General features: G+C 42.4%; 3 protein-coding genes and 5 long non-coding RNA genes across 9 annotated transcripts in view; 5 read left to right on the forward strand and 3 right to left on the reverse strand.

Moving 5' to 3' along the window:
• Window positions 1-6310: 6310 nt before the first annotated feature.
• LOC128436964 (uncharacterized) lies at window positions 6311-8551 on the reverse strand. Its single transcript, XR_008338142.1, has 3 exons — window positions 8434-8551; window positions 7869-8104; window positions 6311-6507 (listed from the first exon to the last, which is right to left on the reverse strand). It is a non-coding gene; the product is annotated as an uncharacterized LOC128436964 (long non-coding RNA).
• A 5553-nt stretch (window positions 8552-14104) lies between these two features.
• LOC128437512 (basement membrane-specific heparan sulfate proteoglycan core protein) lies at window positions 14105-20676 on the forward strand. Its single transcript, XM_053419696.1, has 11 exons — window positions 14105-14273; window positions 14580-14634; window positions 14787-14865; window positions 15256-15612; window positions 15753-15974; window positions 16921-17277; window positions 17350-17580; window positions 17707-17973; window positions 18695-18955; window positions 19774-20034; window positions 20594-20676. Exons 3-11 carry the CDS (start codon window positions 14811-14813, stop codon window positions 20674-20676), a joined length of 2094 nt encoding a protein of 697 aa, XP_053275671.1. The 5' UTR covers window positions 14105-14273; window positions 14580-14634; window positions 14787-14810.
• Window positions 20677-20775: 99 nt separating this feature from the next.
• LOC128436962 (uncharacterized) lies at window positions 20776-25267 on the forward strand. The gene is made up of 3 exons (XR_008338140.1): window positions 20776-20843; window positions 22020-22192; window positions 23068-25267. It is a non-coding gene; the product is annotated as an uncharacterized LOC128436962 (long non-coding RNA).
• Window positions 25268-41344: 16077 nt separating this feature from the next.
• On the reverse strand, window positions 41345-44505 carry LOC128436961 (uncharacterized). 2 transcript variants are annotated; one of them, XR_008338139.1, is made up of 3 exons: window positions 44247-44505; window positions 43310-43363; window positions 41345-42669 (listed from the first exon to the last, which is right to left on the reverse strand). It is a non-coding gene; the product is annotated as an uncharacterized LOC128436961 (long non-coding RNA). The 2 variants fall into 2 exon arrangements; XR_008338138.1 differs by having other exon boundaries at window positions 41345-43363.
• Window positions 44506-48800: 4295 nt separating this feature from the next.
• LOC128437514 (uncharacterized) lies at window positions 48801-70680 on the forward strand. The gene is made up of 20 exons (XM_053419698.1): window positions 48801-49045; window positions 49850-50206; window positions 50295-50522; window positions 51272-51622; window positions 51711-51914; window positions 52371-52568; window positions 53137-53224; window positions 57276-57405; window positions 58688-58739; window positions 60401-60757; window positions 60848-61075; window positions 61593-61946; window positions 62035-62238; window positions 62789-63046; window positions 63152-63412; window positions 68585-68854; window positions 69459-69540; window positions 69763-69823; window positions 70257-70444; window positions 70533-70680. Exons 1-20 carry the CDS (start codon window positions 48991-48993, stop codon window positions 70594-70596), a joined length of 3990 nt encoding a protein of 1329 aa, XP_053275673.1. The 5' UTR covers window positions 48801-48990; the 3' UTR covers window positions 70597-70680.
• On the forward strand, window positions 63861-65530 carry LOC128436953 (uncharacterized). Its single transcript, XR_008338129.1, has 4 exons — window positions 63861-64037; window positions 64854-64973; window positions 65140-65242; window positions 65446-65530. It is a non-coding gene; the product is annotated as an uncharacterized LOC128436953 (long non-coding RNA).
• Window positions 64969-66553, reverse strand: LOC128436957 (uncharacterized). Its single transcript, XR_008338134.1, has 3 exons — window positions 66523-66553; window positions 66046-66122; window positions 64969-65792 (listed from the first exon to the last, which is right to left on the reverse strand). It is a non-coding gene; the product is annotated as an uncharacterized LOC128436957 (long non-coding RNA).
• A 56-nt stretch (window positions 70681-70736) lies between the features above and the next one.
• Window positions 70737-71447, forward strand: part of LOC128436937 (sialoadhesin-like) — a 9201-nt gene continuing 8490 nt past the window's right edge. The window contains exon 1 of the mRNA XM_053418890.1: window positions 70737-71447. This exon is cut by the window's right edge and continues 611 nt beyond it. The gene's annotated coding sequence lies outside the window, so the exon portion shown is untranslated.

The raw sequence follows: 71447 nt of genomic DNA on the forward strand, positions 1-71447 counted from the left end.
TTGAGGAGAACAACACTTCCTGGGTTGATGTTCGGATGAGTGGACTGCCACTTCTTGTGTGCCTGTAGTGTTGGGAGGAATTGCTTTCGCCATCTGTCCCAAAAGGTGTTGGACAGGTGCTGGACCTGTCGCCACTGGCGCTTGTAGAGGTCTGAAACTCCAAACTCTCCAGTAGGAGCAGAAAGGACATTCACTTTTTGAGTGAGAAGAGCAGCTGGAGCGAGTATAAATGAGTCCTCAGAGTCAGTTGTCACAGGAACAAGAGGCCTGCCATTTATAATGGCTGTCACTTCTGCCATAAAAGTCACCAGCACCTCATGGGTAAGTTTGTCCTTCAGCTGAAGGAACATGGAGTCCAAAATTCTCCTTGCAAGACCAATCATTCTTTCCCATGTACCGCCAAAATGAGAGGCGTGCGGAGGGTTAAAGGTCCAAGAGCAACCTTGGCCTGAAAGGTAAGTCTTCACAGATGTGTTGTCAATGTTTGAGGGTATCTTCAACTCCTTGCAGGCACCAACAAGTTGGTGCCACGGTCTGAGCGGATGTGTTTGACAGGACCGCGCACAGCAAGAAAGCGCCTTAGCGCGTTGATGAAGCTGGATGTGTCAAGGGATTCTATGACTTTAATATGAACCGCTCGTATGGTCATACACGTGAAGATTCGGCCCATCGTTTGCTGTGTGAATGGCCCCCTCTTGTTCTACGTGAAGAAACACTCCAAGGGCCGAACACATCAAGCCCGACATTCGTAAAGGGAGGTTCTGTCGAGAGACGATCCGCTGGAAGACTGGCCTTCTTTTGAATTGTAAGTGGGGCTCTAAGCCTTCTGCAGGTTATACACTGGTGGATGATGTTGCTCACTTTTCTTTTGCCACCAACTATCCAAAAGCCAGCTGTACGGACAGCCCCTTCTGTAGACAGACGGCCTTGGTGATAAATTTGTTCGTGGTGATGCTTGATGAGTAAGGTTGCAACCTGATGTTTGCCAGGAATAATCACTGGAGTCTTTTCACTCTGATCAAGGTTTGCATTGTGGAGGCGGCCTCCGACTCTGAGAAGGCAGTGTGCATCAATGAAAGAATCCATGTTTTTGAGAGGACTACTTTTAGGGATCTGCTCATGTTTTTGGATACATTTGATCTCTTGACTGTAGACTTCCTCCTGTACTGCTTGAATGGTGATGTGCGACGCTTGATCAGACTCCTCAACAGTGTATCCTGTTTTGCAGTGATGCCAGCCCTTACAAGGGCTGTTCTTCAAGGTCTTGTTGAAAAGACGGGCTATGTGTATGAGGCGAATATTGACCCGAGTTAGAGACTTCCAGGATGAGAACTTTGAGAATCGTTGAGAACCAAGCTGCTTGGATGTTGTTGTAGTACTCAAAGTGGACACCAGAGGGCGAATGTCTGGGTCTGAACCTGGGTCCACCAGCTCGTAGGTGCTCTCTGAGGCACTTGTCTCCGGTGTGTACAGAGATTTAGGTCCACTCAGCCAGTTTGGGTCGTTCAAACGGCCTGCAGCGACAGAACGTGTAGCGTGGTCCGCAGGGTTCTGTTCTGTTGACACGTAGCGCCATTGATCTGGGTGAGAGGACCTTCGGATACGTATTAACCGGTTACTCACATATACATAAAAGCGCCTGGTTTCATTAGAAATGTAGCCAAGGACTACCTTGTTGTCCAAGTGGAAAGTTGTGGCATCGAGCTGAAGGTCTAGTTCTGCCGAGATTAGGTCTGCTAACTCCACTCCAAGCACTGCTGCGCCAAGTTCCAGTCTCGGAATTGTTTGCTCAGGACGGGGGGTCAGCTTGGCTTTGCCCATTACAAATCCCACATGGTTATTTCCAGCAGAGTCAGTTACTTTTAGATATGCCACAGTGGAGATAGCTTTCGTGGATGCGTCAGAAAAGACGCACAATTCCCTTCTGACAGCTGCTGTGGGTGAAGTTGTAGTGTAGGCTCTGGGAATAGAAAGCTGGGACAGTTCTTTCAAAGATGCTCTCCAAGATGTCCATGCTTCCTCCATTTCTTGGGGCAAAGACGAGTCCCAGTCACCTTTCTCAGTCACAATACAAGGCAAGGCAGAATTGCCTTGCCTTGTATTCTGACTGGCGCTACAAACCCTAGAGGATCGTAGAGGCTGTTGATTGTGGACAAGACACCCCGTCGAGTGTAGGGTTTTATCTCATCAGAGACGCTGAAGTGGAAGCAGTCGGTCTGGAGGTCCCAATTGATTCCAAGACTACCCTGCCAATCAGATGTGCGTATCTGCACTGAGATCCAGGTCTTTAAGGTCTTTTGCACGATCTTTGGCCGGAAAGGCCTCCATGACCTCCTCGTTGTTTGCTGCGATCTTGTGTAGTCTTAGGTTTGATTTGGCGAGAACATCCTGTGTTTTTTTCAACAGATCGACCGCAGCTACGACTGTGGGCAGGGACTTCAACCCATCGTCTACATAGAAGTCACGCATCACAAAACGTTTGATGTCAAGGTCGATGTGGAGCTCACTGACCTGAACAGACTGGTGCAGTCCATGAATCGCTACTGCGGGTGAAGGACTATTTCCAAAGACGTGGACCATTCCAAAGACGAGTATCAAAGAGTTTAGTCACTCCTGTTCGTGTGACCTTAATCTCGACCTTCCGCACCTTCCCGTCTTCGCTGGGAAGGTCTGTGTTATCAGTCCAAGAGGCCATTCATTTCTTGGTACTTGGCTATCCTTGAGGAGAACAACACTTCCTGGGTTGATGTTCGGATGAGTGGACTGCCACTTCTTGTGTGCCTGTAGTGTTGGGAGGAATTGCTTTCGCCATCTGTCCCAAAAGGTGTTGGACAGGTGCTGGACCTGTCGCCACTGGCGCTTGTAGAGGTCTGAAACTCCAAACTCTCCAGTAGGAGCAGAAAGGACATTCACTTTTTGAGTGAGAAGAGCAGCTGGAGCGAGTATAAATGAGTCCTCAGAGTCAGTTGTCACAGGAACAAGAGGCCTGCCATTTATAATGGCTGTCACTTCTGCCATAAAAGTCACCAGCACCTCATGGGTAAGTTTGTCCTTCAGCTGAAGGAACATGGAGTCCAAAATTCTCCTTGCAAGACCAATCATTCTTTCCCATGTACCGCCAAAATGAGAGGCGTGCGGAGGGTTAAAGGTCCAAGAGCAACCTTGGCCTGAAAGGTAAGTCTTCACAGATGTGTTGTCAATGTTTGAGGGTATCTTCAACTCCTTGCAGGCACCAACAAGTTGGTGCCACGGTCTGAGCGGATGTGTTTGACAGGACCGCGCACAGCAAGAAAGCGCCTTAGCGCGTTGATGAAGCTGGATGTGTCAAGGGATTCTATGACTTTAATATGAACCGCTCGTATGGTCATACACGTGAAGATTCGGCCCATCGTTTGCTGTGTGAATGGCCCCCTCTTGTTCTACGTGAAGAAACACTCCAAGGGCCGAACACATCAAGCCCGACATTCGTAAAGGGAGGTTCTGTCGAGAGACGATCCGCTGGAAGACTGGCCTTCTTTTGAATTGAAAGTGGACACCAGAGGGCGAATGTCTGGGTCTGAACCTGGGTCCACCAGCTCGTAGGTGCTCTCTGAGGCACTTGTCTCCGGTGTGTACAGAGATTTAGGTCCACTCAGCCAGTTTGGGTCGTTCAAACGGCCTGCAGCGACAGAACGTGTAGCGTGGTCCGCAGGGTTCTGTTCTGTTGACACGTAGCGCCATTGATCTGGGTGAGAGGACCTTCGGATACGTATTAACCGGTTACTCACATATACATAAAAGCGCCTGGTTTCATTAGAAATGTAGCCAAGGACTACCTTGTTGTCCAAGTGGAAAGTTGTGGCATCGAGCTGAAGGTCTAGTTCTGCCGAGATTAGGTCTGCTAACTCCACTCCAAGCACTGCTGCGCCAAGTTCCAGTCTCGGAATTGTTTGCTCAGGACGGGGGGTCAGCTTGGCTTTGCCCATTACAAATCCCACATGGTTATTTCCAGCAGAGTCAGTTACTTTTAGATATGCCACAGTGGAGATAGCTTTCGTGGATGCGTCAGAAAAGACGCACAATTCCCTTCTGACAGCTGCTGTGGGTGAAGTTGTAGTGTAGGCTCTGGGAATAGAAAGCTGGGACAGTTCTTTCAAAGATGCTCTCCAAGATGTCCATGCTTCCTCCATTTCTTGGGGCAAAGACGAGTCCCAGTCACCTTTCTCAGTCACAATACAAGGCAAGGCAGAATTGCCTTGCCTTGTATTCTGACTGGCGCTACAAACCCTAGAGGATCGTAGAGGCTGTTGATTGTGGACAAGACACCCCGTCGAGTGTAGGGTTTTATCTCATCAGAGACGCTGAAGTGGAAGCAGTCGGTCTGGAGGTCCCAATTGATTCCAAGACTACCCTGCCAATCAGATGTGCGTATCTGCACTGAGATCCAGGTCTTTAAGGTCTTTTGCACGATCTTTGGCCGGAAAGGCCTCCATGACCTCCTCGTTGTTTGCTGCGATCTTGTGTAGTCTTAGGTTTGATTTGGCGAGAACATCCTGTGTTTTTTTCAACAGATCGACCGCAGCTACGACTGTGGGCAGGGACTTCAACCCATCGTCTACATAGAAGTCACGCATCACAAAACGTTTGATGTCAAGGTCGATGTGGAGCTCACTGACCTGAACAGACTGGTGCAGTCCATGAATCGCTACTGCGGGTGAAGGACTATTTCCAAAGACGTGGACCATTCCAAAGACGAGTATCATTCGATACTCCGTAATGTCTTTGGAGGGGTCGTTATCTTGGAACCATAGAAAATGTAGGAAGTTCCTATCGTCTTCCCTTACTGAAAAACAATAGAACATCTGTTCTGTGTCCGTTGTAAAGGCGATTGCTTCCTTTCTAAAGCGAATCAGTACACCGAGCAGCGTGTTGTTCAGATCAGGCCCAGTCAACAATACATCTTTGAGCGACACACCGTTGTACTGGGCACTGGAATCGAAGACCACTCCTATTTGTTTTGGTTTTCTTGGATGGTACACACCAAATATTGGCAAGAACCACTGTTCTTCATCCTCACTGGGAGGAGGGGCTAACACAGCATGACCATTCTTGAACATCTTGTCCATGAAAATGAGAAAGTGGTCTCTCATTTCAGGCTTCCTTTCAAAGTTGCGCCTGAGCGACTTGAGACGGTTCAATGCCTGTGGCCTGTTATTGGGGAGCCGTTGTTGTGGACATTTAAAGGGTAATGGAGCTACACAACTGTTGTTTGCATCTTTTGTTAGTCCTTCTTTCATTATTTTCATGAAGGAGATGTCCTGGATAGACGGAGCCATGTTGTTGTCGTCTTTGGTCTGCTTGAATATGTTATGTCCTAGGCTGTCAACATCACAGTTTGATATCTCCTCAGGATGTGTTTGGAGGTGATTTGTGGCCTGGATGTCACTGTATTTTTCCTTTACATGGAACACGTTAGGACACGGTTCGAAGAGAGTAGGGCGTCCCCGTTCCGTGGTGTTTGTGTAGAAGGCGCTCACTGTCGGTGGTTTGTGAACGTGGCCTAAACATACATTTCCCACAATGACCCATCCCTGATCAAACTTCTGAGCATACGGTAGGTTGTGTGGGCCATTGACCTGTTTGCGGACCTTATGGACCCTGATAATATCCCGACCTAAGAGAAGCATAATTGGGGCCTGTAGGTCGATATCTGGTATGAGGTGTGCAACTGTCTTTAGGTGTGCGTGATAAAAAGCTGCATTGGGAGTTGGAATCTCATCTCTGTTATTTGGAATGTCGTCACATTCTATGAGGCTGGGTAGTGGGATGCTGACGGTCCTATCCAAAGATTCCACGATGTAGCCACTGGCCCTCCTTCCTGTCGCTTTCTTTACTCCAGCACATGTTTTCAATGAGTAAGGAGCACTTGGACTTTGGTCATTGAAGACTTTGAAGAACTGTGAACGAACTAGTGATCGTCCAGAATTACATACATCTTCACTGCTTTGTCAGCGTGGCCAGCTGGATACACTTTCACGAAGGATACTTTAGAGCAGGATCGGTTCGTCACATCTCCGCCACAGACATCTGTACATTTGGTGGTGACATGGGGTTGTGGAGAGCTATCCTGCTCCCCGCCATGCTCTGGAGCCGAGTATGTGCCTTCAACCCAGGGTGCAGGTCCAGGGTGAAGCGCTGTGTGGTGTTTTTCACTGTTACATTCATAACATCGAACATTAAATGTGCAGTTCCTTGCAATGTGTGATGATGAAGCATAGCATTTGAAACAGACGTTATTCTCTTTTAAGAATGTCTTTTGGTCTTCGATGGACTTTTCTCTGAATGCACGGCATTTGCGTAGAGGATGAGGTTTTTTATGGATTGGACACAGTTTGTTACAGTCGACGAATTTCGTTGAGGGCTCCCTAGGATCAGAGATGGCTTTTGGAAATATCTCCGTTTTGTGAACCGAGACTTCTCGCTGTCTGTTTGGCTTCCAAGCTGTTTTTTCTGTCCTGGGAGACATGTCTGAGGAAGAGACAAAGTTGAAACTTGGGTCATTTTTGACACTAGCTTCAAGGCTAACAAAGTTTACGAAGTAGGCAAAGGGGGGATATGAAACGTGATATTGCCGCTTGTAGGATGATCCAACTGACGCCAACTTTTCCTGCAGACCGAAGGGGAGTTTCTGTATAATTGGGTTGACGCCTCTCGCTGTATCGAGGAAAGAGAGGCCGGGTAGGTCTCCTTCAGCTTTGGCTGACTCTAGTTCCATTAAAGGATCACTCAACTTTGTTAGTTTTGAATAATCTCGATTTGTTATTTTTGGAAAGGCGTCGATACGTTTGAACAGAGCATCTTCTATTACTTCTGCGGAGCCATAAGATTGTTCAAGTCTGTCCCATATCATAGCCAAGCCTGTTGATGGGTGATTGATGTGTATTGCTCTTATGTGCACGACGTGTTCTGCTGACTCTTTGCCAAGCCACTTAAACAGGCGATCCATTTCCTCACTTGGTGTCAGGTCCAAACCTCTGGTTGCGTTCTGAAAAGAACGTTTCCAGGCTCTGTAGTTCTGAGGTGTGTCGTTGAATTGAAGTAGACCTGTTGCCACAAGCTCACGACGAGCAAAGTATCTCACGAAGTCGCTAATGTTGGAGTTGTCATTATTGGTGTTTGACGATGTGGGATAGGATTTAAGAGCAGGATGACCTTTGTCGTTTTGAGGTCCAAGACCTTGCTCAGGAGTGCCATTGTGGTTGTCAAACCGAACATTGCTTATCCTATCGACCTTTTTATCTTCAAAGATGTAAGGCTGCTGTGAGGTGAGGCCAGTCGGTTGAGAAGCTGCATAGTGGCCATGTGTATGATGGGGAGCTATATTGGCTTGGGCCGGATGGACTGAGTTGGTTTCAGATTTGATAGATAAAGCTGGAGTTTCGTAGTTAGAGTTTGGCCCTCTATTTGTTACAACACCATCATCAAACAGCTGAACGTCTGTGTTTTGTGATTCGGCTTGGTCAATCACATATTGTTCTGTGCATTGTGCAGCTTCCAAAGGACTGGAGTCCAAATTTAACATGAAACTGTGTCTTTCACTATTTGCATCTACCGCTGCTTCAAGGGTTTCGGCCTCAGCTACGGCTGCAGCTGTCTCTTTCTTGTAATTGAGCATTTCTATTGAGGCTTCTAGCTTAGCTTTTTCTAGCTTTAGGATATTTCCTCTTCGGCGTAGGACATGCGTGCCTTTGCTGCATCTGCTCTCACTCTTGCTTTAGCTGCAGCAGACCCCATTGAGGATACCTTTGAGTATGCAGTAGAAGACGTAGCGCGGGACCGCGTCTTCAATGAAGTTGCTTCTTCGGACATGGCGTTGTCTGGTGACGTACCTCTGTTTAGACACCGCTGTGATGGTCATCCACTGGCTGCGTGTGATGACGTTGTTGGTAGCGTCTGTCAGCTGGCTGCGTTATCTTGCCCGCTAGAAAGCCGTTGTTTTACTATGCTGCCCTCAGTGTATGTGCTGTGATACACCTCGGCAGTTAGACAAACTCCTTCTTGACATCATGACTCTTAAGACAGTTGTCCGTTGTCCACAGGTTTATTGACGTAAGAAAGAGTAAAACTAAAACACACAAAAGGCATAATGAATACAAACAAAATGCTTTCTCTTTAACCTTACACATACACACAATGTAAATATACTGATTCTTCAATGAAATGAATTGCTTTGTTTAACCGCTACTTTTTATGAATTTACTGCTGATTTACCTACTTATGTTCCTGTAAACCACTGTATTTTAACATATCATCGACTATTTATTCTGTCATAGCGGAGTAGTCATTAACTATAATGACTCGATGGACTTTGTGCATAAAACTTCCCAAACTAAACATTGTCACAAAAATAATCATCTGCGATCATAAGTAACAATTAAACAAATCAATACATACCAACGATGCTGTCAAAAGGCATAAGATGCAGACAGACTCAACTGGATTGGAAAACTACTGAAAACAGCGGCTCTGAGCCATGCTCTTCCTTAACTTCCTGATAATAAGTCACCTGACACGTTAAAGGAAATTTCCTGTTTCAAAATAAAACGTATGTTTCAAAATAAAACGTATAACATTATGATTTAACCATTGTAACAAAACACAATCAATGGGAGGGACCAATAATCATTTTCTTGAGGGGGGTTTCAACAACAATATTTTGGATTATGTAAATACACAAGTCAACAAATATATAGGTCTTGTCCAAATTATAAATCTAATGAAGAATTGAGACATAATAATATTTAAAGGACTATTGAGGTCGTCATGAATCATGAAGCATTTGACATTAAAAAAATGTGTCTGGACGATTAAAGTACAGTTTGTACATTTTGAAGATTTAACAGGAGATTGTTGCAGAAGTGACACCCGCTCATCCAGGAACACAAAAAAGATTAATGTTATGTATTCAAGTTTCCATGGTGACATGTCAAACTTTGATGTTTTAACTTGAAACAGGAATTTGTTTTAACTCAAATTTACAACGCCTAATCTCAGTAAGAGCGTTCGGCTCCAGAGCCGCGGGTGGCCGAACCCTGTGTGGAACCGAGTGTGTCTGGTGTATTGGACGTTTTTTTGTCTGCTGTGGCAGCAGTGCCCATCACTTTAAAATGTCCTCTGGAAACACTTCCGTTGTCGTTTCTTCTCTATTTGCTGCGCGTTTCTGTAATGTGTTGTGTTGTGTTGTGAACTTGATGAAGATGATTTCTTACTTTGTTTGTGTTTTGTCAACTTGCATGTGTTTTCTTAAGTTGCTGTTCGTTGAGCTTTCATGGCCACCGTACTTCTGAGCTAAAACACTGACAAGAGTCCGAAATAGACTTGAGGGCTGATGCAGAGTAAAAAAAAAGTCACATCAGCTGACATATCATATATTAAAAGAACATTGTCATTGATTCATAAGATGTTTGTTATCAAACCTTTATGATAAATATTGTGCAGTTAAACAATGAATTTGAATGACTCCAAACTAGAGTGGCAGTTGTAGTAGAGCACAACTGCCAAAAAAACAAGATCTTACAATGTTAAAGAAAGCATCCTGGATCTGCACCAACATCTTTCGAGTAATTGTTGCGTTATTGTGCACGCACACCAACCAGCCAACAGACTGGGGTGAAAACATAACCTCCTGGTGGAGGTGATGAAAGCAAATCACAAATACAACCACAGATGTAGAGCTGCAATTCAAAACATCATCGTTTTTACTGTAAAGCAAAATGTAGCATCTCTTCTGCATTGTTTATTTCCTGACATGGGAAACAGCCCTCTGTTAATTTTTGTTAAATACAGCCGTAAATATTATACTTGTCATGGTGATAGTCAAAAGGTTTTTGTTTTTCAGGTGTCCATGGAAATTCATGCAACAGAGTGAATTACAGTGCCATGCATAAGTATTCACCCCCCTTGGACGTTTTCCCATTATGTACTGTTACTAACTGGAATTCAAATAGACTTAAATAAACTTTTTCCCGTTTGATCAACAAAACATGCATAGTACTTTGGAGGTGCAAAATAAATTTTATTGTGACACAAACAATAATGAGAACAAAAAAGTTGACATCTGTTAGGTGCATAAGTATTCACCCCCCTGTGTCAATACTTGGTAGAACCCCCTTTCGCTGCAATTACAGCTGCAAGTCTTTTGGGGTATGTCTCTACCAGCTTTGCACATCTAGAGATGGAAAGGTTTGTCCATTCTTCTTGGCAAAAAAAGATGAAGCTCAGTCAGATTGGATGGAGACCGTCTGTGAACCGCAATCTTCAAGTCTTGCCATAGATTCTCTATTGGATTGAGGTCTGGGCTTTGACTGGGCCATTTTAAGACATTAACATTCTTTAATCCAAACCATTCCTTTGTAGCTCTGGCTGTATGTTTAGGGTCATTGTCCTGCTGGAAGATGAACCTCCGCCCCAGTCTCAAGTCTTTTGCAGACTGCATCAGATTTTCTTCAAGGATTTCCCTGTATTTGGCTCCATCCATCTTTCCCTCTATTCTGACCAGTTTCCCTGTACCTGCTGAAGAGAAGCATCCCCACAGCATGATGCTACCACCACCATGTTTCACTGTTGGGATGGTGTGCTCAGGGTGATGGGCAGTGTTGGGTTTTCGCCACACATAGCGTTTTGCATTGAGGCCAAAAAGTTCAATTTTGGTCTCATCTGACCAGAGCACCTTCTTCCACATGTTTGCTGTGTCTCCCACATGGCTTCTGGCAAACTCCAAATGGGATTTTTTATGGATCCCTTTCAACAATGGCTTTCTTCTTGCCACTCTTCCATAAAGGCCAGATTTGTGGAGTAGACGACTAATAGTTGTCCTGTGGACAGATTCTCCCACCTCAGCTGTGGATCTCTGCAACTCCTCCAGAGTAACCATGGGCCTCCTGGTTGCTTCTCTGATTAATTTTCTCCTTGTCCGACTCTTCAGTTTGGGTGGACGGCCTCCTCTTGGTAGGTTTGCGGTTGTGCCATATTCTTTCCATTTTCTTATGATGGATTTTATGGTGCTCAGAGAGATGTTCAAAGCTCTGGATATTTTTTTATAACCTAACCCTGCTTCATATTTCTCCACAACTTTATCCCTGACCTGTTTGGTGAGCTCCTTGGTCTTCATGATGCTGTTTGTTCAGTAATGATCTCCAACAAACTGTGAGTCCGTCACAGAACAGGTGTATTTATACTGAGATTAAATTGCAGACAGGTGGACCCTATTTACTAATTATGTGACTTGCAAATGTGACTTGTGAATGCAATTGGTCGCACCAGATCTTTGTTAGGGGTTTCACAGTAAAGGGGGTGAATACATATGCACTCAACACTTTTCAGATTTTTATTTGTAAATAATTGTGAAATCCATGTAATATTTCCCCCCACTTCCAAATGATGCACTATTTTGTGTTGGTCCATTACATAAACTCACGATGAAATCATTTTTAATCTGTGGTTATACCATAACAAAATGTAGAAAAGTCCAAAGGGGGTGAATACTTATGCAAGGCACTGTACACCGACAGGAACATCTGTGCCTTTAAAGGCTCCTCAGTGGACATCGCTTGCAGTTACAACAGTCCCTCTGATCCTATCACATCTAAGTCCTGGTTTATTGCTGAGCGTGAGGATGTGCAGCTGCATCGTCCTCAAGCTGTGGACTTAGTAAAAGACCCAGAGTTCAAAGCTCGTGTTCAGGTCCTTGATCCATGGCGAGGGCGCTCCACTCTGAGGATAATGAACCTGAGACTGAGCGATTCAGCCCAGTATCGCTTCACATTCAAATCACAGACGTTTGAATGGGACAGAAGTTTCCCTGGCACAACTCTGACTGTCACAGGTACTGAGGAACACTAAGTCACTGTGTTGTTCACTGGTTCTCAACCTGGGGTCCCACAGCTGCTTCTATGTGTGTTTCCTGTTGACAGATCCAGATGTTCAGGTGATCTGTTCTCCGATTGGTCCAACACTGACTTGTCACAGCAGCTGTCTTCTCTCTGGTCGTCCCTCCTTTGTCTGGTTCAAGAATGGAACAGAAGTTCACGGGGAAACGTCTCCAACTTTCAGGGGATTCCTTCACCCTGATAACAGCTATTCCTGTGCTTATGAGCATCACCACTCGTCCCCTGTGTGTGAGTTGACTCCAAAATGTCCAAAGTGGAAACTTGAAAGGTTGAGCCTGGTGTTTTTCTGTATTTTAATAATAGTAAAAAGAAAAATCCCTAGAAAAGAACAAATCATTTCCTTGTTATTGAAACACTTTTCATATCCAACAGAATATAGACTAAGAGCAATATATCAAATCATAAAAAATTTCCCTGGCCCACCCCCTGCATACACCTGGTACAAGGAGAACCAGACTTTGCTCAACAGAGCAGCTCAGTTTTCAGCTCCACCACGTTGTCTGACTCTGGAGAATATTACTGCACAGCTGAGAATGCGCTGGGGAAGACAACGTCTAAACGTGTCTTAATAAATGTGAAATGTGAGTAAATATTTTCCAATAGCCGAGAGGTTTTGCACATCTTCAAAATTACAGATGCTGCAACATTCTTCAAATCCATTCAAATCCATGTAAATCCAGATGCTCCACAGTCCTCCTCTGTGTCAGTGAGTCCCTCTGGTGAGATCATGGAGGGCAGCTCAGTGACTCTGACCTGCAGCAGTGATGCTAACCCAGCAGCTAACTACACCTGGTACAAGGAGGACGAGGACTCACCAACAGCATCAGGACAAATCTTCACCATCACTAATATCACAGCTGAACATGGTGGAAAGTATCAGTGTGAGGCCCAGAACACACACGGACGTAGTAACACCACCTTACATCTGACTGTTGGAGCAGGTGATTTTAGCACTCTGACTTTTACAGCCTTCACCCCCCCCCCCCCCCCCCCCCCTTTTAATTGCCCCAGAACCTTGAACCATCAATACTCAGGATTTCCAGATGTGTCCCAGTTGTATATCAAGTCCATCATATTGCACATGAACAATACTGACTGACCAACAGCATCACCTGGCAAACTGAGTCATCAGTCTAACCACACTGCTAATGTCTCCTGTCTGTTGTCTAGTGAAGTCAGTGATAATCATGATTATCATCAGGCTGACTCTGGTGGTCGTGCTGGTTCCAGTGCTGGTCTGGACTCTGTGGACGAGGTAAAACAATATAAATCCATCAGTTCACCCTCTGCTCTTTTACTTTCTTCTTAAAATGTCTTCAAACACTAGTTTCAGTGTTATGAAGTTCATTTTCTCAAATGACAATTTTTTTTCGATCCAGGATGAAGAAAACTCTGAGCTTGAAATCAGAAGTGAATGAAGCTGCGTTATATTAATTTAAAAACTGTATTTACTTTATTTTGTCAGATTGTTCCAACTTAAAAAATGGCAGGTGAAGTTAACTCTCAAAGTAAAACCAGCTGGTCTGATTTAACTGAATAGTTGTGTTTACTCTGGCTACAACCATATAACTGTGTTTCTAAACAAAAACAATCTCTCTCCACGTTCTGCTTGTGCTTTAATGTAGAATCAGACTAAAAAGAACAATCAGCTCCAGAGTTAAGGTGGAGTTCAGGTGAATTTCACAGTCGGGAACTAATTCTTCAGATTATTCCGCCTGCACGTTAACGCACAACCAGAGCACAGTGGGAGGCTCCGCCCATCTGACCCAACAGTCGATGGTTCCTGTGTCGCTCTACTGCTCACGTGCACCTGTGCATGAGCTCATGAAGTCCAGATTACACAAGTAAACAGTTTTACACGTGTATCAGACAAAACAAGATCTTGTGAGAAATGAGTAAAGAACACTAAAGTAATGTAAGTTTGCACAATTATGACCTTGTACAATGTGTTTTTATGACCCAGTCTTCATCTGGACTGGCAGCTGTAAATAAACAGGAACTAACTTCTAACATGAAGTTGAAAGAAAGAATAATTCAACATGTTTTTTGAAAGTAAATAAGGTGTTAGATGCATGAAATATGTTTTAATAAGTTCAGGCATCATTTCTGAATAACGAGGGGATTTACTGGTGTTGGTCCGTTCATGCATGTTAATGATGTAAAGAGGAAGGAAGCCAAGGTCTCAACTGATCTATTTCTATCTCTCATCGTGTCTGGCTGACAAACATCACTTCTCAAGAGTGGAATCTAGCTGCTGATGAGGCTTCATCACAGAGACGTGAGAGGCAAAGATTAGTTTGAGAGAAGCAGCGAGTTGCTTTGTCATCTTCCTTCTTTCTGTGTCAGGTACATCTACATTTACAGGAAAGCACTTTGTGTTATATCGTGTTTGTATGAAAAGTGTTTGAATAATTGTTCCAGTCTTTCTCATGGTTCCAGCTTCTTAATGTTTGAGGTTTTCCTGCATTTCTCTTAAATTACCTTGAGTTATTGTGAAGTTTGGGGGGGGGGGGGGGGGGGGGGGGGGGTGATGAACACTGCTTACAACCTGAGTTGAGAATGATTCAGGTTTGGTGGGAACAGACACTAAATTTTTTTTCTGAAACACTGTAAAATGAGGAGTACAAACCACAAGTTCCCTCTTTGTTTTAGGTTTAATCTACCTTCATCAGGCTCAGCAAGCATGTAAGTGGAAAGAGGAAGGAAGGTGGGTGTGTTTAACAGTTTAAATTTATCTCTTTCTTACAGAATCTGTCTTTATTCTCAGACTCTTCTGTGTTGTAGGTAGACGTGTCTGTGATGTAACTGAGTTTCATCTTGTGCACATTATTCATCTGTGGACGTTTTTCTTGTTTGAAGTCACAGACGAGAGCAGCAGCTACTATGAGTGTAACTGCAGCAGCCAGTGGATTTGTTGTCCTTCTTCTCACTGTGACAGGTACTGTACCTCTACATTCATGTTGTCACTCTATTTTACACTCTGACTTCTGATTCACCTGAAGTGAGTTTGAGAAAGAAAGTAAAAATATAAATGAAGCATTCATTCATTTTCAGATCACCACCTGTAAAGTGATGCAGAAAAAAAATATATGAAGGAATTATCATCAGTATTTCATCTGAAACATGTTATTCTTATTATGAATATGACTATGATTATTATCATCATGACTGAGTTCCTCTCCTCTTGATGACTTGTCATCAGTGTGTGGAGTCATTAGTTGAAATGCTATGGAATGCTGCTCATGGAAATGTGTTTCTTTTCTACAGAAAGTAAAAAGTAAACTAAGTGTTCTCTGGTGTGTTATGAATCTGATTCTCTGTGTTACAGTGGTACAGTGTGAGAATGGCTGGGATGTGAGTTACACTTCTACTGAGATCTGTGCCGTCAGAGGATCAACAGTGGACATTACCTGTACCTACACATACCCATCCACATTTAATAACCATGATACTACAGTTCAGGAAACTTTCTGGTTCATTAAAGAGAGTAATGGGATTCATGTTGATCTAAGTACTGATCCGGAGTATTCAGGTCGTGTGGAGAATCTCTGTGGAAACAACAAGTGCACTCTGAGAATCTCTAACCTGAGAGAGAGCGACTCAGCTGTGTACAAGTTCAGGTTCACAACAAACCAACCTACTGGGAGTTTTACTGGTTCAGCTGGAGTCACTCTGTCTGTCACAGGTAACATTTACATCTGAACATTCATTCATTTATTTCCTACATCTTGTTTTGTTCACTTGAGTGTGTCTGTGCACTTTTATATGCATGTGTGTGTGTGTTGTCAGTTTGGACTAAAATGAATTCCTTATTCTCACACACAGATTTGCATGTGCAGGTGAGCAGATCAGTGAAGTATGACACTTATAACTGGGCAGAGCTCAGGTGTCAGAGCAGTTGTCGTCTTCCTGATCATCTGAACTACGTCTGGTACAAGAATCAACAGAAGATGAATGAAGGAGAATCTTATTCAGGTCATTTTTATCCTACAACCAGAGTTTCCTGTGCTGTTAAAGGACACGAGGATTTCCGCTCTCCGTCAATGTGTGAGTTTAATCTACAGTATTTCACTAGCAGCACCATCTGCTGGAGTATTTGAGATAATGCATTGTACCATAACTTCATGTGACTTTTAATACTTTTTTCTGCATGGGCACATTGAACTCTTGGGCTACTACTGTCAGTACTGACAAACTAGTGTAGTACTAGTACAAGTATTCAACTAGTGTAAATAAAGACTGAAGACATTACTGCTCCCCAGAAGTGAAGCCAAAGCATCTTGATCTCCCCCTGGTGGCTGGCTGCAGTATAGAACATACATCCTGTCTCCTCCATGTTAGTGGGAAGGACATGGACCAATCTAAAAAGTCAAAGACATCTTTCTCAAAGATGGTTTCTGTCATTTTAGGTCGTTCTTATCACACTCTATTGTTCATGTTTCTCATCAGTTGGTTTTAATTAGTTATTTGATCAAATTTAAATTAGATTAAACTTCATGATTGACAGCTGACGCTGACTCAGGATTGGTCGAGCTCATGTATGGGCGGGACCTTGATACTGTGGCTCCATCTCCGGATCACTACTGTGCAGACTGTGGTTCCAAATGTGAAAGATGGCAGCGTTGGTATCCAGGATATTTGGCTTCATTTCTGGAGAGTGGGAGGAAGTGGAGACGTGTCGTCCATCTTTGGTCGACTCTGCATAAAAGACACAGATCATTTCCTCCATATTGGCCAGTTTGCTCCATTATAAGAGCAACTTATACAAGGTCCCTCATGTTCCTCACCTCCAACAGTGTGTTTCTCCCTCACACTGAAGTCTAAAGGAAACTTCACTGTGTTTTATGTGAACTGAAAGTTTCCTCATCTTGGCATCGTCATCATCTTAAAATGAAAACCTGCCAACTGGTGATTCACCAGAAAAAATACATGGAGTTAGTTTTATAAATGTATAAGTTTATCTTCTGATTCTCTGATGTGCTCTGTGTTACAGTGGTGAGGAGTCAGAATGGCTGGGGTGTGAGTTACACTTCTACTGAGATCTGTGCCTTCAGAGGATCAACAGTGGACATTAACTGTACCTACACATACCCATCCAGGTTGAATAACCATGATACTACAGTTCAGGAAAAGTTCTGGTTCATTAAAGAGAGTAATGGGATTCACGCTGATCTAAGGACTGATCCGGAGTATTCAGGTCGTGTGGAGAATCTCTGTGGAAACAACAAGTGCACTCTGAGAATCTCTAACCTGAGAGTGAGCGACTCAGCTGTGTACAAGTTCAGGTTCACAACAAACCAACTTTCTGGGAGTTTTACTGGTTTTCCTGGAGTCACACTGAATCTCACAGGTAACATTTACATTAGAGTCAGTTTGAAATGTTAGTGTGTATGTTGAAATAAAATCACATGTTTGTTCACAGACCCTCAGCTCCAGGTACATGTGAGGAGATCAACAGCCAATCCATCTTCTACCTGGACAGAGCTGACCTGTCACAGCAGGTGTCAGCTCCCTGATCATCTTTCCTACGTTTGGTACAATAACAATAAACCTGTTGGACGAAAAAAATACTTTCACCTCCGACACTTTAATGCTGAAGACAGCTATCACTGTGCTATAGAAGGACAGGAGCGTTTCCCTTCTCCTACAGTGTGTGAGTTTACTCCTCCTCATGAAGCTACAATAATGGGGAAATAATTTAAATTTAAACTTTAACAAATAATACAGACAGTGTTTTGATGTATTCTCATCCTGTGTGTTAATATAAACTATCCTTCAGACGCTCCAAAGCCTCCCTCTGTGTCAGTGAGTCCCTCTGGTGAGATCATGGAGGGCAGCTCAGTGACTCTGACCTGCAGCAGTGATGCTAACCCAGCAGCTAAATACACCTGGTACAGGAGAAGAGGAGATAAACAAGTTCAACGTCTCAGTGAAGAGACACAATTTGTCCTCAGCTCCATCCGGTCGTCAGACTCTGGAGAGTATTACTGCACAGCTGAGAATGAGCTGGGAAGGAGTTCAGCAAACATCTCTATTACTGTGACATGTGAGTGAAACACAGGTTATTAAGAGAAGAGATATTGAATCTGTACCATTCTTTGTCCTTTACCTTTTAAATGTGCAGATATTGGTCGTTTGACTTCTGCCCCATAAATATTCACAGTCAGATCATCAGCAGCACAAACAGGAATCCACCCAGCGTCAGTAAAAACATCCATAAAGTTTTCACCATCCTCAGTAAACGTGAAAGATATTTCCTTCACTGTGCACATTCACATGATGAGCAAACAGCTCTCAGCAGACAGACTGTGGTGAAAACAAAACCCTGCTCCTATGCACACGTCACACATACACCTCCCAGCAGGGGGAGCAGTGGATCATTAACATTTTAAGAGACACAACCACAAACAGGCCACTCTGAACAGAACTCTTCACTTGTTTTAAGAGAAAGAAACTCTGTCTAATTGTTGTAAAGGGTCCTAATATGTCACGTTTAAGTCAATTTTAAAAACTTGACAATGGTTTGGAAATCTGTGGACATTCAGGGGAGTCTGGAAACAGTAGTGCAACAGGAAATCATTGAAAAAAACAAAAACTCTCACTTAACAACAAGAACATTTACCTGTTGCAGTTTAATAACTTTGCTGTTGTAACTCAGTGACTCCACTCACCTGAACACCTTTGACTGTAACACATCGTATCATATATGTCCCCAAATGTTAAACACAATGTCTGTCATCTGTTATCATCATTCTGTTTTCACACAGACGCTCCGAAGCTTCCCTCTGTGTCAGTGAGTCCCTCTGGTGAGATCATGGAGGGCAGCTCAGTGACTCTGACCTGCAGCAGTGATGCTAACCCAGCAGCTAACTACACCTGGTACAAGAAGAACCGAACTCTGCTTCATGGACCAGAGGGTGTTTATCGTCTCTCCTCCATCAGCTCTGGGGACAGCGGGGTCTACTCCTGCAAGTCTGAGAATCAGTACGGACGGATCAACTCCACGTCTCTACACTTAGACGTCCAGTGTGAGTAGAAAACATCCACATGTCCATGAAACCCAGCACTGTCTCACAACCTTACAGAAGGTTCCTGGGTCCGCCCCCTTATCTGGATTCACACCAAACTTTACTGAGTTCTTCTCTGACCCGTTCCTCATCCTACCTCCAAGTTTCATGATAATTGACTCAGTAGTTTTTGTGTAATCTTGCTTAAAATCAACAACCAACAAACAAACAGACTGAGGTGAAAACATCTGTTGATGCATAGCAACACTGTATGACGTCATTTTCTAAACTCATAGTGACGACATTCCCATCATATGATCATAGATTATTTTTCAGTGTATATAAGCTTCAGGTCGTCTCTATAGTCCTATTAGAGGCAGGAATACAGCAGAAGGCAGTTTTAAGGATGCATGATGTAAATCTCTAACTTCTTTGTGACATTACTTATAAGTCATCTATCGTTATATGATGGGGAATAATGTTCTGATCAGTATATTATTCATTCTCTCTGCTGTTTGACTAAATATCTTGGAAAATTTGTCTTTTGAATCAAATCTTTGCTCATCTTGACCTCTGACCTTTGACCAATCAGCTGAAAAGTCAATATTCACTGTAAAATTCAGTAAGTTTGGTTCATGTGTTGAGTTATTTTGTACATTCACACAAACGGGCTGAAAATAAAACCCTCAGTACCTGCTTCTGTCTGTGCTGGCGCCCCGGGTTAATAATGATCATCTATATTTAAGAAGCACTTATCAAAACCAGAGATTGAAAAGTTCTTCACTTTGGTTAATGAATATTTCTGAGTTGAATTCATGATCTTGCATGTTTGACATCAGACGCTCCAAAGCCTCCCTCTGTGTCAGTGAGTCCCTTTGGTGAGATCATGGAGGGCAGCTCAGTGACTCTGACCTGCAGCAGTGATGCTAACCCAGCAGCTCACTACACCTGGTACAAGGAGGACGAGGACTCACCAACAGCATCAGGACAAATCTTCACCATCACTGATATCACAGCTGAACATGGTGGAAAGTATCAGTGTGAGGCCCAGAACACACACGGACGTAGTAAGGCCACCTTACATCTGACTGTTGGAGCAGGTGAGTCATGTGAAGTCCTAACACCTTAAAGGTTCTGGAGCTGTGGATTGTGCCATTCTTTGTCCTTTACATTTTAAATGTGCAGATATGGGTCGTTTGACTTCTGCCCCATAAATATTCACAGTCAGACCATCAGCAGCACAAAGAGGAATCCACCCAGCGTCAGTAAAAACATCCACAAAGCTTTCTCCATCCTCAGTAAACTTGAAAGATATTTCCTTCACTGTGCACATTCACATGACGAGCAAACAGCTCTCAGCGGACAGACTGTGGTGAAAACAAAACCCTGCTCCTGTGCACACGTCACACATACACCTCCCAGCAGGGGGAGCAGTGGATCATAAAGAGTTTAAGAGACACACCCACAAACAGGCCTCTCTGAGAATTCTTCACTTGTTTTATTAAAATAGAAACTGTCTTTATATTCAGTCAGAACATCGAGACAGGTTTAGTAAACATAACAAAAGTTGTTTTTGTAAATGTTTCATCATGCACCTTTAAGTATTGTGATTCGTGAACTAATAAAGTGAAAGTTATTTCATCATAGTTTTATCTGCAGCATGGAGATCAGCACTCATTGGATCAGCTGCTGCAGTTTTCCTCACTGTGACTCTCCTCTCCGTGTTCCTACTGATCAGGTGAGAAAATCTGTTCCACTAAATCTTTGTACGATGAATTCCTGAAAATCTGTCCTGTTAAATTGAATCAACTCAATTATTATGTATATTGTTTGTTATCAATTGATCAGAAAAAAGAGAAACTCTCATCAATCTGCTGATCCTGGGGACAGACTTGACCACAGTGAGCAGGTGAGACACACAGTTCAGCTTCAATCCTTTCAAACGACACTATTTCTCACGTCAAACCCTTTTCTCTGTCATGTGAAGATTAAAAACTCGTTATTAAAATCACAGTCAAAATTGTAAAAACAATCATCTGGTGTTTGAATTTCCTTCTGGTAATCTATCCATTGAAGCAAATTGCTGAGTGTTGTAATTCTCAGTTTGTTGATTTGTAACTTGTGCTGCTTTAAATATTATGGAAGTTAGTGAAAGATTGTATTGATTGGTTCAGATATCTTTAGTGTGGAGCACTGTGATGTGGAGCAGATCACCATTGGGTGTGGTTGTGTAACACGTTGATTGTGCATCGTTCTGTCAGAGACTAAGTGTGTGTGAGACTGCTGTTTGTAGAGTGTGTCGTTGGAACAAATAAAGTCAGTGTTGGCTGCGTGTGGATGCAGCAGTTGTGTTCTTTCATATCTGTATTTAGTGAGTATGTTGCCCTTTGACGTGAAGTTTGGAGAGATAGTGTTGTGTGGCATTGTGTGTCGGTGAGTAGGGCACGGTGCATCGGCGAGACTGAGAGTTGTGTACTCGTTGCTGGTCGGAACAAGACTGAGAGAAACAAGGGAGTTAGGGGGTGTGGCCTATCCCCCATCCTTCTTGCTCCTTCAAGTTTCTGTGAGCCTGACTTTTATTTTTTTAAGTGCCTCTGAGTCTTTCGATGTGCAATTGTGTTAAAGTGTTACAGTTAAATGATACACACTATACACACAAAATATAGTGCTCAAAGAGATTTTATCAACGATTTGCTAACAGATAGTTTTGGGGTATAGGGATTATATTGTGTAGCTCGACCTCTTACTAAATGATGTTACACAACTCATTTCTACCAAACTTGGCTTCAGTACATGAACATCCAGCTCCCTGATGTATTCTTATCTGGACACAACCGATGTGAAAGCGCACACACAAGTGGCTCATAGACACACTAAGTGAGAACTGTGTAGTTTTAGTGTTTGGAATTCATACTGAAGACCTTCCCTCCAATTGTTTTTTAGTAGAACCACATGTTTCCTGTCCTTGAAACACTTCTGGTGTAGAAGGAGGAGCTTGAAATAAATCAATAGCTGCTATAGTTGGACTCTAACGTTGTGCATTCTGCCACATGTTCACGATTAAAAAGCAAATTTGTGTTTACAGCGTCTACCCAATCAGTCTGAGGAAAACTGTGACCTTCACTATGCCAGTGTCCACTTCATGAAGAGTGAGACGGATCCCGTCTACTCCAACGTCAGATCAGCTGAACCCAGCGAACACAAGGAGGCGGAGGAGGTTGCGTACGCTTCTGTCAAGTTTAACAGATCTGCCCCGAGGTGAGCAGCTCTTCATTCAGGACCATTATCCTCACTAACACCACAAAACACAATAAACAGAGATGTATCCTATAGAAGTCATTTGTTTTTACACTTTCATTTTCTTCTTTGTTTAAACATGTGTATTTGTTAAAGGAGCCATATTCTGCTCATATTCAGTTTGATCATTTTAATTAATGTTGTGACTTTAAAATGTTTAATGTTCAGAAAACATCACTTTCCTCAGACTGTCTATTGCTGCAGCTCCTCTTTTCAGCCTCTGTCTCAAACACTTGGTTATAGCTCCTGTCTCTTTAAGCCCCCCCTTTTTCCTGATAATGCCCAGTCTGCTCTGATTGGTCACCCGGCCCACTCTGTTGTGATTGGTTAACCACTTCCTGTGCATGTAGGAAATCCTCCACTCTCACTTTACGAGGGACACATTCAATCTCAAATAATTTCTTACAGTTTAACTAGCGTTTCTATGGTGAACAACATGTTTGTTTGAACCCGTGTGCAGCGGGCTCTCGTCTGGTGGGTGTGTCAGAGGTGTTCTCCAATCAGCAGCCACTGTTTTAAAAAGGCAGTGACACAATGGATTCTAAAGCAAACATTGATGAACCACTTCGTAACACATCTGTTTACGTTTTAATACTGCTAATGCTACGTTTGCTACAGCCCTCGCTTCTGCCGGTGATGCAGAGGTATGGGCGGGACTACTGGTGAGGTGTTTCAGGAGCTTCATGTTTTCTCTGGGGCAGAGGAGCTCGTTTTACCAGGAGAGGAGCTCAGACTTTGGGCTTTTTAACTTTGCAGAACTTTGAAACTCAATATGTCTCCTTTCATGCTACGTCTCCATGACCTCCTGATCATTCATTTGGTTTAACTCCTTTCAGAACCAGAGGTCAGGACACTGGAGAGGATCCAGCTGCATTGTACAGCACAGTCAAAAAACCTGCTGTTTAGACCAACGTCTGGAAATCACCTGAGTCCCGATGGAAATATCTCAACAGCTGCTGGATGAATTTGAATAGAATTTCATTCAACTGTTCATGGTCCCCACAGGATGAATCCTTCTTTGGTGACAGACTCCAGCATCATTGTTGATGTGAATGTTCATTTTTAAGTGACTTGTCTTGACAGCTAATGGATAAATTGCCCCGAGGATGAATCCAAGCGACTTCACTGACTCGACTTTTATCTGAAATATATCAGCAACTTGTAAAAGTTGTTAAAAACACAACATTTAGCCTGAATTAGAAATATCAAACATTTTATAACTTGCAGCTTTAAACATGAAAATATCTGCAGTGTGTGTCAGACGGTCGACAAACCGTAAACTTGCAATGAATTTTTTTCTGATCATAAAATTATCAAAACAAGCATTATTAGTTAGTTGTAGTGTGACACTGCTGCCACTAGATGGTAGTGTTACTGATAAAACCACAGAGAGGATTCTGTCCTTTTCTCTTCTTTCTGTTTCTACACTATTGTTTCCATTGTTTCCATCATCAGCCGATCAGGAGTTGTACTCATTTCCTCTGAGGACTGGAGGGAGCACGTCTCATGTGGATGTGAGCTGCTACTCACGTGATGAACGCCTTGAATGTGACGTTAACACAAAGTGAACTGCTGACACCAGATGAGCTGTGTTGCCTCTGGTGACTGTTCAAAGTTTGCATCAGGCCCATTGATTTCACTTTAGTGTTTTGTGGTATTTCTCACATCACGTGTTAAACACGTGAAGAAGAAGGAGTTAGGTGTGTTTTAATCCACCATGTTCACACACTCTCTTAAGGTAAGAAGAAGTCCACGCTGGTTTATTTACGTCCTCCCGGCTCCTCACACACAGTGAACGATGGCAACTAACAGAAAAAGGATGTTGATGATTTTTGCTGAATAAAGTGACACCCAGCGGGTCATAATGCTTATGCTATCGTGTCTTAACGCAGCGGTTCCCCGGTCTTGTTTCCAAACTGCGTTGCTAATTCAACAGCTGCAACAGCTTGAAGCTACACGGAGGCAGCTAGCTTCCCCCCAGCTTCCACACACAGTCAGCACGGACACCCGATACTAGCTACTACCAAGTGTTTGCTTCTAACCTGACGGTGTTTGAGAAACAGTGTCATGAGAGCCGTGGGATTAAAGTCAGCGGGTTTTTGCGCTGCTCCCACCGCAGTTAGCATGGTGGCTAGCCCGCTAGCCCCGTTATGAAAGTTCGTTATAACCGTATGTGACCGTACACACATGCTGTAAGTGCTCTAACCAGCCACCGTCAGCCGGACAACGCCGCTGGCTTAACACACTTGTCACATTAATCATAGAGTTGTAGTTGTGATTTTGGTTTATTGTGATGTAGGGAATGGAACAGGAAGTCTGAGGTTCCGAAATGCTGGCGTTAGCGGACCAATCACAGCCAAGGGCTATCCGTGGGCTCTCCGCCATTTTGACGTGTAGTTAGAAAAATGAGAGCTGCACGAAAAGCTCTCCGAGGAGCCTCGGAGAGGCCCGGAGAGGGCGTTCCACGTTGGAGAGGGCGGTCCTATCTGTCCGTGTCCGTCAAAACGGAGAAGCATACATTGGCCTTTAGGGTGTTAAGCTTGAATGTTGTTAACGAACAGAATAATGTTGTACTGCTGTGATCCAGGTTCATAAGTCATACAGAAAGATAATATATTATTATTACTTATTCTTCATTAAGATTATTGATTTAATATATTTGTTTTGGAAATTTTAGTAATATTATAATTTGGTTTGCTGCACCTTTAGGAGACTGATGTGAATTATACTTTTCTTCACATTATTCATATTTATAGTCTTTTTTATTTCATTTGTTGTTCACTGACAACAGCCTTTTTTCTAACTTTGTGATGTACAGTTTTGCCACAAAGCCGATTTTTCTTTCAGGGATCATTAAAAGTGTGTTTTTTATTCTGTTCATATATTTTTATTTTTACATTAAATGTGAAAGCTAATTTTTTCCTATTGTTTTGAAGCTCTTACTATATTTTAATCTCACTTCCAATATTTGTTCTGTCTTTCGTTCGTCCTTTTCATAATAAAGCCATTCAGAATCCATAAGGGACTTCCATCACACACATATGTATTTATTGTCTTCTTCCCGTGAGTTGAGCTGCTTACGGGTCCCACTGCAGAGACGAGGTGGATGAATGCTTGTGTGACCCTTGGTTACACTAGAAAGAGTGTAAATGTGGAGCAGGATGAGAGATACTAGGTAAACAGGAGCCCTGGACTTGAATATCAATAACAAGAATTAACACCGGGATTACCTTGAATGAACTTGTATTAGAACACATAACCTGCTATTTAAGTTTGATGGACAGTTACAGTACAGCATAAATTTACCCCAAATAACAAACAAAAACTAGGGCTACGTTGTAGCACTTGCGGGCCCGAGCACCCGCACGTTGAAGCCTGTTGCGGTCGGTGGAGAGAGCGATCGATGACCAAGCGCACATCATCGATCGAGCATGCACTTCTCCACGTTGCATGCGTTTTGCGCTCTGCGGCAGTAGGTTTGCCAGTAGGTGGCGCCATCACTATTATTACGCACAGACATATAGATCTGTTCAAGTAGGCGCTCTGCTGTAGCGTGAGAAATTTTGTCTCAATTGGACAATGTTTCCGCAACTTAATTTTCACACTGATCAATAGGTGGCGCTATGATCCTGAACTAATATTCATATATGGAGCTGTTCTATTCAGGATTGTGATCATAGGTCAGTAGTTTGGAGCCGGTTGGATAATGCAGAGTGGATTAACAAAGTACTTCCTGTTTCCTGGCGAATCAGTAGGTGGCGCTATGACACTGAGGAAATATTGACACATAGAGCTGTTCAGGCTTGGACTCTGACCATGTGACAGAAGTTTTGTAGTGATAGGACAATGCACAGTGGAGTTATGATAACATCGTGTCCTTTGGCGAAGGAAAATCCTTCGCCGCACATCAATGTTTACACGGTTTGAGGAAACGTCACAATTCTGACCATGATCTAATGACTTGACTGAGCTGATTTGAGCTGTATATTGTAAATCAGCCAGGAGCAGTTCATCAAAGTATAAAACATGTCACTTCCTGTAGCCACCAGGGGGCGCTGTAATTTCAAGTCATAATTTCTGTGTAGATGTCATCAGGCTGGCACCCTTGTCTTACGTGTCTAGTTTGGACTCGATTGGACAATGTATGTCCGAGATACAGAACCTCGTGTTTTGATGGCGTTTAATCAAACTCAAGACGCCACGCCACGGTCACACGGTGTGACGAAAGGTCAATCTCTTAATCACTTTTTATCTCCATCTTGTTGTGATGGCACTGATCTTAATTTGAAGTTAATCTGAAGAAAGCCCTTGGACAAGTGCATCAAGTAAAAATGTGGAATATGGAAAAAAAATGGCCACTTAATCCAAAATGGCGGCCTCCCTGTTTGGTCAAGCATACCTATCCAAGATATTTTTTTGTTTGTTATGAAACGACACATGTCCCGATAGATTTGTATAAATGTCGGCCATCGTAGTGCCGGGGTTGCCCTATAGGGGGCGCTGGTCAGTTTTTTTGCCACGCCCATTTCTTAAAACCATATGAATATCTTCAGGGGGGGGCTGTTGTTACACACATGTAGTTTGAGAGAGATAGAACCATGAACACTGAAGTTACAGCAATTTCGTGTTTCACGGCGAGGTGATGAACTTTGATGCCACGCCATTAATATGGCATTTGACGAAAAGTCACAGTTATCTTATGCCTTCATTATCAATGTCTTGAGACCCATTTGGTACAGTTTGACATGGTTGAGGTCAGTGGATGAGGAGGAATACATCCAAGTGTAAGACAAGCAAAAAACAAGACATTTCCTGGTTCCACCAGGGGGCGCTGTGATTTTGAGTCATTATTTCTGTGTAGATGTCCTCAGGCCGGGACTCTTGTCCTACATGTCTAGTTTGGACTTGATTGGACCATGTATGTTCGAGATACAGATGCTCGTGTTTTGATGGCGTGGAACCAAATTTTGACTTCACGCCACGGTCACACGAAGTGACGGAAAAAAATTCCGTTGATCATTTTTTTTCTCAATCTTGTTGTGATGACACCCATCTAATTTTTAAGTTGATCTGATGAAAGCTCTACGACAAGTACATTAAAGTAAAAATGTGGAATTTGGCCAAAATGGCCACTAAATCCAAAATGGCGGGCTTCCTGTTGCATTTTTCATAATGCTCCAATAGACTTTTTTCTATGATTAGTCACGTTACACCAGTGTCTAGATTTTGGTGAAAATCGCTTATGTGGAAACCTAGGGGCTGGTTCCAGGGGGCGCTGTTGAGCCATTTTGCCACGCCCATTTCCAAATACTCCAGAATACGTAAATTTTCACCACTCTCTAATTTACTGGAAAGTTTAAAAACTTTTTGAGCACGTTGAAGCCCTCAAAAAGCCAATTCATTGTTCGGAGAATAATAAGAATAATAATAAGAAATAGAGCTGTTCAGGCTTGTACTCTTATCATGTGACAGAAGTTTGGTAGTGATAGGACAATGCACAGTGGAATTATGAAAACATCGTGTCCTTTGGCGAAGGATGATCCTTTGCCAAACATCAATGTTTACATGGTTTGAGGAAATGTCACAATTCTGACCTTGATTCAATGACTTGACTGAGTTCATTTGAGCTGTATATCTTAAAGCAGCCAGGAGCAGTTCATCAAAGTATAAAACATGTCACTTCATGTTGCCACCAGGGGGCGCTGTGATTTCAAGTCATAATTTCTGTGTAGATGTCATCAGGATGGCACCCTTGTCTTACATGTCTAGTTTGGACTCGATTGGACAATGTATGTCCGAGATACAGAACCTCGTGTTTTGATGGCGTTTAATCAAACTCAAGACGCCACGCCACGGTCACACGGTGTGACGAAAGGTCAATCTCTTAATCACTTTTTATCTCCATCTTGTTGTGATGGCACTGATCTTAATTTGAAGTTAATCTGATGAAAGCCCTGGGACAAGTGCATCAAGTAAAAATGTGGAATATGGAAAAAAAATGGCCACTTAATCCAAAATGGCGGCCTCCCTGTTTGGTCAAGCATACCTATCCAAGATATTTTTTTGTTTGTTATGAAACGACACATGTCCCGATAGATTTGTATAAATGTCGGCCATCGTAGTGCCGGGGTTGCCCTATAGGGGGCGCTGGTCAGTTTTTTTGCCACGCCCATTTCTTAAAACCATATGAATATCTTCAGGGGGGGGCTGTTGTTACACACATGTAGTTTGAGAGAGATAGAATCATGAACACTGAAGTTACAGCAATTTCGTGTTTCACGGCGAGTTGATGAACTTTAATGCCACGCCATTCATATGGCGTTTGACGAAAAGTCACGGTAATCTTATGTCTTCATTGTCAATGTCTTGGGACCCATTTGATACAGTTTGACATGGTTGAGGTCAGTGGATGAGGAGAAATTCATCCAAGTGTAAGACAAGCAAAAAACAAGACATTTCCTGTTGCCACCAGGGGGCGCTGCGGTTTTAAGTCATCATTTATGCATAGATGTCATCAGGCGGGGACTGTTGTCTTACATGTCTAGTTTGGACTTGATTGGAACATGTATGTCCGAGATACAGATGCCCGTGTTTTGATGGCGTGTAACCAATTTTTAACGCCATGCCACGGTCACACGGTGTGATAAAAAAAAAATCCCTCAATCATTTTTTATCTCCATCTTGTTGTGATGACACTCATCTGAATTTGAAGTTGATCTGATGAAAGCCCTGGGACAAGTACGTAAAAGTAAAAATGTGGGATATTGCCAAAATGGCCACTAAAAGCAAAATGGCGGACTTCCTGTTGCGTTTTTCATAATGCTCCATGAGACTTTTTTTCATGACTGGTCACGATACACCTATATCCAGATTTTGATGAAAATCCGTTATGTGGAAACCTAGGGGCTGGTTCCAGGGGGCGCTGTAGAGCCATTTTGCCACGCCCAATTCCAATTACTCCAGAATACTAAAATATCCGCAGACCTTGATTTTCCTGCAAAGTTTCATAACTTTTTGAGCATGTCTAGACCCTGAAAAAGCCCCCCAAAGGGAAATAATAATAATAATAATAATAATAATAATAATAATAATAATAACTAGGGCTACGTTGTAGCACTTGCGGGCCCGAGCACCCGCACGTTGAAGCCTGTTGCGGTCGGTGGAGAGAGCGATCGATGACCAAGCGCACATCATCGATCGAGCATGCACTTCTCCACGTTAAATGCGTTTTGCGCTCTGCGGCAGTAGGTTTGCCAGTAGGTGGCGCCATCACTATTATTACGCACAGACATATAGATCTGTTCAAGTAGGCGCTCTGATGTAGCGTGAGAAATTTTGTGTCAATTGGACAATGTTTCCGCAACTTAATTTTCACACTGATCAATAGGTGGCGCTATGATCCTGAACTAATATTCATATATGGAGCTGTTCTATTCAGGATTGTGATCATAGGTCAGTAGTTTGGAGCCGGTTGGATAATGCAGAGTGGATTAACAAAGTACTTCCTGTTTCCTGGCGAATCAGTAGGTGGCGCTATGACACTGAGGAAATATTGACATATAGAGCTGTTCAGGCTTGGACTCTGACCATGTGACAGAAGTTTTGTAGTGATAGGACAATGCACAGTGGAGTTATGATAACATCGTGTCCTTTGGCGAAGGAAAATCCTTCGCCGCACATCAATGTTTACACGGTTTGAGGAAACGTCACAATTCTGACCATGATCTAATGACTTGACTGATCTGATTTGAGCTGTATATTGTAAATCAGCCAGGAGCAGTTCATCAAAGTATAAAACATGTCACTTCCTGTAGCCACCAGGGGGCGCTGTAATTTCAAGTCATAATTTCTGTGTAGATGTCATCAGGATGGCACCCTTGTCTTACATGTCTAGTTTGGACTCGATTGGACAATGTATGTCCGAGATACAGAACCTCGTGTTTTGATGGCGTTTAATCAAACTCAAGACGCCACGCCACGGTCACACGGTGTGACGAAAGGTCAATCTCTTAATCATTTTTTATCTCCATCTTGTTGTGATGGCACTGATCTTAATTTGAAGTTAATCTGATGAAAGCCCTGGGACAAGTGCATCAAGTAAAAATGTGGAATATGGAAAAAAAATGGCCACTTAATCCAAAATGGCGGCCTCCCTGTTTGGTCAAGCATACCTATCCAAGATATTTTTTTGTTTGTTATGAAACGACACATGTCCCGATAGATTTGTATAAATGTCGGCCATCGTAGTGCCGGGGTTGCCCTATAGGGGGCGCTGGTCAGTTTTTTTGCCACGCCCATTTCTTAAAATCATATGAATATCTTCAGGGGGGGGCTGTTGTTACACACATGTAGTTTGAGAGAGATAGAATCATCAACACTGAAGTTACAGCAATTTCGTGTTTCACGGCGAGTTGATGAACTTTAATGCCACGCCATTCATATGGCGTTTGACGAAAAGTCACGGTAATCTTATGTCTTCATTGTCAATGTCTTGGGACCCATTTGATACAGTTTGACATGGTTGAGGTCAGTGGATGAGGAGAAATTCATCCAAGTGTAAGACAAGCAAAAAACAAGACATTTCCTGTTGCCACCAGGGGGCGCTGCGGTTTTAAGTCATCATTTATGCATAGATGTCATCAGGCGGGGACTATTGTCTTACATGTCTAGTTTGGACTTGATTGGAACATGTATGTCCGAGATACAGATGCCCGTGTTTTGATGGCGTGTAACCAATTTTTAACGCCATGCCACGGTCACACGGTGTGATAAAAAAAATATCCCTCAATCATTTTTTATCTCCATCTTGTTGTGATGACACTCATCTGAATTTGAAGTTGATCTGATGAAAGCCCTGGGACAAGTACGTAAAAGTAAAAATGTGGGATATTGCCAAAATGGCCACTAAAAGCAAAATGGCGGACTTCCTGTTGCGTTTTTCATAATGCTCCATGAGACTTTTTTTCATGATTGGTCACGATACACCTATATCCAGATTTTGATGAAAATCCGTTATGTGGAAACCTAGGGGCTGGTTCCAGGGGGCGCTGTAGAGCCATTTTGCCACGCCCAATTCCAATTACTCCAGAATACTAAAATATCCGCAGACCTTGAATTTCCTGCAAAGTTTCATAACTTTTTGAGCATGTCTAGACCCTGAAAAAGCCCCCCAAAGGGAAATAATAATAATAATAATAATAATAATAATAATAATAAAAATCCTTACAGATTCAATAGGGCCTCTCACCATTCGGTGCTCGGGCCCTAATAATAAAAATCCTTACAGATTCAATAGGGCCTCTCACCATTCGGTGCTCGGGCCCTAATAATGCCTACAATTTCAATAGGGCCTCTCACCATTCGGTGCTCGGGCCCTAACTAGGGCTACGTTGTAGCACTTGCGGGCCCGAGCACCCGCACGTTGAAGCCTGTTGCGGTCGGTGGAGAGAGCGATCGATGACCAAGCGCACATCATCGATCGAGCATGCACTTCTCCACGTTGCATGCGTTTTGCGCTCTGCGGCAGTAGGTTTGCCAGTAGGTGGCGCCTTCACTATTATTACGCACAGACATATAGATCTCTTCATGTAGGCGCTCTGATGTAGCGTGAGCAATTTTGTGTCAATTGGACAATGTTAACACAACTTAATTTTCACACTGATCAGTAGGTGGCGCTATGACCCTGATCTAATATTTATATGTGGAGCTGTTCAGATCAGTATTGTGATCATAGGTCAGTAGTTTGGAGCCGGTTGGATAATGCAGAGTGGATTAACAAAGTACTTCCTGTTTCCTGGCGAATCAGTAGGTGGCGCTATGACACTGAGGAAATATTGACACATAGAGCTGTTCAGGCTTGTACTCTTATCATGTGACAGAAGTTTGGTAGTGATAGGACAATGCACAGTGGACTTATGAAAACATCGTGTCCTTTGGCGAAGGATGATCCTTCGCCGCACCTCAACGTTTAAATGGTTTGAGGAAATGTCACAATTCTGACCTTGATTCAATGACTTGACTGATCTGATTTGAGCTGTATATTGTAAATCAGCCAGGAGCAGTTCATCAAAGTATAAAACATGTCACTTCCTGTAGCCACCAGGGGGCGCTGTAATTTCAAGTCATAATTTCTGTGTAGATGTCATCAGGATGGCACCCTTGTCTTACATGTCTAGTTTGGACTCGATTGGACAATGTATGTCCGAGATACAGAACCTCGTGTTTTGATGGCGTTTAATCAAACTCAAGACGCCACGCCACGGTCACACGGTGTGACGAAAGGTCAATCTCTTAATCACTTTTTATCTCCATCTTGTTGTGATGGCACTGATCTTAATTTGAAGTTAATCTGATGAAAGCCCTGGGACAAGTGCATCAAGTAAAAATGTGGAATATGGAAAAAAAATGGCCACTTAATCCAAAATGGCGGCCTCCCTGTTTGGTCAAGCATACCTATCCAAGATATTTTTTTGTTTGTTATGAAACGACACATGTCCCGATAGATTTGTATAAATGTCGGCCATCGTAGTGCCGGGGTTGCCCTATAGGGGGCGCTGGTCAGTTTTTTTGCCACGCCCATTTCTTAAAACCATATGAATATCTTCAGGGGGGGGCTGTTGTTACACACATGTAGTTTGAGAGAGATAGAATCATGAACACTGAAGTTACAGCAATTTCGTGTTTCACGGCGAGTTGATGAACTTTAATGCCACGCCATTCATATGGCGTTTGACGAAAAGTCACGGTAATCTTATGTCTTCATTGTCAATGTCTTGGGACCCATTTGATACAGTTTGACATGGTTGAGGTCAGTGGATGAGGAGAAATTCATCCAAGTGTAAGACAAGCAAAAAACAAGACATTTCCTGTTGCCACCAGGGGGCGCTGCGGTTTTAAGTCATCATTTATGCATAGATGTCATCAGGCGGGGACTATTGTCTTACATGTCTAGTTTGGACTTGATTGGAACATGTATGTCCGAGATACAGATGCCCGTGTTTTGATGGCGTGTAACCAATTTTTAACGCCATGCCACGGTCACACGGTGTGATAAAAAAAAAATCCCTCAATCATTTTTTATCTCCATCTTGTTGTGATGACACTCATCTGAATTTGAAGTTGATCTGATGAAAGCCCTGGGACAAGTACGTAAAAGTAAAAATGTGGGATATTGCCAAAATGGCCACTAAAAGCAAAATGGCGGACTTCCTGTTGCGTTTTTCATAATGCTCCATGAGACTTTTTTTCATGACTGGTCACGATACACCTATATCCAGATTTTGATGAAAATCCGTTATGTGGAAACCTAGGGGCTGGTTCCAGGGGGCGCTGTAGAGCCATTTTGCCACGCCCAATTCCAATTACTCCAGAATACTAAAATATCCGCAGACCTTGAATTTCCTGCAAAGTTTCATAACTTTTTGAGCATGTCTAGACCCTGAAAAAGCCCCCCAAAGGGAAATAATAATAATAATAATAATAACTAGGGCTACGTTGTAGCACTTGCGGGCCCGAGAACCCGCACGTTGAAGCCTGTTGCGGTCGGTGGAGAGAGCGATCGATGACCAAGCGCACATCATCGATCGAGCATGCACTTCTCCACGTTGCATGCGTTTTGCGCTCTGCGGCAGTAGGTTTGCCAGTAGGTGGCGCCATCACTATTATTACACACAGACTTATAGATCTGTTCAAGTAGCCGCTCTGATGTAGCGTGAGCAGTTTCGTGTCAATTGGAAAATTTTACCACAATGTCATTTTCACACTGATCAGTAGGTGGCGCTATGACCCTGAACTAATGTTTATATATGGAGCTGTTCAGATCAGGATTGTGATCATAGGTCAGAAGTTTGGAGCCGGTTGGATAAGGCAGTGTGGATTAACAAAGTACTTCCTGTTTCATGGATAATCAGTAGGTGGCGCTATGACACTGAGGAAATATTGACACATAGAGCTGTTCAGGCTTGTACTCATATAAAGTGACAGAAGTTTGGTAGTGATAGGACAATGCACAGTGGACTTATGAAAACATCGTGTCCTTTGGCGAAGGATGATCCTTCGCCGCACCTCAATGTTTAAATGGTTTGAGGAAATGTCACAATTCTGACCTTGATTCAATGACTTGACTGAGCTCATTTGAGCTGTATATCTTAAAGCAGCCAGGAGCAGTTCATCAAAGAATAAAACATGTCAATTCATGTTGCCACCAGGGGGCGCTGTGATTTCAAGTCATAATTTCTGTGTAGATGTCATCAGGCCGAAACTCTTGTCTTACATGTCTAGTTTGGACTTGATTGGACCATGTATGTTCGAGATACAGATGCTCGTGTTTTGATGGCGTGTAACCAAACTTTAACCCCACGCCACGGTCACACGGTGTGAAGGGAAAGAAATCCCTTAATCATTTTTATCTCAATCTTGTTGTGATGACACTCATCTGAATTTGAAGTTGATCTGATGAAAGCTCTACGACAAGTAAATCAAAGTAAAAATGTGGAATAGGGCTAAAATGGCCACTAAATCCAAAATGGCGGGCTTCCTGTTTAGTCTAGCATATCTATCCAAGAGACTTATTTGTTTGTTATGAAAAGACACATGCCCAAATCGATTTTTGTACATGTCGGCCAATCGTAGTGCCGGGGCTGCCCGTTAGGGGGCGCTAGTCAGTTATTTTGCCACGCCCATTCCTTAAAACCATATGAAAATCTTCAGGGGGGGGATGTTGTTGCACACATTTAGTTTGAGTGAGATAGAGCCATGAACACTGAAGTTAGAGCAATTTCGTGTTTCGCGGCGAGTTGATGAACTTTGATGCCACGCCATTAATATGGCGTTGGACGAAAAGGCACAGTTATCTTATGCCTTCATTATCAATGTCTTGAGACCCATTTGATACAGTTTGACATGGTTGAGGTCAATGGATGAGGAGGAATACATCCAAGTGTAAGACAAGCAAAAAACAAGACATTTCCTGGTGCCACCAGGGGGCGCTGTGATTTTAAGTCATTATTTCTGTGTAGATGTCATCAGGCCGGGAAACTTCTCTTACATGTCTAGTTTGGACTTGATTGGACCATGTATGTTCGAGATACAGATGCCCGTGTTTTGATGGCGTGGAACCAAACTTTGACGACACGCCACGGTCACACGAAGTGACGGAAAAAAATTCCGTTGATCATTTTTTTTCTCAATCTTGTTGTGATGACACGCGTCTAATTTTTAAGTTGATCTGATGAAAGCTCTACGACAAGTACATTAAACTAAAAATGTGGAATTTGGCCAAAATGGCCACTAAATCCAAAATGGCGGGCTTCCTGTTGCGTTTTTCATAATGCTCCAAGAGACTTTTTTCTATGATTATTCACGTTACACCAGTGTCTAGATTTTGGTGAAAATCGCTTATGTGGAAACCTAAGGGCTGGTTCCAGGGGGCGCTGTTGAGCCGTTTTGCCACGCCCATTTCCAAATACTCCAGATTACGTAAATTTTCACCACTCTCTAATTTACTGGAAAGTTTAAAAACTTTTTGAGCACGTTGAAGCCCTCAAAAAGCCAATTCATTGTTCGGAGAATAATAAGAATAATAATAATAAGAATAATGCCTACAATTTCAATAGGGCCTCTCACCATTCGGTGCTCGGGCCCTAATAATAACTAGGGCTACGTTGTAGCACTTGCGGGCCCGAGCACCCGCACGTTGAAGCCTGTTGCGGTCGGTGGAGAGAGCGATCGATGACCAAGCGCACATCATCGATCGAGCATGCACTTCTCCACGTTGCATGCGTTTTGCGTTCTGCGGCAGTAGGTTTGCCAGTAGGTGGCGCCATCACTATTATTACACACAGACTTATAGATCTGTTCAAGTAGCCGCTCTGATGTAGCGTGAGCAGTTTCGTGTCAATTGGAAAATTTTACCACAATGTAATTTTCACACTGATCAGTAGGTGGCGCTATGACCCTGAACTAATGTTTATATATGGAGCTGTTCAGATCAGGATTGTGATCATAGGTCAGAAGTTTGGAGCCGGTTGGATAAGGCAGTGTGGATTAACAAAGTACTTCCTGTTTCATGGATAATCAGTAGGTGGCGCTATGACACTGAGGAAATATTGACACATAGAGCTGTTCAGGCTTGTACTCTTATCATGTGACAGAAGTTTGGTAGTGATAGGACAATGCACAGTGGACTTATGAAAACATCGTGTCCTTTGGCGAAGGATGATCCTTCGCCGCACCTCAATGTTTAAATGGTTTGAGGAAATGTCACAATTCTGACCTTGATTCAATGACTTGACTGAGCTCATTTGAGCTGTATATCTTAAAGCAGCCAGGAGCAGTTCATCAAAGAATAAAACATGTCAATTCATGTTGCCACCAGAGGGCGCTGTGATTTCAAGTCATAATTTCTGTGTAGAAGTCATCAGGCCGAAACTCTTGTCTTACATGTCTAGTTTGGACTTGATTGGACCATGTATGTTCGAGATACAGATGCTCGTGTTTTGATGGCGTGTAACCAAACTTTAATGCCACGCCACGGTCACATGGTGTGAAGGGAAAAAAATCCCTTAATCAGTCTTTATCTCAATCTTGTTGTGATGACACTCATCTGAATTTGAAGTTGATCTGATGAAAGCTCTACGACAAGTAAATCAAAGTAAAAATGTGGAATAGGGCTAAAATGGCCACTAAATCCAAAATGGCGGGCTTCCTGTTTAGTCTAGCATATCTATCCAAGAGACTTATTTGTTTGTTATGAAAAGACACATGCCCAAATCGAATTTTGTACATGTCGGCCAATCGTAGTGCCGGGGCTGCCCGTTAGGGGGCGCTAGTCAGTTATTTTGCCACGCCCATTCCTTAAAACCATATGAAAATCTTCAGGGGGGGGATGTTGTTGCACACATGTAGTTTGAGTGAGATAAAACCATGAACACTGAAGTTAAAGCAATTTCGTGCTTCACGGCGAGGTGATGAACTTTGATGCAACGCCATTAATATGGCGTTTGACGAAAAGTCACAGTTATCTTATGCCTTCATTATCAATGTCTTGAGACCCATTTGGTACAGTTTGACATGGTTGAGATCAGTGGATGAGGAGGAATAAATCCAAGTGTAAGACAAGCAAAAAACAAGACATTTCCTGGTGCCACCAGGGGGCGCTGCGGTTTTAAGTCATTATTTATGCATAGATGTCATCAGGCGGGGACTATTGTCTTACATGTCTAGTTTGGACTTGATTGGAACATGTATGTCCGAGATACAGATGCCCGTGTTTTGATGGCGTGTAACCAATTTTTAACGCCATGCCACGGTCACACGGTGTGATAAAAAAAAAATCCCTCAATCATTTTTTATCTCCATCTTGTTGTGATGACACTCATCTGAATTTGAAGTTGATCTGATGAAAGCTCTGGGACAAGTACGTAAAAGTAAAAATGTGGGATATTGCCAAAATGGCCACTAAAAGCAAAATGGCGGACTTCCTGTTGCGTTTTTCATAATGCTCCATGAGACTTTTTTTCATGACTGGTCACGATACACCTATATCCAGATTTTGATGAAAATCCGTTATGTGGAAACCTAGGGGCTGGTTCCAGGGGGCGCTGTAGAGCCATTTTGCCACGCCCAATTCCAATTACTCCAGAATACTAAAATATCCGCAGACCTTGAATTTCCTGCAAAGTTTCATAACTTTTTGAGCATGTCTAGACCCTGAAAAAGCCCCCCAAAGGGAAATAATAATAATAATAATAATAACTAGGGCTACGTTGTAGCACTAACGGGCCCGAGCACAGGCAATTTCAAGTCTGTTGCGGTCGGGGAAGAGAGAGCGATCGATGACCAAGCGCACGTCTCTGCCTTGCGTGCGTTTTAAGCTCTGCAGCAAGAATAAACGCTTCACTTCCTGTAGCCAGCAGGTGGCGCTATGATTTTAAGTCATGGTGTCTTTGTAGATGTCATCAGGTCGCAACTCTTGTCTTACATGTCTAGTTTGGAGTCGATGGGACCAAATATGTCTAAGATACAGAAGCTTGTGTTTTCATGGCGTTCATCACACTTTGCCGCCGCGCCACGGTCAGACGGTGTGTCAGAAAGTTGTTTCTTTGATAACTTTTTATCTCCATATTGTTGTGATGACACTCATCTACATTTTTTGTTGATCTGATGAAAGCTCTCCGAGAAGTACATAAAAATAGAACATGTACCAAAAACAAGACATTTCCTGCTGCCACCAGGGGGCGCTGTCATTTTAAGTCAAGATTTTTGTGTTGTTGTCTTCAGGTCGCGACTCTTGTCTTACATGTGTAGTTTGGAGTCCATTTTACCAAATATGTCTGAGATATAGAAGCTCGTGTTTTGATGGCGTTTCGTCACACTTTGATGCCACGCCACAGTCAGACGGTGTGTCAAAAAGTTGTTTCTTTGATAACTTTAGATCTCCATTTTGTTGTGAGGACACTCGTCTAAATTGTAAGTTGATCTGATGAAAGCTCTGCTACAAGTGTATCATAGAAAAAAACATGGAATATTCCCAAAATGGCCACTAAATCCTAAATTGCTGGCTTCCTGTTGCGTTTTTCATAATGCTCCGAGTGGCTTTTTTGTGCGTCTGGTCATGATACACACCTGTCTTCAAAATCGTGAGGATCAGTGAATGCTAAATGAGGTGCTTCTCGGTAAATGAGGGGAAGCTCCATTGGTGGCGCTGTTGAGCCATTTTGCCACGCCCATTTCCAAATACCCCAGAATACGTAAATTTTCACGACTTTCTAACCAACTGCAAACTTTTACAACTTTTTGAGCATGTTAAAGGCCTCAAAAAGCCAATTCATTGCGCTCCGCGAAATAATAATAACTAGGGCTACGTTGTAGCACTAACGGGCCCGAGCACAGGCAATTTCAAGTCTGTTGCGGTCGGGGAAGAGAGAGCGATCGATGACCAAGCGCACGTCTCTGCCTTGCGTGCGTTTTAAGCTCTGCAGCAAGAATAAACGCTTCACTTCCTGTAGCCAGCAGGTGGCGCTAGGATTTTAAGTCATGGTGTCCTTGTAGATGTCATCAGATCGCGACTCTTGTCTTACATGTCTAGTTTGGAGTTGATTGGACCAAATATGTCCAAGATACAGACGCTCGTGTTTTGATGGCATGTGATCAGACTTTGACTCCACGCCATGGTCAGAGTATGGTGTTTTCCTATTTTGTAGCAGGTAAAAATACCAGTTAAATGTCAACAGTTGTCTTTATTGTCGTTCTGTTATTTAATAAATGCAACAAACTATAGTTTTTATATATATTGTATAACTATATATATATATATGTATATATATAACTTTATAACCTGTGTTATCAAATATGTTGTGCGGCTCCAGACAGATTTAAATTGGGGGAAGAGGGGACAAAATGGCTTTTTCAATAGTTACATTTTGTGTCTTGATCAAACCATGGTGTTACACTGACCTCTGGTGCCTTAATATTGGCACTACAGGTGTAATTCAATATTAAGTCACTAGAGAGCAGTGTTGGACCATTAACTACAGACATGGTGTTTTCATTTTGTTTATCAAATTTCTAAGCCTCACCACGGTCACACAGATTGATGAAAAGTTTAAATTTTGATAACTTTAGATCTTCATCTTGTTTTGTACACATGCATCAAATTTTTACGTTGATTTGATGAAGGCCCTACGAGAAGTGAGTCAAACTGTAAGACATAGAAAAACAAGACATTTGCTGTTGCCACCAGGGGACGCTGTGATTTTAAGTCACCATTTTTGTACCGATGTCTTCAGGTCGCGACTCTTGTCTTATGTGTATAGTTTGGACTCGATTGGACAAAATATGTCCAAGATACAGGAGCCTGTGTTTTGATGGCATTTAATCAAACTTTGAGGCCACACCACGGTCAGACGGTTTTGCTAAAACTTAATCCTTCAATAACTTTAGATCTCCATTTTGTTGTGATGACGATCGTCTAAATTGTAAGTTGATTTGATGAAAGCTGTAGGAGGAGTACTTAAAAGAAAAAATATCGAATATGACCAAAATGGCCACTAAAGTCAAACTGGCGGGCTTCCTGTTGCGTTATTCATAATGCACTGATGGACTTTTTTGTGCATCTAGTCATGATACACAATAGTCTTTGTTTTTTTTGATGATCGGTGAATGCTAAATGAGGGGCTTTTCCGTAGGTGGCGCTATTGAGCGGTTTTGACACACCCGTTCCCAAATACTTCAGAATACGTAAACTTGCGCACATTTCTAATTTACTGTACACTTTAGTAACTTTTTGAGCACGTTAAAGCCCTCAAAAAGCCAATTCACTGAGCGAAGAAAAATAATAATAATAATAATCTTTTCAATTTCAATAGGTCCTCTCACCGATTTCGGTGCTCGGGCCCTAACTAGGGCTACGTTGTAGCACTAACGGGCCGGAGCACAGGCAATTTCTATTCTGTTGCGGTCGGTGAAGAGAGAACGTTCAATGACCAAGCGCTCGTCTCTGCGTTGCATGCGTTTGTGCACTGCGGCAAGGATTATTGCTTCACTTCCTGTAGCCAGCAGGAGGCTCTATTAACTAGAGGTAAGTAACCTTGAAACCATACAACCAAACCTATTGCTTTAACTATCACCATATACTTACATGCCTCAAGGCTTTTTTAATATAAAATTGTTATAAAAGTTAGTTTATTTAACACGTCTAATGAACACATTGAAGCAAGTTAACTGCAGAGTCGTATGTTTGGCTGTGACTTTGTTTTATTTTAATAAGTTAATATCAATACGCTACATGTGTAAGTTGCATGTGATAATAACTATGTTTCACCATTATTCTGATACAGGCTGATATATCCACCATTACTATTTTCACATTGTTAATTTAGTCTGTCATGGAGTTGTAGAGTCAATTAGACAGTATAGATAAGATTATAATGTCCACACATCAGTGTTGTAAACACTTCTCCAGTTAATTATATAATTATGTTTTCACACTGAGGGAAGTGGAGAGACTTGATGTGGACTGTTATCAACAGCTCTGTGGGAGATCATCACCTTGAATATTACAGATGAGGTAGAAAGACATTTTATCTGTGTACAATGTTGTATTTCTTTCTCACGTTTTATCAAAAGCGATTTAAAGTATGTGCATTTAACCATTAGTATACAAACCCAGACCCCAGTACATCGGTTCTATCTGAAATATGTGGTGCTTCATACACAACACAAAACATTCATAACAGTGCGCTTCTGCTCCTCATTAATGCAGCTCCTGATGTCCTCAGCAGCAACATGGTGGAGATTTGCAGCTTCATGCTGGTCAACTGGAAGACAACTGATTAAGATTAAAAGATTAAGATTAAGACCCATTTATTCGTCCCAAACACATGCACAGACATGCAAAGGCACACTCATGCAGGTAGGGAAATTTAATCTCTGCTTTTTACCCATCTGGTGCAGGACACACAGAGCAGTGAGCGACCATGTACGGCGCTCACGGAGCAGATGTTGGGGGAGTGAGGTGCCTTGCTCAGGGGCACTAGAGAGGGTAGGGAGACTCTTGGATTTTTGGACAGATCAATCCAGGTTTGTCTTTTGTTGTCTCTCCGTGGAGTCGAACCGGAGACGAACCAGAGACCTTCTCTGCCCATAGTCCAAGTTTCTGCCCTCTACACATCACTCCATACGTTGCTCCCTTAACTACAGATGGCCTGCGAATGTCATGGAGTTTTACAGTGAATTAGACAGTTTAGAGATGATTTTAATCTCCACACATCAGTGTTGTAAACAGTTCTCAAATTAATTATATAATTATGTTTTCACACTGAGGGAAGTGGAGAGACTTGATGTGGACTGTTATCAATAGCTCTGTGGGAGATTATCACCTTGAATATTACAGATGAGGTAGAAAGACATTTTATCTATTTTTACAATGTTGTATTTCTTTCAGTACTTTTATCAAAAGCGACTTAAAATATGTGCATTTAACCATTAGGATACAAACCCAGACCACAGTACAACGGTTCTATCTGAAATCTGTTGTGCTTCATACACAACTCAAAACATTCTTTAACAGTGCGTTTCTTCTCTTCATAGATGAGGAACTGCAGCACCTTACGTCGTCAGCAGCAACATGGTGGTCAACACGTGGACGACTGCATCATCATCAGAAGCTACACAACACTTCTAAATTCCTCCCTTAAATAAAGATGGCCTGCAACTGTTGGTGGTGGCAGTCATTGCTAAGTGGCATGGATAAGAATTCATTTCTATCTTCATTATGGTTGGTTAAAATAATAAAAACTTATAACAACAATGTGTATCTTTTGCTTTCTGATTTGATACACTTTAGATAAGAACCCAGTGTTTAATATTTCTGCTTTGCCATAAGAGACAAAACATGGTCAATTGGTCATCACAGCTGTGTCCTTCAGGCTCGTCCGTCCCTAATAAAATGAGAGGAAACATAAAAATAATCAGATCATAATCATTTCATCTTAGGAAATAGGTAGTGTACATCATTTTCAAATTCTCTATGAACACTGTCTGTTCTAGTAAAGTTACAAGGCTATAATGTATTTATATTTAACAAAATAATTCAGGGAAGTCTGCCTGAGATTAACGATGTAAACACTAGTAGACACGGTTATTTTTCACTGTAACACGTGACAGGACATCAACACTGTGACTCTGAATAAAGAGCCTTAGGATACGTAGTGCTCCTTTGCACAGCTGCTCTTACAATGTGTAGCAAGTGCTAAATCTCCATTAGTATAATAGTAATGAAAATCACCCTTCACATAATTGAACATATATTTTCCATGTGAACCGCTTTAACACAGTTCAATTCCGGAGCAAAATGTAACTTATACAGTATTTATTAGAGTTACATATGAACAAAGTGTGTATTCTTATTTTCGGTGGATATTCAACTATGTATTTGAATATTCTTTTGGATTAAAACGTGCACTACCATGACAATGAATGTTTAGTATGGAGCTATTTCACATTAAAAGTATTGCATTATAATTTAACACATTATGTATTATGTGCAATACTTTGTAAGTAATGAAAACAGGTCTGTACCTGGAGTCAGTGTTCAGTCTGGTTGGATTCAAGTTGTGTCTCACGCTGGACATCCTAGAGGAACATTGAACACAAATACACAGATATGTTAAGTCATACATGTGCCATGTTATCTGCTTAACAGACTTTTACATGGTAATAATAAAATATTAATTCAAAGTTAATCAGATCATAATCATTTCAGCTTAGGAAATAGGTAGTGCATATTAGCCTACAATTCTGTATGACACTGTCTGTTCTAGTAAAGTTACAAGGCTATGATTTACTCATATTTAACAAAAGAATTCAGTGAAGTCTGTCTGAGATTAACGATTTAAATACTGAAGGTGGGAGACACGGTTACTTTTCACTGTAACACGTTACAACACTACTCTGAAGAAAGAGCTTTAGGACACGTAATGCTCCTTTGAACAGCTGCTCTTGCAATGCAGATGTGACTTTAAACACTCAGGTTTCTCAGGTTTCAGTTAGCATCGCTAGCCCGCTAGCGAAACTAACTTACAAGCCGACACACAGTCTCCTGTCTCAGAGTCATCCGCATAAAGTAACGCTTATATCTGCCGGGTGGACCCGCTCATGTCGTTTCATGTCGGTGTTTGTCGGTAATAACCCCAATCGAATCGAAGAACAGTTACTGCACCCATTCGAAGATATTGTTAGCTTGCTTGTTAGCGAGCTAGTTAGCCTCCGGCGCTAGCGAAAATGAAGCCGACACACAGTCTCCTGTCTCAGAGTCATCCTTATAAACGAACGCTTATCTCTGCTTGGTGGACCTGGGTTCATGGCGGTTGTTTCGGTAACAGCTGGCATTCGCATCGAACCCGTTGATATACACTGAGCTGGTATGTAGCTCCCGGATTAGCGTCCCGTAGCTATCACGGCTGATTCAAAGGCACCCTGCGAATCACATCGAAATAAAATACTTAACGTGACTTACCACAGAAACGGAGGCGCAGACATCGTTACCGTGACCGTCAGGAGAAGGAGCAGAACATCAAAGTGTGTAATTTACCGGGTATGTGGGTGTAAGCCATTTCATGAGGCGTTCACGTGTAACTGGTGAAAGCCGAACTCACAACACACAGCACAGCTTACACTGTGACGTCACGTGAATTTCAAACATCTATATCGCTTAAACGAGGGAGTTAAAATAAAATACACCCCCCTCAGAGTTGTCATGAAGGAAGAACTTAGCGATTGAGACTAAAACCAAAGTTCGAGCAATGCTGTAAAAGGTTTAATTCTCCTCTAAAGTTGGCCACCCTGTAAACACAGTCTGTTAATGCATAGATAACACAAAGCATGGTCTGACACTGCCATCTAGTGACTAAATATTGCAGCACATCTGCCAGATATAGATGTTTTCATTCCTCAAACTGGAAGCCACACCACGGTCACACAGTATTATGAAAAGTTGCAATTTCGTTAACTTTAGATCTTCATCTTGTTTTGAACACATGCATCAAATTTTTACGTTGATTTAATGAAGGCCCTACGAGTAGTGAATCAAACTGTAACACATAGAAAAACAAGACATTTGCTGTTGCCACCAGGGGACGCTGTGATTTTAAGTCACGATTTCTGTACCGATGTCTTCAGGTCGCGACTCTTGTCTTATGTGTATAGTTTGGACTCGATTGGACAAAATATGTCCAAGATGCAGGAGCCCGTGTTTTGATGGCGTTTAATCAAACTTTGAGGCCACACCACGGTCAGACGGTTTTGCTAAAACTTAATCCTTCAATAACTTTAGATCTCCATTTTGTTGTGATGACGATCGTCTAAATTGTAAGTTGATTTGATGAAAGCTGTAGGAGGAGTACTTAAAAGAAAAAATATCGAATATGACCAAAATGGCCACTAAAGTCAAACTGGCGGGCTTCCTGTTGCGTTATTCATAATGCACTGATGGACTTTTTTGTGCATCTAGTCATGATACACAATAGTCTTTGTTTTTTTTGAAGATCGGTGAATGCTAAATGAGGGGCTTTTCCGTAGGTGGCGCTCTTGAGCCATTTTGCCACGCCCTTTTCAAAATACTCCAGAATACGTAAATTTTCGCCGCCTTCGAATTTACTGCAAACTCCTACAACTTTTTGAGCACATTAAAGCCCTCAAAAAGCCAATTCATTTAAGCTAAGAAAAATAATAATAATAATAATAATAATAATCATTTCAATTTCAATAGGGCCTCCCACCGATTTCGGTGCTCGGGCCCTAAATAATAAGAATAATGCCTACAATTTCAATAGGGCCTCTCACCATTCGGTGCTCGGGCCCTAATAATAACTAGGGCTACGTTGTAGCACTTGCGGGCCCGAGCACCCGCACGTTGAAGCCTGTTGCGGTCGGTGGAGAGAGCGATCGATGACCAAGCGCACATCATCGATCGAGCATGCACTTCTCCACGTTAAATGCGTTTTGCGCTCTGCGGCAGTAGGTTTGCCAGTAGGTGGCGCCATCACTATTATTACGCACAGACATATATATCTGTTCATGTAGGCGCTCTGATGTAGCGTGAGCAATTTTGTGTCAATTGGACAATGTTAACACAACTTAATTTTCACACTGATCAGTAGGTGGCGCTATGACCCTGATCTAATATTTATATGTGGAGCTGTTCAGATCAGTATTGTGATCATAGGTCAGTAGTTTGGAGCCGGTTGGATAATGCAGAGTGGATTAACAAAGTACTTCCTGTTTCCTGGCGAATCAGTAGGTGGCGCTATGACACTGAGGAAATATTGACACATAGAGCTGTTCAGGCTTGTACTCTTATCATGTGACAGAAGTTTGTAAGTGATAGGACAATGCACAGTGGACTTATGAAAACATCGTGTCCTTTGGCGAAGGATGATCCTTCGCCGCACCTCAACGTTTAAATGGTTTGAGGAAATGTCACAATTCTGACCTTGATTCAATGACTTGACTGAGCTCATTTGAGCTGTATATCTTAAAGCAGCCAGGAGCAGTTCATCAAAGTATAAAACATGTCACTTCCTGTAGCCACCAGGGGGCGCTGTAATTTCAAGTCATAATTTCTGTGTAGATGTCATCAGGATGGCACCCTTGTCTTACATGTCTAGTTTGGACTCGATTGGACAATGTATGTCCGAGATACAGAACCTCGTGTTTTGATGGCGTTTAATCAAACTCAAGACGCCACGCCACGGTCACACGGTGTGACGAAAGGTCAATCTCTTAATCACTTTTTATCTCCATCTTGTTGTGATGGCACTGATCTTAATTTGAAGTTAATCTGATGAAAGCCCTGGGACAAGTGCATCAAGTAAAAATGTGGAATATGGAAAAAAAATGGCCACTTAATCCAAAATGGCGGCCTCCCTGTTTGGTCAAGCATACCTATCCAAGATATTTTTTTGTTTGTTATGAAACGACACATGTCCCGATAGATTTGTATAAATGTCAGCCATCGTAGTGCCGGGGTTGCCCTATAGGGGGCGCTGGTCAGTTTTTTTGCCTCGCCCATTTCTTAAAACCATATGAATATCTTCAGGGGGGGGCTGTTGTTACACACATGTAGTTTGAGAGAGATAGAATCATGAACACTGAAGTTACAGCAATTTCGTGTTTCACGGCGAGTTGATGAACTTTAATGCCACGCCATTCATATGGCGTTTGACGAAAAGTCACGGTAATCTTATGTCTTCATTGTCAATGTCTTGGGACCCATTTGATACAGTTTGACATGGTTGAGGTCAGTGGATGAGGAGAAATTCATCCAAGTGTAAGACAAGCAAAAAACAAGACATTTCCTGTTGCCACCAGGGGGCGCTGCGGTTTTAAGTCATCATTTATGCATAGATGTCATCAGGCGGGGACTATTGTCTTACATGTCTAGTTTGGACTTGATTGGAACATGTATGTCCGAGATACAGATGCCCGTGTTTTGATGGCGTGTAACCAATTTTTAACGCCATGCCACGGTCACACGGTGTGATAAAAAAAATATCCCTCAATCATTTTTTATCTCCATCTTGTTGTGATGACACTCATCTGAATTTGAAGTTGATCTGATGAAAGCCCTGGGACAAGTACGTAAAAGTAAAAATGTGGGATATTGCCAAAATGGCCACTAAAAGCAAAATGGCGGACTTCCTGTTGCGTTTTTCATAATGCTCCATGAGACTTTTTTTCATGATTGGTCACGATACACCTATATCCAGATTTTGATGAAAATCCGTTATGTGGAAACCTAGGGGCTGGTTCCAGGGGGCGCTGTAGAGCCATTTTGCCACGCCCAATTCCAATTACTCCAGAATACTAAAATATCCGCAGACCTTGAATTTCCTGCAAAGTTTCATAACTTTTTGAGCATGTCTAGACCCTGAAAAAGCCCCCCAAAGGGAAATAATAATAATAATAATAATAAAAATCCTTACAGATTCAATAGGGCCTCTCACCATTCGGTGCTCGGGCCCTAATAAAAATCCTTACAGATTCAATAGGGCCTCTCACCATTCGGTGCTCGGGCCCTAATAAAAATCCTTACAGATTCAATAGGGCCTCTCACCATTCGGTGCTCGGGCCCTAATAAATAAAATGAAAATAAGTGTCCACATAAAAGTCCCTTCAACATCTGTGAGTCCAGTCTTAAATGTCAAACTGGTGGATTGATCGTTGGGCCCAATCTGTCTTTGTACAGTGTCTGTCCTACCACACCGTGGAGTGAAGAGGAACATGGAAGTCTGAATCTCTCTCAAACATCTGTATGTTGGCTCACCATCCAGTGAACTGGAGTCTTGATTCTTCGGTGGATGTCCTCTCTGGCACCGGAGAATTCGTCTCTCACCAAAAACCTGAGTGTTGAATAGTAAGAGTCCCTGCACCTTCCAGCAGGTCAGCAGGGTGACCTCACACTTCCACACGATATAACAGAATCTGAGCAAAGCAGGAAGTGTGTCTGTGGCTTGAGAAGCAAAATGGCCGACAGGATGCAGCCAGGTAAAAAAAACTCTCCACAGAGTAGATTCACCAGGGAGGACGACTGGGTGCCTCCCCCTACTGGCTAGACAAGGTCACAGCAGGTCACCCACAGCCGGTTGAAAATCTGTTTCTCTGCAGCGTCTTTGTCTCTCGTCAACACCTGGTTCCATTGACCTCGTTCTGCTGAATGTGACGTCACTGGCTGGTTTTAGTCTCAGCTGGTCAACTATAGTCAAACTTGTTCTAAAATAAAATGGCTCCAACAGAATTAATGGCAGTTTATTTTCTGGTTCAATTTTAAATCTTTCTTTAATTTGTCCTTTTCATGTCAATCTTTATTGCATCTTAATGAGACACTGAACAGATCAGATTATAAACACCAAAGTTTTACTCAAGTCTCCCTAAATTTGTCTTTCTTGTGTCAGTGAGATGTTGTGCTGTGGATGATACAGGTTTTGTATAAATAGCCACTGAAGATGTTTTTCACACTCGTACAAACCACAGTTTAATCTAACACCATCAGGCTCAGCATGCAGGTAAGTGTTAAGAGGAAGGAAGGTGGGTGTGTTTAACAGTTTAAATGTATCTTTCTCTTACAGAATCTGTCTTTATTCTCAGACTCTTCTGTGTTGTAGGTAGACGTGTCTGTGATGTGACTGAGTTTCATCTTGTGCACATTATTTATCTGTGGACGTTTTTCTTGTTTGAAGTCACAGACGAGAGCAGCAGCTACTATGAGTGTAACTGCAGCAGCCAGTGGATTTGTTGTCCTTCTTCTCACTGTGACAGGTACTGTACCTCTACATTCATGTTGTCACTCTATTTTACACTCAGACTTCTGATTCACCTGAAGTGAGTTTGAGAAAGAAAGTAAAATATAAATGAAACATTTATTTTCAGATCACCACCTGTAATGTGATGCAGAAGAAAATATATGAATGAATTATCATCAGTATTATTTTGGAACTTTGTTAAAATTATATTTCAGGCAAATCAAGGTTTGTATTGTCTAGAGCTCAAAATACTACAGTCTGAAACCTGTTATTATAACAACAATTATTAGTTAATATTATTATTATTAATATTATTATTATTATTGTGACTGAGTTCCTCTCCTCTTGATGCAGGAATTGTCATCATTGTGTGGAGTCATTAGTTGAAATGCTGCTCATGGAAATGTGTTTCACAGCCGGTGACACCCAGTGACCTCAGGCATCTTGTTTTCAGGTCGTCTCGTTGTCTGATTCTTGTGAACGTAATATCTCAAGATCCCTTTGAGGGAATTTCTTCAAATTTGGTTTAAATGTTCATCACTTGGATTCAAAGATGAACTGATGAGGTTTTGGTGGTTGATGGTCAAGGTCACAGTGGCCTCATGAAACCTGTTCCTGGCCTCTCGATCATGATATTTCTAGTCGGCCTTTGGAGAATTTCATCAAATTTAAGTGTAAATATGAACTAATCACATTTCAAAGCTCAAACGTCACAGTGACCTCATATGATTCTGGAAAAAGGAACACACACTGAAAATGCTCTGGTTGGTGGAGGCATCCTACAGCAGGGTGGTCATTCTATTTTGTGCTGTGGTTACAGTGGTGCAGGGTGTGGATGACTGGGGAGTGAGGTGCACTCCTACTCAGATCTGTGCTGTAAAAGGATCGAAGGTGCAAATACGCTGCTTCTACTGGCACCCATCCAGAATAGATGACCATGATGTTGAAGTGGAGAAAGAGTTCTGGTTTACTAAAGTGCAGGATAGTGCACCAGTGGATCTGAGATCAGCCTCTGAGTACACAGGTCGTGTGAAGTATGACTGTGGAAACAAGGCCTGCACTCTGACCATCACAGACCTGAGAGACAGCGACTTGGATGTGTACCAGTTCAGCTTCACAACAAACCAACCTACTGGGAGTTTAACTGGTTCACCTGGAGTCACTCTGTCTGTCACAGGTAACATTTCAGTTGGAAACAGTGAATCTATGGTTTGTTTATGTGGACAGCTCTGTCTAAAATGATGTGTGTTTCTTTACTTACACAGGTGTCAAGGTGCTCACCACAAAATTATCAGCTTGCAAGACGTATGACTGTTCATGGTCACGTGTGGAGTGTCAAACCAGTTGTCCTCCAACTCCCAGTCCGTCCTACATCTGGTTCAAGAACGGACAAAAGACATCGGGAGAAAAATCTTATACAGCCTACTTTTATTCAGCAGACAGTATTTCCTGTGCTGTGAGAGGCCACGAGGATTTCCCCTCTGCTCCAGTGTGTGAGTTTACTTCTTCCAATGACCAATGATGTTCTGCTCTTTAACCTTCTGAGCTCAAACACTGACTAGAGTCAGAAATGGACTTGAGGGCTGATGCAGAGTAAAACAAATCTGACACATCAGCTGACATATCATATATTAAAAGATCATTGTAATGTATTCATAAGATGTTTGTTATCAAACCTTTATGATAAATATTCTGCAGTCAAACAATGAATTTGAATGACTCCAAACTAGAGTGGGAGTTGAAGTAGAGCACATTCCTCCACCAAGGCCCAACAGTCCATTCAATTCAATCAAGCTGCTCTATATTTCACACACTCCTCGATATCAGGCCTCTAAATATGTCGGATCTTTTCCATCAAGATCCATGAATTTGAATCTGGAAAAAAACATGGACATTTTGAAAAACACTTCTTACAATGCTAAAGAAAGTAAAAATAAAATCCTGGATCTGCATCAACATCTTTCCAGTAATTGTTGCGTTATTGTGCACGCACACCAACCAGACAACAGACTGGGGTGAAAACATAACCTCCTGGTGGAGGTGATGAAAGCAAATCACAAATACAACCACAGATGTAGATCTGGAATTCAAAACGTCGTTTTTTACTGTAAAGGAAAATGTAGCAACTTTTCTGCATTGTTTATTCCCTAACATGGTTAACAGTCATCTGTGAATTATTGTTAAATACAGCAGTAAAGATTTTACTTTTCATGGTGATAGTCAAAAGGTTTTTGTTTTTCAGGTGTCCATGGAAATTCATGCAACAGAGTGAATTACATCAACAGGAACATCTGTGCCTTTAAAGGCTCCTCAGTGGACATCTCTTGCAGTTACAACAGTCAATCTAATCCTATCACATCTAAGTCCTGGTTGGTTGCTGAGCGTGAGGATGTGCAGCTGCATCGTCCTCAAGCTGTGGACTTACTCAACGACCAAGAGTTCACAGCTCGTGTTCAGGTCCTTGATCCAGAGCCAGGGTGCTCCACTCTGAGGATAATGAACCTGAGTGATTCAGCCCAGTATCGCTTCACATTCAAATCACAGACGTTTGAATGGAACAGAAGTTTCCCTGGCACAACTCTGACTGTCACAGGTACTGAGGAACACTAAGTCACTGTGTTGTTCACTGGTTCTAAACTTGGGGTCCCACAGCTGCTTCTATGTGTGTCTCCTGTTGACAGATCCAGATGTTCAGGTGATCTGTTCTCCGATTGGTCCAACACTGACTTGTCACAGCAGCTGTCTTCTCTCTGGTCGTCCCTCCTTTGTCTGGTACAAGAATGGAAGAGAAGTTCAAGGGGAAACGTCTCCAACTTTCAGGGGATTCCTTCACCCTGAAAACAACTACTCCTGTGCTTATGAGGATCACCACTCGTCCCCTGTGTGTGAGTTGACTCCAAAATGTCCCAAGTGGAAACTTGACAGGTTGAGCCTGGTGATTTTCTATGTTTTAATAATCGTAAAAAATAATCCCTAGAAAAGAACAAATCATTCCTTGTTATTAAAACACTTTTCATATCAGAGAATATTTGATATATTTTTCACATCACAGAATATAGACTAAGAGCAATATATCAAATCAGAAAAAATGTCCCCGCCCTTCATATTTGGCATGTATGTGAACAGGACAGACGTGACATGTTCAGTTTTGTGAAGTCTGTATTTAATAGAAACAATAATTACTTGGTTAAAACTACTAAACACTAAAGGGGCCGTCCTGTGTTCAAAGTAAATCAAACACTCTTCTAAAGATGCTGAGAACCAGGGACAACTGCAAACCATTAAAAGACTATATTCTATAAAGCCACATTCTCATGTAAAGATCTGTTTATATCCTGCAGATGCTCCGAAGGTTCCTTTAGTGCAGCTGAGTCAACCTGGAGACATTCTGAAGGACAGCTCGGTGTCTCTGACCTGCAGCAGTGATGCTAACCCACCCCCTGCATACACCTGGTACAAGGAGAACCAGGCTTTGCTCAACAGAGCAGCTCAGCTGGTTTTCAGCTCCATCCCGTTGTCTGACTCTGGAGAATATTACTGCAAACCATAGATTGCAAAGTCCTTCACATTGGTTAATGAATATTTCTGAGTTGATTTCATGATCTTGCATGTTTTACACCAGACGCTCCAAAGCCTCCCTCTGTGTCAGTGAGTCCCTCTGGTGAGATCATGGAGGGCAGCTCAGTGACTCTGACCTGCAGCAGTGATGCTAACCCAGCAGCTAACTACACCTGGTACAAGGAGGACGAGGACTCACCAACAGCATCAGGACAAATCTTCACCATCACTAATATCACAGCTGAACATGGTGGAAAGTATCAGTGTGAGGTCCAGAACACACACGGACGTAGTTACACCACCTTACATCTGAATGTTGGAGCAGGTGATTTTAAGACTCTGACTTTTACAGCCTACACCCCCCCCCCCCCTCCCTTTTCATTACACCAGAACCTTAAACCATCAATACTCAGGATTTCCAGATGTGTCCCAGTTGTATATCAAGCCCATCATATTGCACAAGAACAATACTGACTGACTAACAGCATCACCTGGCAAACTGAGTCATCAGTCTAACCACATTGCTAATGTCTCCTGTCTGTTGTCCAGGGAAGTCAGTGATAATCATGCATATCATCTGGGTGACTCTGGTGGTGGTCGTGCTGGTTCCAGTGCTGGTCTGGACTCTGTGGACGAGGTAAAACGATACAAATCCATCAGTTCACCCTCTGCTCGTTTACTGTCTTCTTAAAATGTCTCCAAGTACTAGTTTCAGTGTTATGAAGTTAATTTAGTCAAATGTTGTGTTTGTTTCGATCCAGGAGGAAGAAAACTCTGAGCTTGAAATCAGAAGTGAATGAAGCTGTGGAGATGATAGAGGTGAGAGACAGTGAGGCCAAAAGAATGACTCCATATCACTGTTTTCATCTCACCATGTTAGAGAAAGAGAGAAAACATTTCTTGGATCAGCTACTTTGTCTGAATCTGCTCCAAAATGTAAAAGGTTCTTTCCATTGACCGTATATTAAAATGGACGTAGACTCTGGGTCTAGAAAGTTAAGTGAATGATCCATTTAGAGTCAAATAGACCATAAAGCACCACAGGCATTGGATAATGGATACCGTGTGATTGACAGCTAGTACTGGGTGCAGGTCACTGGTTTAAGTGGGCGGGCAGTGTCCTTGGGCCCTGAGTAAGGCTCCAACCCCTCTCTTCCAAATATGGTTACACCTGGTTTCAAAGAAATAAGTTGGCGCTGGACAACATGTTAAAAAATGGAGGCTTCAAAATGGCAGCTCACAAACCAATGGGTGACGTCACAGTTTGTTGACACTTCTTTCTTGGTCCATGTCCCGTCCTTCCACCAAGTTTTGTTGAAATCAGTTTATCAGTTTTTGTATAATCCTGCTGATGAACAAACAAACGAATGGACAGGAGGCTCAACCACGTACAAACTGTTTTGAATGAACTGTGATTATTTGCAGGTTTTATGAATAAAGTCCAGTGAGGATTAATATTTTCTCATCTCTCCTCCATCAGTCAGACAACTGTCCTGTGTATGAGAACTTCACTGCTGACAGATGACAGAAGACACAGAGGAGCAGGAAGACCTGGTGTGAAGCCTCAGGTCAGAGCCACTGGGACAAACAGAACCAAGATGGACGACTTCAGAGAACATCCGTACAAGCTAGTTTTACTGAAACCATAGTGTGTAGTTATAAAATACTGGAAATCTGTTCAAGCAACAAAATATCTGAGTGCAAGCGCAGAGTTTGAGCACAAGCAGAGCAACTGTAAGCACCAGCAGGAGCTGTGTGAGTGCAAGCTCAGGGTTTTGAGTAAAAACACCACGAAATCTGAACGTGCAAGTCCAGCTCTCAAAATAAAAGCCCACACTTTAGAATGGAGAGTTAAACACCCGTACATTTCCTTTCTACTCATGGTTTCCTGTTTTCTTTTCTCCTCAGGTGCACTGTGATTAGTTGAAAGTATTTAGGAGGGAACAGGAAGTATCTCTCTTTCCATCCCCGGTTGCAGCAGCAGCAGTTTGTACAGCTTGAGCTTTAGATCAAGAGTATTGTTGTGCTGTTTCTTTTCTTTTTATTTTCTGATGGATCCAGTCATCCAGTTTTCGCAGCTTTATTTCTGTGAGCTTTAGTTCTGATGTTGGTTTAGGTTGAAGGAATATTTTCAGATCCTATGACCCTTTGTGGGTTGGTGTGTTGGGTTCTCTTTCTTTTGTCCATTTTGCTGGCCTGTTGTTGACTTTTCTACAATAAATAGATTTTTTCTTTTGCTGTTACCCTCTGAACTATGTTGGACGTCTTGGTGATGAGCCTTTGAGGCTGTGGTAACATCAAGTGACTCATCTTGTGTCTTATACATGATATTAATGTGGTTATTACATGGATAATGAATTATTATGTTTCGTGATTTTATGATTCTTTCTTAAATAAATGTTTTTGGTCTTTTGTTTTCACTCCATGCGTTTGTTTGTTTTTCAGCAGAATTACAACAGAAAACTAAAAAAAGATTTTTCCACAAACTCATTAAATTCAGGGGCGGAGCCAGGAGCCAGTTTGTATCACCTTCTTTATAATTGTGAGACTGATGAAAACAGTCAGGATTATTCAGAGCAGCGGTCCCCAACCTTTTCTGCGCTACAGACCTGTTGCATGTCAAACAATATTTCCATGGACCGGCCTTTAAGGTGTGGCTACTGAGCCTCACTACAGAGGCCCTCTGGCAAGTCCTATGGTGACATCGGTAGATTTTTTTTTTCTACGAAATTAACGAATTGTTAATATGCGGCGTCAAATTAATCATTGCGTGGTAAGTTACCAGCAAGACGGAGACGGACGGATACCAAAGCTCCATCACGCACACCTCTGTGCGCTTTGGAGAGGTTTTCTTCTTATTTAAAATAAAAAATTAATTTGTTAATTAGGGACATCTGTAGAATAACTAAATACATGTGGTTATCAGTTTGTGTGCAGAGGGACAGAGACAAACACACCCCCACACACACAGTCACACACACACTCCTACAGACAGAAGAGTTCCTCCATCAGATTACGACGTAACACCGTGTTTTAACTTCTTTGTTGCAGAAGAAGCGACGCCCCGTTCATCCAGGAACATAAATATGAATTCAGAAGGTTTTTATAAAGTTCAGTTCTAAATGTGATGATTAGAAAACATCAGAGGAACAAATTCACTTGTGACCTGCAGAGTAATAGCCTCAGTGCAGTGGAGCTGCTAAGGGGGGCCAGGTGGGGCCACCTTGATACAGTAAAGGCAATAATCAGAGTTTGTCCTTTTAAGCTTTAGGTGCAGGACACAAGTCTGAACTGAATGAATGTGGAGAGCACTGACCACTGTCATAGACTCACTGATGTTATTGAAAACCTTATTTTGTAAGTTACAGCACAACTGTTAGAACAGTAACAGTCTATAATACTTTTTAAAGCACTTTCTAAAATGAAACTGATTTCATATTTGTCTGACTGATTTTATTAACTGATGAGAAAGCAGCCATTGGACATTGTGGATGTGGAACACTTTGACTTTTAGTTTCCACATTACACAAAGTTGATCCAACTTGAAAAAGATAAGTAAATTAATTTACTTCATATCTACTTATTAAATTAATTTAAAAACTGTATTTACTTAATTTTGTCACATTGATCCAACTTTAAAAAACGGCAGGTGAAGTTAACTCAAAGTAAAACTAGCTAGTCTGATTTAACTGAATAGTTGTGTTTACTCAGGTTACATCCATATAACTGTTTCTAAACAAAAACGATCTCTCTTCATGCTCTGCTTGTGCTTTAATGTAGAATCAGACTCATCAGAACAATCAGCTCCAGAGTTGAGGAGGAGTTCAGGTGAATTTCACAGTCTGGAACTAATTCTTCTGATTATTCCGACTCATCGTTAATGCACAACCAGAGTACAGTGGGAGGCTCCGCCCATCTGACCCAACAGTCGATGGTTCTTATGTCGCTCTACTGCTCACGTGCATTGCAGCAGAAAGGAGAAAACTAAAAGGACAGAATGGCTCTTTACTCCTCAACAGGAAAAGGAGGGGCGAGGGAGATGATAAGTGGGACACACCAGTGAGCCAGAGAGGAGAGGGAAACTCAACCAAAGGCAGCATGGAGTGGAAGCATGTGAAGTGAGAGTAACTGTATGTAGCGAGTGCTAAATCCCCAGTAGTATAATAATAATGATAATCACCCTTCACATAATTGAACATATATTTTCTATGTGAACCCCTTTAACACAGTTAAATTCAGGAGCAATATACAACTTATACAGTATTTATTAGAGCTAGTATTAGTTAAACAGAGATCAAACAAATAGCAGTACAACACATCAATCCCGTTCACTGCACCACCGTGTGCATGCAGTCCAAATGTCTCTACGGAATTGTTCTTAGAGTGTGTGCCGCGCACTTTACTCTGCAGTCAGTTGACAGTGTCTCTTTCGCTTATCGTAACAGTCAGTCAGTCAGAAGTGTCCGTTTCACTTATCGTAATAGTTGAGTGGGGAGATGCTTCGTAGGGTCCGTAGCTCTTAGCAGGAGCTAGCTCACAGCCAGTGCTGCCGTGGAGAACGTCAGCGGCAGAGTTCACACAGGAGGAGACACGAGGGGAGAGGGGAAAAGAGCGTGGAGAGCGCCCCACACTCGAACCTGCTGCGCGAACAACGTTCACCGTGACTCCGACGCCGTCCTCTCATCCAGACTCGCCAGCCGTCCTCCGGTTCCTCGCGCCCCACAGCTCCGCCGTCTCTCCTCTGCTACCTGGCTCTCTCGGAAGTCCCGCCCCCTCACGCTCTCCCTCTGTGTTGTCTCCTCCTATTGGTCCAAGTCGGTGAGTCATGGGCCCGTCACATGTAGGAAGGAGATCACAAAAGAGATAAACTAGTTTCTTGAAAGTCGATCCAAGAACCGGCTGAGTTTATTTCACAATCGTCCTGGACCATGAGGCAAAGAAGCTGATCCCTGGAGCCTGAAGTGGATAAAAAACAAACAACTAATTAATCTCACATTTTGAAATTCATTAATCTAGATTAATCGCGATTGAAAGTTTTTTTTTTCTAAAGGCTAAAGACTAAATCGTATAAATTAACGCGTTATCACTTAAGACAGCGTGTATTTTAGACACTGTTGTTTAATTGTATATTTTTTTAACACAAAACTACACACAGACCTGTGTTTTCAAAGAGGCTGAGGCCTATAACTCCTACCTATAAAGTGGCAGCCAGGTATTTGAATATCATGTATGATAAATTGTGTAAAAAAAATTAAATCTAGCTGAGAATATGCCCAATGTTCTATGAAACAAAAACACTGCTTCTTTCTTCAGTGAAACATCCAGATTAGAAAAAAAAATGTATTTGAGACACCATTGGTACTTTCATCTTTAATATCGAACAACACACACAACAGCATAACAAGTGGCCATGGTAAACTGAACTGACTTTCAAATCTGTCATGTTAAAGTGCAAAATCTTAAAGTGCAAACAAACATGAAAATGTAAACAGGAGGATCTCTGCTACTTTAACTGAATTGTGCCTAATCATCTTTGACTTTCAGCCAATTGCTGAGACAGATGAGCATGTTCACATTTTCTGGAGCCAATGCTGCTCTCCTCTTCTGGACAATATGACCTGAGAGTGAGAACAGCCGCTCACAGGGCACTGTGGTAGCTGGGGTGGACCGGTGTTTCTTTGCTATTCCTGCATCTTCTCATGTGTGTGCTGCCTTCCTGACCAACAATGTAGTGGACAGTCCCCCATCTGCAATGTTGTCTCCACTCTGTAATGGTCCAGAGCTTTGTCAATGGACTCCTCCTCTTCTTCCTCTGAATCTGTATCAGAGGAGGCCAACAAGAAGGAAGACATCCTCTGCTTTTTTGGATCCTCTGTCTCTCTTCTCACAGGTGCAGAACGCATCCCACCTTTGTCCTCTAGCATCAGGTTGCGCAGTACAGCCCACACCTCACCTCTTTCCTCTTTCCTCTTTCGGGAGGCACTTCAAGTCCTTAAACCTGGGGTCACACAGTGTCGCAATCTTCAGCATCTTCAGATTGGTATTCTCTTTGTGATTGGCAAGGTCTGCAGTAAAGGTGTCTTTGAATTTCACCACATAGATGGGATCATCATCAGATGACTCCATCACCCTGGACAGGTGGCACAAGGATGGTAAGACCACTGACCAGGAAACATACTGCTCTCCTCCCAGTAGCTCAGTCACATGTCTGCAATAAAAGGTGCAGGCATGTTTTAATAAGGGCCTTAAAACAATCACTCCCACACACATGCACACACACACAGGACGGGGGAACAGATAAAAAAGGAAATACTAGCAGAGTAGAATATAGGCCTCACTCAAAGAAAAAGACTGTCAGAGGGAGAGCACAGACACATAGCAAACTGACAGAGTGGGGGCAGGAGACATCGAGTACGAATATAGGCCCTATCGAAAAGAAAGGGAGAGCGGAATCACAGATGGAATGAGAGAAGTCGGGGAGAGGAGTAGCTTAGGCCACATGCAGAAAATACTAGCAGAGGAAGAGAGGAAGTAGGCCTACACACTCAAACACACACACACAATTTAGAAAACCTACGCTACAGCATGAGCTCATGAAGTCCAGTCTACACAAGTGAAGAGTTTTACACGAGTATCAGACAAAACAAGTTTGACTCACATGAGTTGAATCCTCGTGAGAAATGAGTAAAGAACACTACAGTAATGTAAGTTTGCATAATTATGTTCTTTTACAATGTATCTTTATGACCCAGTCTTCATATGGACTGGAGCTGTAAATAACAGGAACTGACTTCTAACATGAAGTTGAATAAAATAATAATTCAACATGTTTTTTTAAGTCCAGTCTCAATAAATTAAAGAAAGTGTTTGATTCACTGTCAGGCTGCAAAACTACTCTCACTGTTTTTTGCATGAAATATATTTGAATAAGTTCAGGCATCATTTCTGAATAACGAGGGGATTTACTGTTGTTTGTCCGTTCATGCATGTTAATGATGTAAAGAGGAAGGAAGCCAAGGTCTCAAATGATCTATTTCTATCTCTCATCGTGACTGGCTGACAAACATAATTTCTCAAGAGTGGAATCTAGCTGCTGATGAGGCTTCACCACAGAGACGTGAGAAACAACGATGGGTTTGAGAGAAGCAGCGAGTTGCTTTGTCATCTTCCTTCTTTCTGTGTCAGGTACGTCTACATTTACAGGAAAGCACTTTGTGTTATATCGTGTTTGTATGAAAAGTGTTTGAATAATTTTTCCAATCTTTCTCATGGTTCCAGCTTCTTCATGTTTGGGCTTTTCCTTCATTTCTCTTAAATTACTTTGAGTTATTGTGAAGATGTCACTTTAGTCTCTGCTCTGCGTAGAGATGATGTTATTCTGAATTTCTAGATATTGTTATGCCTCAGAGCCGGTGACACCCAGTGACCTCAGGCATCTTGTTTCCAGGTCGTCTCGTTGTCTGATTCTTGTGAACACAATATCTCAAGATCCCTTTGAGGGAATTTCTTCAAATTTGGTGCAAATGTTCATCACTTGGACTCAAAGATGAACTGATGAGGTTTTGGTGGTTGAAGGTCAAGGTCACAGTGGCCTCATGAAACCTGTTGCTGGCCTCTCGATCATGATGTTTCTAGTCTGCCTTTGGAGAATTTCATCAAACTCAAGTGAAAAGATGAACTTATCACATTTCAAAGCTCAAACGTCACAGTGACCTCATATGATTCTGGAAAGAGGAACACACACTGAAAATGCTCTGGTGGGTGGAGGCATCCTACAGCAGGGTGGTAATTCTAGTTTGTTCTGTGGTTACAGTGGTGCAGGGTGAGGATCCCTGGAGAGTGAGGTGCACTCCTACTCAGATCTGTGCTGTAAAAGGATCGAAGGTGCAAATACGCTGCTCCTACTGGCACCCATCCAGAATAGATGACCATGATGTTGCAGTGGAGAAAACGTTCTGGTTTACTAAAGTGCAGGATAGTGAACCTGTGGATCTGAGATCAGCCTCTGAGTACACAGGTCGTGTGAAGTATGACTGTGGAAACAAGGCCTGCACTCTGACCATCACAGACCTGAGAGACAGCGACTCTGATGTGTACCAGTTCAGGTTCACAACAAACCACCCGACTGGGAGATTTACTGGTTCACCTGGAGTCTCCTTGTCTGTCACAGGTAACATTTCAGTTGGAAACAGTGAATCTATGGTTTGTTTATGTTGACAGCTCTGTCTAAAATGATGTGTGTGTTTCTTTACTTACACAGGAGTCCAGGTGCTCACCACAAAATTATCAGCTTGCTGGAGGGATGACTGTTCAAAGTCACGTGTGGAGTGTCAAACCAGTTGTTCTCCAACTCCCAGTCTGTCCTACATCTGGAACAAAAACGGACAAAAGACATCGGGAGAAAAATCGTTTACAGCCTACTTTGAATCAAGAGACAGTATTTCCTGTGCTGTGAGAGGCCACGAGGATTTCCCCTCTGCTCCAGTGTGTGAGTTTACTTCTTCCAATGACCAATGATGTTCTGCTCTTTAACTTTCTGAGCTCAAACACTGACGAGAGTCAGAAATGGACTTGAGGGCTGATGCAGAGTAAAACAAATCTGACACATCAGCTGACATATCATATATTACAAGAACATTGTCATTGATTCATAAGATGTTTGTTATCAAACCTTTATGATAAATATTCTGCAGTTGAACAATGAATTTGAATGACTCCAAACTGGAATGTCAGAAGCAGTAGAGCACATTCCTCCACCAAGGCCCAACAGTCCATTCAATTCAATCAAGCTGCTCCATATTTCACACACTCCTCGATATCAGGCCTCTAAATATGTCGGATATTTTCCATGAAGATCCACAAGTTTTTTTATCCTGCAGTAAAGCAACTTTTCGGCATTGTTTATATCCTGACATCAGAAACAGTCATCTGTGAATTATTGTTAAATACAGCAGTAAATATTATTATTGACATGGTGATGGTCAGAAGGATTTTTTGTTTTTCAGGTGTTCAAGGTAATTCATGTGACAGAGTGAATTACATCAACAGGAACATCTGTGCCTTTAAAGGCTCCTCAGTGGACATCTCTTGCAGTTACAACAGTCACTTTTATTCTATGACTAAGTCCTGGTTCGTTGCTGAGCGTGAGGATGTGCAGCTGCATCGTCCTCAAGCTGTGGACTTACTCAAAGACCCAGAGTTCACAGATCGTGTTCAGGTCCTTGATCCATGGCGAGGGCGCTCCACTCTGAGGATAATGAACCTGAGACTGAGCGATTCAGCCCAGTATCGCTTCACATTCAAATGGAAGTGGTCTGAATGGGAGAGAAGTTTCCCTGGCACAACTCTGACTGTCACAGGTACTGAGGAACACTAAGTCACTGTGTTGTTCACTGGTTCTCAACCTGGGGTCCCACAGCTGCTTCTATATGTGTTTCCTGTTGACAGATCCAGATGTTCAGGTGATCTGGTCTCCGATTGGTCCAACACTGACTTGTCACAGCAGCTGTCTTCTCTCTGGTCGTCCCTCCTTTGTCTGGTTCAAGAATGGAACAGAAGTTCACGGGGAAACGTCTCCAACTTTCAGGGGATTCCTTCACCCTGAAAACAACTATTCCTGTGCTTATGAGCATCACCACTCGTCCCCTGTGTGTGAGTTGACTCCAAAATGTCCAGAGTGGAAACTTGACAGGTTGAGCCTGGTGATTTTCGATATTTTAATAATAGTAAAAGAAATCCTGTGATAAGACCAAATTAAACTTTGTTATTAAAACACTTTTCATATCCAACAGAATATAGACTAAGAGCAATAAAGCAAATAGAAACTATTCTCATCACCCATTCACACACAGAGAAAGACAAGATAACAGGAAGTGAGAAAAGGCTTTAATCACAGTGGCTCATCTTCCATTTTCACTTCCACTTTTCCCTTCAGATTTTGCATGATGTGAACAGGACACATGCAAATCCCACTCAGTGATTCCTAAGACAGAGGTGACATGTTCAGTTTTGTGAAGTCTGTATTTAATACAAACAGTAATTACTTGGTTAAAACTACTAAAAACTAAAGGGGCCGTCCTGTGTCCAAAGTAAATCAAACACTCTTCTTAAGATGCTGAGAACCAGGGACGGCTGCAAACCATTAAAAGACTATATTCTATACAGCCACATTCTCATGTAAAGATCTGTTTATATCCTGCAGATGCTCCGAAGGTTCCTTTAGTGCAGCTGAGTCAACCTGGAGACATTCTGAAGGACAGCTCGGTGTCTCTGACCTGCAGCAGTGATGCTAACCCACCCCCTGCATACACCTGGTACAAGGAGAACCAGACTTTGTTCAACACAGCAGCTCAGCTGGTTTTCAGATCCATCCCGTTATCTGACTCTGGAGAGTATTACTGCACAGCTGAGAATGCGCTGGGGAAGACAACGTCTGAACGTGTCTTAATAAATGTGAAATGTGAGTAAATATTTGGAAATATTCAAAAGCCGAGAGGTTTTGTAGATCTTCAAATTCCAGATGCTGCAACATTCTTGAAATCCATTAAAATCCATGTAAATCCAGATGCTCCACAGTCCTCCTCTGTGTTAGTGAGTCCCTCTGGCGAGATCATGGAGGGCAGCTTAGTGACTCTGACCTGCAGCAGTGATGCTAACCCAGCAGCTAACTACACCTGGTACAAGGAGAACCGAACTCTGCTTCAAGGACCAGAGGGTGTTTATCGTCTCTCCTCCATCAGATCTGGGGACAGCGGGGTCTACTCCTGCAAGTCTGACAATCAGTACGGACGGATCAACTCCACGTCTCTACACTTAGACGTCCAGTGTGAGTAGAAAACATCCACATGTCCATGAAACCCAGCACTGTCTCGCAATCTTACAGAAGGTTCCTGGGTCCGCCCCCTTATCTGGATTCACACCAAACTTTACTGAGTTCTTCTCAAGGGGCAACATCCTGGGCTGAGCGATGAGGCCGATACGGAAGTGTAAAAAGCTGCAGTTCACTGGGTGACCACTAGAGACTGGCTCCAAGAAACAGAAAGTCCCATTGACTCCAATGTTAAAATGCCCAACTTTACAGCAGAATTAAACCTGTTTACAGCATGGTTCAACCTTTGGTTTTAGTCTCAATCGCGAGGTTCTTTATTCATGACAACTCTGAGGGGGGTGAATTTTTTTCTAACTCCCCCGTTTAAGCGATATTGAGGTTTAAAATTACGCATAATTAGGGGCGTGGTCTATTGATTGACACCTGGGCACAGGCTCCGATGCGGCCACAGCCTTGTCACTAGCCGCTCGTTAGCTCCCCTCAAGCCACCTGCAAGCTGCTCGGTCCACTCGTAGGTTCATGTCGGCGGATCCCCGTCGATTCACTCGACACAAACCATGGCTGGCTGTGCAGTTCATTGAACTAACAGACCGTCTCACAGCTCTGTTGTCAAGTTCTTCCGGTGAGTGAAAATCGATTTTTATTTAATTCATATATTAGAAGCGTAGCAATGATTAGCAGGTAATGTTGCTCACGATGCATGGCTTGTTAGCTTATGTCGAGATTAAGCTAATGTTGTTTAAGCTTGTGTTCACCGCATAGACTGTAGGTTCCTCTCTGAGCAGCACAGCCCGATGCGGTCCTCATGCTACATTATGGAGCGTGAATGCTAGACACAGTAAACCGGTGCGCATTCTACACAGAGTGGAGAAGTGTTTCAATGTAGACATGGGGATTATTAGTTACAGCGATCAATGTTGGTGCGTCATATAAAACTACTGCGCACATATGTAAGCCTGGTCACAGGAATGAAAGCTTAAATGATGTTATATTATCTCTTTAGCATTAGTTTTATTATCGAGACTAACCCTATTTGTTAATGTTAAGGCTATATACATCTGGCAAGGGTAGTTGATAATAATAATAGTTATTATATTTATATATATTTGTTTCACTAGATGATGTCATCTATGGTTACAGTGAATACTAAGTTTGTGTTCCATAATTGTTCACTTTCAAACTCTATTAAACCTATCTCACTTGTGTTAGAAACGTGAATATGGCATGAAATAGTTACTATATGAATATGAAATAACTTAAAGTATAAGTGTAACAAATAGGCCCATAATAACACAAAGAGGCAATGCAACAGATGGATTATGTGAACTGGGATATCTAAAAAGACTGAAGTTATTGACATTTTATTGTTTGCATATACATAAGTATGAAGATGGTAACCTGACAGATATTGTTTTTTACGTATTTTTTATTCGTTTAGTTTTCCTCTAGGTGATCCTGAGAGGCTAGACCTGTGGGTGATCAACATGAAGAGACCGAACTGGATTCCGAGCCTCTGCAGTCAACACTTGAGAGACAACACTTGAGCAATGACAAAAGGGTACACAGAAATGTTTTAATAACTTCTGAGAAATCAAGCAACTTGATTGTTACATAGCAACTACAATTTTACCATGAACTGTGTACTGTACATTTCTACTCTATTTACAATGAATTTTGTAAAATCAGCGTATCACATATCGGTGTGTTTTCGCGTTTTCCTCCAGGTGACTCAGACAGCCTGCACCAGTGGATGTCCAACATGAGGAGACAGAACAGGACTCCAACAAGACTGAACACTAAGTTTCATCACCTAAGCACTGACTCCAGGTACAGACCTGTTTTCATACCTTACAAACAATCGAAGCAAAGATAATGTGGAAGAACTCCATACTGCATTGTCTTGGTAGTGCACTGTTTAATTCAAATACAGAGTTGAATATCCACAGAATTTTTTGGACAGAAACTTTGTTCATAAGTAACACTTCCTATACAATAATGCCATTCTTTTATGTCTCCTGTCATTTTATTAGGGACGGACGAGCCTGAAGGACTCAGCTGTGCTGACGGTGTTCTGTCTCTTATGGGGAATTAGAAAAATAAAGCACTGGGTTTTTATCTAAAGTGTATCAAATCAGATTGTAAAAGATAATAATTTTTTTAACCAACCATAATGAATATAGAAATTAAATCTATTATCCATGATACATAGCAATGATTGCCAACTCTAGACAGTTGCAGGCCATCTTTAGTTGAGGGAGAAAACGTGAAGTGTTGGGCCGATGAAGCTTGTGCAGGTCGTCCTCGTGATGACCAGCATGAAGCTGCCGATCTCCATCATGTTGCTGCTGAGGACAGATCCGGTGCTGCAGTGCTTCATCTAATGAAAAGAAGAAACTCATTATAAAATAATGTCTTATGTTGTGTATGTTCCAGCAAAGACTGGTTCTTACAGTTTATTCTGTGTTCAGCACCACAGATTTCAGACAGAACCGATGTACTGGGCTCTGGGTTTGTACCCTCATAGTTGAACCACATATTGTAAGTAAGTTTGGATCAAAGTGTCAGCCAAATGAAATGTAATGTACTGACAGAAATAAAACATAGTACAAGTAGATAAAATGTATTTCTACCGCATCTGTAATATTCAAGGTGATAATCTCCCACAGAGTTGTTGAAAACAGTCCACATAAAGTCTCTCCACTTCCCTCTGTGGAAAAATAATTATATAATTAATGAGAACTGTTTATAACACTGGTGTGGAGATTATAATCATATCTAATCTGTCCAATTCACCCTAAAATCCCATAAAAGGCTAAATAAACGAGGTGGGAATGGAGGATATACCAGCCTGTATCAGCACATTTGTGAAACATAGTTACTATCACATGCAGCTTACACATGTAGTGTCCTGATATTAACTTATTAAAATCAAGTCACAACTAAACAAACAACTCTCTAGTTAACTTGCTTCAATATTTTCATTAGATGTGTTAAATAAACGGTAATTTTATAACAATAACATTAAAAACCACTTGAGGCATGTAAGCATATGATTATGATGATAGATAAAGCATAGGTTTTGTTGTTGTAGTTTCAAGGTTACTTACCTCTAGTGAGTTCGTAAAGATCGCGACCAGCCGGACCAGCTACAGCACAGCGCTAACCGGTTAGCAGCGTCGGGTAGCATGTAGCCTAGCTCCTTAGCACTGAGCTAACCTGGACACGCTGAGCTGCGCGAGCATCGCTCGGCTGTCAGTCTTCACTCGCGCTCCTCCTCTTGCCCATTGATTCGTTAACAAGGACCGAGGAGGAGTAAGCACCAGCAAGATGGCGCCGGGGGAACGCCTCCTACTAGCCTCATTCTCACTATGCAGAAACCAATGGGTGACGTCACGGACCCTCCGTCCATCTATATTTACAGTCTATGGTTCTTCTCTGACCCGTTCCTCATCCTACCTCCAAGTTTCATGCTAATCGACTCAGTAGTTTTTGTGTAATCTCGCTTAAAATCAACAACAAACCAACAAACAGACTGGGGTTAAAGGGGACATATGAAAAATCCACATTTATAGTGCTTCTACACGTTAGTGTGGCATGTCTACCGTCCCAAAAACTCTGGAAAAAAACAACTCCCACGATTTGTTGTGGTTCCTCTATGTAAGAAACTATTCCATAGAGTGCGTAGAATGGGAATATAACCATTTAGGAATTTACGTCACAGTCGGTCTACATGACATAGCAGCCCCCCCCCCCCCCCCCCCCCCCCCCCGGAGGCGGAGATCTGGTGGAGGAGGAGACCGGGTTACGTTACGAGCCACAGCACCCTCCTCAGCTCGGGCTCGCTAGGGGATGTCGGGTTGCTGGACCCATGTCTGCGGCTCCTTTCTGGTGGACATATCGCTGTTTGTTTACGGTTAGCAGCAGGGAGCTAACGCTAGCTTGCTATTAGTTTGTGTTTAAAGTTGCTTCAAATGGCTGCTTGTGAACGTATTTACAGCAGTATTGTATGTGGAACCCCGGCCGGGAGGCTAACCCGAGTCGATGCTTCTGTGTGTGTCGCCCGGTTGAAAATAGCACTGGAACGTGTTCCAGGACAATTTCTCCGCAAAAGTTGCAGCAGTGTTAGCCTCCAAAGCTGTAGCCCCTCCACGATCCCTGTGTGTGTGTGTGTGTGTGTGTGTGTGTGTGTGTGTGTGTGTGTGTGTGTGTGTGTGTGTGTGTGTGTGTGTGTGTTGTGTGTGTGTGTGTCTGTGTGTATGTTTATCGATGAAAACTATTTCATTTTCGCTATGTTGCAGGAGGTCGGGATATCCGAGTTACCCTGAACGCAGCACAGCGATGTTGTTAGCAGGCCAGAGCTGAGCCTCCGTTATTTGCTCGGCTTCATGTCCGCTCACAGACCTTCAGTCCACGCGGAGGGGAACCCGGACAGACCCGGGTCTGGGTGAGGGGTTCCGGGAGTGAGGGCGTGACAACAACCGGACTGAGACGTCGAGAACCTTCAAATCGAACTAGCTCTCAGCGGCTAGCTGGTCTCTCATTGGGGCTTGAGAGTACAGCAGCGCATATTTTAAGTGTAGATATGTGTGTATACACACACATCTAATGCATGTATTTAAATAATGTACATCTTTATCAGCAGATGTATTAGTTTGAAAATTGTAGCTTCGATGAAGAAACACAACAAACAGATACAGAAATATATGTGTAGGACAGTGACTTAAAAAGATTTTTTCAACATTAAATATGCTAAGGAGAGATTTAAGATGTGTGTGTGTGTGTGTCTGTGTCTGTCTGTCTGTCTGTGTGTGTGTGTGTGTCGGGGGCGGGGCAGTCAGAAAGGGGATGGGTTGTTGGTGAGAGGGGGGGCGGGGCGGTGAGAGGGGGGGGGGGGGGGCGGGGCACTCAAAACAGGTCAATCTGAGGAAGGCTGTTTAAAACAGGGTAAAAAGGTGCTGTTTTAAATGATCCTTGTGGTTTTTTGACCAAAAAATGTTACAGATATTTCTTTAAGACCCATAATGTTTAAGGAACCATATCAACTGTGGTGAAATGGGCATAATATGTCCCCTTTAAAACATCTGTTGTTGCATAGCTACACTATATGACGTCATTTTCTAAACTCATAGCGACGACATTCCCATCATATGATCATAGATTATTTTTCAGATGCTCCAAAGCCTCCCTCTGTGTCAGTGAGTCCCTCTGGTGAGATCATGGAGGGCAGCTCAGTGAGTCTGACCTGCAGCAGTGATGCTAACCCAGCAGCTAACTACACCTGGTACAAGAGAAGTGGCGATAAGAAAGTTCAACCAAAAGCATCAGGACAAATCTTCACCATCACTGATATCAGAGCTGAACATGGTGGAAATTATCAGTGTGAGGCCCAGAACACACACGGACGTAGTAACACCACCTTACATCTGACTGTTGGAGCAGGTGAGTCATTTGTCCTTTACATTTTAAATGTGCAGATATGGGTCGTTTGACTTATGCCCCATAAATATTCACAGTCAGATCATCAGCAGCACAAAGAGGAATCCACCCAGCATCAGTAAAAACATCCATAAAGTTTTCACTATCAGTAAATTCAAAAGATATTTCCTTCACTGTACACATTCACGTGACGAGCAAACAGCTCTCAGCAGACAGACTGTGGTGAAAACAAAACCCTGCTGCTGTGCACATGTCACACATACACCTCCCAGCAGGGGGAGCAGTGGCTCAATAACAGTTTGAGAGACACACCCACAAACAGGCTTCTCTGAGAACTTAGAACTCTTCAAAACGTTTTATTAAAATAGAAACTGTCTTTATATTCAGTCAGAACATCGAGACAGGTTTAGTAAACATAACAAAAGTTGTTTTTGTAAATGTTTCGTCCTGCACCTTTAAGTATTGTGAATTCGTGAAATAATAAAGTAAAAGTTATGAATCCTACTCACTCTTTTATTAATGAGACCCTTGGAGCTGTGGATTGACTTCAGCTCCGAGTCAAACATCCTGCAACATTCCCTGTTCATCCATTGTGTGATTTCTCCAGGTGCTTGGAAATCAGCAGTGACTGGAACAACCACAACTCTTCTCCTGGTGGTCATCCTCCTCGCTGTCTTCCTGTGGATCAGGTGACACAGTCACACAGTGACACTACTGAATAGAGACATACAGTTCATGATAAACCCCATCAGCAAGTCTGAAGAGAGGCTGGATTCTCTCTCTCTCTCTCTCTCTCTCATCTCTCTCTCTCTCTCTCTCGCTCTCGCTCTCGCTCTCGCTCTCGCTCTCTCTCTCTCGCTCTCTCTCGCTCTCTCTCTCTCTTTTCTGTTTATTTCTTTCCTCCCATCTAGAAGAAACAAGTCCTTCACACAACAGCGTGAGTGCAGTGAGAGACCAGAAGACAGAGCGCAGGTAAATAAGTAGTTTCATCTCAAAGCACTTGATCTCCACTCTTCAAGGCTGCCTCATTAACTGGTGGCGTTCTGCATCATTGTGATTTGATGAGAAGGATCAGACCATGAAGGTCTTGGGAGGTCATATTCCTTTACTCTAACAAAAAGATTAAACTGGTTGGAGGAGGTGCACAACTGAAGGTCAGTAATTCTAGTTAGGGAGTAAAATGTGGAGTGAATGTTTCATGGTGGTGACACTGGGTTCATCTGTTAAGAAGATGAGCTGGTGACCAGCAGGGAAAAACAGAAAGCTCCCAGATCAGTGCTGCCATCACAGTTTGATCAGCAGAGTAGGATCAGGCCCACAACAAAGAGAAACTCTCAGTTCCCAACAGAGTTAAAGAGTAAGACACAGATTCCTGATCCCAGCTCGTATTTTACTGTACGACCAGATTTCAGCTGCGGCACACACACGACCAGCAGAGCAGCACCATGAGGTCCACTACGCCAGCGTCTGCTTCACCCAGAACCGGGCAGATGACCTCTACTCCAACATAGGTCGAGTTCAACCCCAGAGAGAAACTGAGGAAGAGGAGGAGGAGGCTGAATACAGCACTGTTCGATTTGTCAGTGCAACAGGGTGAGCAGCTCCACACGGGAACATTTTCATCTCTACACTTATTGAGGTTAAAAACTGTGGGTGTGAGTGGTTTATTCTGCCTTCACAGAACAAGACGTGAAGAAGAGGGGGACGATTCATCTGCAGTGTACAGCACAGTCACCAAACACTGAAGAGACACAACGTGAATCTGTTGTTTATATGTGGATTTTACATTATCACAGAACCAGAAGAAATAAAACATGTAGACATGTGCAGTGTTTGTAAAGGTTGTTTTTTTTTCTTGATGGGTTGGTTAACCCAGATTACAAATTCTCTCACTTCTCACTTTAGAAGCCACGAAAGTTAAAGGTAAGAAAGTTGTTCTTCTTCTCCCATAACTAAAAATATTTCCCAGACTCAACCACGTGCAGAGTTAGCCTCAGGTTAGGCTAACGCTAACCATAATGTATGTTACTGTCAAAATGTTACAAATAACAATAAGTTTGCCTCTGTATATTATAAATTATAATTAGTTGTAACTGATATAAGAACAGATAAAAGATTGTATATCCATCAAAAGGAGGGACCAATAATCATTTTCTGTAGGGGGGTTTCAACAACAATATTTTGGATAATGTTAGTACACAAGTCAACAAATATATAGGTTTTGTCCTATTTATAAATCTAGTGAGGAATTGAGACATAATAATATTTAAAGGACTATTGAGGTCGTCATGAATCATGAAGCACTTGACATTAAAAAAAAAAATGTGTCTGGACGATTAAAGTACAGTTTGTACATTTTGAAGATTTAACAGGAGATTGTTGCAGAAGTGACACCCGCTCATCCAGGAACACAAAAATTATTAATGTTATATATTCAAGTTTCCATGGTGACTTGTCAAACTTTGATGTTTACCACGAAACAGGAATTTGTTTTAACTCAAATTTACAAAGTCTAATCTTAACTGAACTTCACGTTTGATACTGAATATAAAGATGGACAAAAAGACAGCTTCCCCCAAAGTGACGTGTTTTTCTA

Source organism: Pleuronectes platessa, chromosome 3, assembly GCF_947347685.1.
Source record: "Pleuronectes platessa chromosome 3, fPlePla1.1, whole genome shotgun sequence".
Classification (NCBI taxonomy): Eukaryota; Metazoa; Chordata; class Actinopteri; order Pleuronectiformes; family Pleuronectidae; genus Pleuronectes; species Pleuronectes platessa.

Coding starts and splice junctions, on each gene's coding strand:
- LOC128437512 (XM_053419696.1), top strand. CDS start 14,811: ATGAGTGTAACTGCAGCAGCCAGTGGATTTGTTGTCCTTCTTCTCACT. Junction 14,866..15,255: donor CCTTCTTCTCACTGTGACAG/GTACTGTACCTC, acceptor TCTGTGTTACAG/TGGTACAGTGTGAGAATGGC. Junction 20,035..20,593: donor ACATCTGACTGTTGGAGCAG/GTGAGTCATGTG, acceptor TTTTATCTGCAG/CATGGAGATCAGCACTCATT.
- LOC128437514 (XM_053419698.1), top strand. CDS start 48,991: ATGAGTGTAACTGCAGCAGCCAGTGGATTTGTTGTCCTTCTTCTCACT. Junction 51,623..51,710: donor CACAACTCTGACTGTCACAG/GTACTGAGGAAC, acceptor TCCTGTTGACAG/ATCCAGATGTTCAGGTGATC. Junction 70,445..70,532: donor CGATTTGTCAGTGCAACAGG/GTGAGCAGCTCC, acceptor CTGCCTTCACAG/AACAAGACGTGAAGAAGAGG.